This window comes from Dermacentor andersoni, chromosome 10, assembly GCF_023375885.2.
Source record: "Dermacentor andersoni chromosome 10, qqDerAnde1_hic_scaffold, whole genome shotgun sequence".
NCBI lineage: Eukaryota > Metazoa > Arthropoda > Arachnida > Ixodida > Ixodidae > Dermacentor > Dermacentor andersoni.
This window is the reverse complement of record NC_092823.1, coordinates 84,074,592-84,146,680: the sequence shown is the minus strand read 5'-3', so window position 1 is coordinate 84,146,680 and position 72,089 is coordinate 84,074,592. Positions and strand designations below refer to the sequence as shown.

The window sequence follows — 72,089 nt, the reverse complement described above, 5'->3', positions numbered from 1 at the left end:
TGTAGCAATTGCAACGTTTGGGTGTATGTCTCACTTTTCCTTTATTAATTACTTCCCTACACATTGCGGGGTCCCGCAGAACTATTACGTCAAATTCTTTGCTTCAGAGTTGTTGATGAGTGCGACTTCGCCCTACCGTCTGCTAGCCCCCTGGTTAGCTCAGATGGTAGGGCGGTGATCCCGGGTTCGAGTCTGGGACCAGGACGAATTTTTCTTCAACAGCGAAGCTTTTTCTTTCGAGGAACCCGTTTGGGTTTCCTTTGTAGCAACTGCTACGTTTGGGTGGATGTCTCATTTTCCTTTATTAATTACTTCCTTCCGTGTTGCGGGATTCCGCAGAACTATTACGTCATACTTATGTCTTCTTGATTTTATGCAACTTAAAGACCCCGTGGGGCGGATTACACAAAGGGTGAGTTAATATATTGACCAATTCAATACAAGTCACTGCCTTATAATATAAGTGATTAGAGCGTTTGTCTACGACCATGGGCACGTAATGGCGACGACATCGGTGGCGAGGTCGTTCCAGTCCACAACAGTGCGGGTAAAATAGGAACCTGAGAAAGTTGTAGTTCGAGAAAGAGGTCGGGCAGTCTGAAACGGTTGTGCAATGCGGTGAGATTTGCGGGTCGCATGAGTAATGTAAGTTGTTTGATTTAGATTGGTATGGTAAAACTTGCGGAGCACACAGAGGCTGGCGATGCAGCGGCGAGGTTCGAGGTTTTCCAGACTGGAGTTTGTCTTAAGAGATGAAGCGCTTCGAGATTCGAGTGTATTTCTTAGACATATTTTATGCGTGTTCCAGATCGGACTGGCATACTCAAGTTTAAGTCTGATGAGGGTTTTGTATGGGAGCAGTTTCACGTGTCGCGGCGCGTGACGAAGATGACGTTTCATGAATCCTAGACATCTGTTGGCAGATGATATGATTGCGGTAATGCGGGTTCGCCAAGAAAGGTCACTGCAGAGGGTGATACCAAGATACTTGAATGACTGGACGCTTTCTATAGGTGAGTTAGTAACTGCACAGGAAAAAGTAAAGTGGTTGTGTTGAGGATGAAACGTGTCCAGTTTGCATTTGTAAGCGTTTAGCGCCATTAACCAGAGGCCACACCATTCATGGACACGGTTAAGGTCGTTTTGAAGGGTAGCTTGATCCGAAGTGTTAGTAATAGCACGATAAATTACAGTCGTCAGCGAAGGTACGGATTTTACACGATACTTGGAGTGCCCGATCGTTAACATTTATGAGAAGCAAAAGCGGGCCGAGCACAGTTCAATGCGATACTTATTTCTTTGTTCTGGCACACTAAAACTCGTTTCGAAGTTAGCGCTTGTCATCCTCTCTCACATTGTGTTCTCGTTCTCCATTTATCGCTAAAGGTATTGCTAATTATGACATACCAACTAGCAGGAACCACAATCCTTTTGTGGTATATTGCTAAGCATGAGGTCGTGGGATCAAACCCCGGCCACGACGGCCACATTTCGACGGGGGCCAAATGCGAAAACACTCGTGTACCTACATTTAGGTGCACGTTAAAGAACCCCAGGTGGTCCAAATTTCTGGAGTCCCCCCTATGGCGTGCCTCATAATCAGATCGTGGTTTTTGCATATAAAAACCTATAATTTAATTTTTTTTTGTGGTAGCTAGTGTCGTCTTACAAAAATAGACTGGACGGCCAGCGCTCATTTTCACATGATTGCTGCTAAAGGCGCTAGCTAATAATGTCCATAATGTCTGTTCCTTTACGATGAATATTTTGATTTTGCTTAGAAGCACCGAAGTTCTTCTTTATATATATTTCTTTCATGAACGGAGGATGCTCGCACTGCATTACTGTCAATATTGAAACAATGCACTACTGTTACTTTGTTTTATGTATAATTATTTTAAATCGGTTTCATATTGTGCTAATATGTATATACATACATACATATATATATATATATATATATATATATATATATATATATCGTTTTTTGTATTCGTATTACTCTTTTGGATCTAAACTGTGTCTACTTAGAAAGTTGTACAATGATTGTTGTATTTAATGCACGTGTGTTCGTGATGTATACCATGTATGTGTAATCCACGCTATATATATGCGTGTATACTGTATTTCATGATATGCTACCTTACCGTTGAGCAATGTATGGGTGACAGGGCCTTAGTCAGGCAGACAATGTTCTGCCTTTAGCCTTGCCATCCAAAGCCTTCACTGTGTCTAAATCAATGCTGAATAAAAAAAATCCAGCGATATATGTTACATCTGTGCTAAACCTAAAGTCATGCCAAACAAAGGCGAAAGCAATAATTTACCATGGACTCTCCATAGATATAACATATGCTACATAAGAAGTTGCAGCCAACGTCAAATGCGTCAGGAATTATCGGAGAGGATGCCGATGCAAACTTCTGACAACAGTCATTCGGTGCAGAGCCGTGAAGCAATGGGAGGAACAATATGTGGCAGAGAATTTCAAGACAGCAGTGAAGAGAACCGCTCTCAAAGACATTGCATGCTAGTGAAAGTGATACGACCAAAGCGGAATACATAGACAGAAAACAAAAACTGCGCGGCCGTACATGGAACCTTTGATAATATATCACCGGCGGGTGAACAGAATGCTCATGAAACGAAACGCGATCTACAGTGTCAGTGCGGGGAATGCCAGTCTAAGAATTGTTGGGGAGCAAAGAATGCGGGGGAGCAACGTGTCGAGACGGCGTTTCGAAACCACTCGTTGCCATCTGTCTTCCCTTGGGGAGGAGCTGGAGTGACACATGGAGTGCACATAAAGGTTACCATCGCGAAGGACAGCCCTGTGAGCTCGGTGAGAACAGACAGGCCCGTATAAGCGATGAATTTGTTCGAGATGTTTCCAGGGACATAACGTGAAAAGAACTAAGTGTCTTTTGGGAGAAATACTGGAACGGGATATGGTTGGCCACCAAAAGTTGGCCAACATATATATCGGGCAGTGAGAAAATAGAAGAAAAAAAATACAAAAAACAGTTTGCGTCGCTGGGGAATAAGGTGTGACGATCAGAAATTAGAAAAAAAAATTATTTCTGTTTTTTAAAGCTAAGTTCATAAAATGCATGAAATAAATGCCTGAAACGATATAATACAGAATGTGGTCCGATCGCTAAGTATTTCACTTGAAAAATACTGCAGACCGACGCTTCTCCTACCCCCTCGCTCGAAAGGTGACGCGATCAAGTGCCGTGCGCAGTGGCTCTGATTCTCACCTCCCCCCCCCCCCCCCCACACACACACACGCTCAGGGACGCAACATCATTGGATCGACTTCAACTAGAGTTTCCAACTCTATCCTAGTTTCATTGTTATGCAGACGAAAGGTTTGCTTACTCGAAGTACTTTCTCGGTCAGAATACAAGGGCTATGTAAGCCTGTTCACTGGTAGTAGCATTCGGCGCACATGTAGCCTACGTGTATATATCCTCAAACATGCCCACCGGGATACATACCTACCCAGCAGACAGCAGCAACACCAGACCCCCAGCCGTAGCGGGTTAATGGCTGTGGCATTTCGCAGTCAAGCATAAAATGTGAACATAAACATCTTCAGGAATATAAACATGAACATGAAAATGTGAAAGTGAACGTGAAACATGAACAAAAGTTCATGAACTGTGGAACCACTTACAGTTAAACAGACTGAAGTGTGGATACACTTATATGGCGAAGGCCGAGATGCCCTAGGTCGCGGTGCGTGGTCACGCAGGTATTCGGAATAAACATGCAACATTTTTTCTTGCGTTTTGTGCAAAGCAGTGTACCTGCCACTGATGAAAAAAATTCACTCACGAATATGATACTCACTAATGCGAAATTTGAGCGCAGCCTTATACTTGATCTCATTTGGCGACATATTGGTTGTTGCGAACAATCTGTCTCACGCGGCACGTTGCAAATGGAGCGAAGTATGGTGCGACCGCCTCGTTAACCGCGAGATCGCAAGAGGTAGTGTGTGAATGGCACGTGGGCGCGATTCATTGCAGCCGCCGCTGACAGACCTCCGCTCATGCAGCGCTTTCGTTCAATATATCGTACCAGTGGATGCGGTCGCCGCATGCCATTTGTGAACACACGACGGCACGACCCTCTGACGCAATCGCATAACCGTCATCACCACTGAGCCCGTCTTGCGTAGCACTGCTCTTTTCTTTTCACGTTTTAACGATACCCTCCACCTCCGCTTTCCTCCTCGCGCTGTCTTCGCTATCGCCATCTTTCATACCCCGCTGTGCTCCGAGTTCGCTCTTTCATACTTCGCTGCGCTCGTTCGCTCAGTTACGCCAAGGGACGACGCCGAGGGAGGCTAATGCTACACGCAGGAATGGGCGCCTAAGAACGGTAGCTCTAAAATCCGCGCGCTATGGAATCCGTTGGCTGCTCCCGCACGCAACATGCACAGCCACCTAAATCGATCTTATTTGGAGCTGTTTTCCTGGCTAATGAGGATACATACGATAATGTATTCCTTATACAATCATTTATGCGCCGGAAGATTTAGACGTCGGTGGCCGGCTGTATACATGGAATATTAGCTATGTCAGTTGCTGCACGGTGTATATGTCGACTAGTGACAGCGACACCGGCCAGTACAATATCACCGAGGGGTTCCACAAGGGGGAGTTCTCTGTTCAACTGTCTTCGATGTTACATTGATTGGCCTTATATCTTAACTTCATAACACTGTGAAGTTTAGCACATATGCGGACGACATCCGCATACGGGCACCTGGAGCAACCCGTCCACAAATGCATGCTAGGCTTCAACGTACAGTGACAATCACGGCCAAGCATTTGCGGCGTCAAGGCATCCAGCTCTCAATAGAAAAATGTTCCGTCATTGCATCCACGCGGAAACGAATGACCAGGTATCCCATAATCGTTAACGGAACAGCGATACCTGCAGTACCACACCATATATTCCTTGGCGTAGTCAGGGACCGGTGACTGCCTTGGTCAAGACACGTCGCCGTCCTGAAGTCAAATCTGAGGTGTTTCGTTCATGTCCTTCGCGTCGTTTGCGGAAGAAGATGGGGCCCCTCCGAGTCATCATTACTCTAATTGTACCAAGTACTATTCGTAGGATATGTACGGTACAGCATGCCGGCGTTCTCAAGCATGGGACTTAGCTGTGTGCGCACGCTGGAAAGCATTATACTCAAGCATCGCGCATATGTTTGGGCCTCCCACGATCCACGCCAATCATTAGAACTACAGCGGAAGCTCGTGATTGTCCTATTTTTGTATACTTTCTCTGCGAGCCTCTTCGAATTACTTTCGCGTGTTTACCCGACACAGACTCCATCGTTTGTCATCGCTCCCTGCCACCCAACCATATTGTAGCTTTTCAAGGACTATATCGTGTCATAATAATATTCCACGGTCAAGATTTCCTCCCGCCTGTATTTCGAGTATAACCCAGTGGGTCAAGGCTAAGCCTTTCCTTACGCTACAGATCCCGGGAATTACAAGAGTCGTTGCATCCATTGGGCTCAAGCAACTAGCCCTGTTTTTTATTTATGCAGAGTGTGGAGATTCTGTACACGTGTATACCGATTGCTCTGTCTCACCAAATGCCCTCACTGCTGCCTTCGTCATGCCACGTATGATGCTCGCTCGTCGCTTTAAAATAGTCCATAGGACAATATCACCTGCCGCAGAACTTGTTGCTATCCGGGTGGCACTTCGATTTCTCTCCAAGGAGCCTCCTCGCGCGTGAACAATATTCTGCAACACCAAGCCAGCCCTGCAAACGATTGACTGTGTCCTTAGACGGAGCCTGTATTATTCAATAGCTATAGAAATTATAGAGCATCTCGACCATGCAAAGAGAAATGGCCGAAATATCACCTCTCAATGGGTACCTTCACGCTCGGGTGTGATAGGGAACGAACAGGCAGACGCTTAAGCGATAACTGCTTTAACTAACGCTTCTGAAGTACGCATTCCGTTCTCACGAACAGACACAAACGTCCCACTTAGCTGCGTAATGCGCAAACGTACGCTGGAGCACTGGACCCAACCACATCGACGACACAAGCGAGTGCATAAATGGGACCCAGAAATGAAATTTCGTATGCCTCCCAAGCTAAAAGGAAGACAAACAAGCATGGGGCACCAGATTCACCTTGGTCTCGCACTCACCAATCTGTATAGACATATGTTACGCTGCAGTGATACTAACCCAAACTGTGAATACTGTACGGTACCAAAAACACTTGCTCATATATTTTGCGCTTGTCCCGCGTAAGTGCAAGAACTGCAACTCGTATCTTCCACTGCAAACGTCGATGAAAGGCCGCTACCAGACGAGTTTCTTGTAGGTCCTTGGGCTAATGCAAAGAGCTCAGCCGTGATAACAAGTGCATCTATAGCCTTTCGGCATCATCATCATCATCATCATCATCATCATTCATCAGCCTTCTTTTTTCCGTGCCTTTTCCCCAGTGTAGAGCTGCAGGCCAGAGCAAGTTACAGCTGAGGTCGACCTCGCTGTCTTTTTGTAAATAAAATTCCCTCTCTCACTCATCGCCGTCAATCCCCCGCAGGGGCGTCTGCGCAAGCAGGCATTTGGTGCGTTGCGACACCACGTACCCGAGCACACGAGGGTTGGACCCTCCCGCGCGTAGCCGTGCGCGGCTTAGCCGTGTCCGGGGAAAAGGGGATCCTGGGGGTTGAGCCAATGCCGGGTGTTGGGACCTTTACGGCCCCCCGGTTGCGGCAACACACCTCTTTGGCCTCCGCTTCACGCAGACGGCACCCCCGGACTGACCCTCCCGGGGGAAATCGGTAGTCACCTTTTCCTGTCTTCTTCCTCCACACACTTTTTCTTTACCCTCTTCTTTCACACCTGTCCTGTCTTCTTGTATCTTCTATTCACTTCAATTTTTCGTAGGTGGCAAGGGTTAACCTTGTGGGGCTAACCTACCTTGGTTACGTCGTATTAGGTTATAGTCTCGATGTACAGCTGGCGTGTGCAGGACTTGTTCGCATGTTCCTGTCGCGTCCCCTCGTTGGGCTCCATGGCGGGCGGCTGGCACCGTAGCTGAACAATACAATTTTTCCTATGGCTCCTCCTTTCCCCCAAAATGATCGCCCCTCTTATAAAAGAGGGCGGACCGAAGCAAGTGAATTTTTCCAGAAAAGAAAAGTTACCTTCCCAAAATACCATGTTATACACAGCGAAGTAAAAGAAAAGCCAGCAAGAATCTTGTCCCCATTCACAGTATCAAAGTCCTTGACAGAAGCCCTCGGCTCTGGCTACAAGCTGTCAAAAATGTCTAGTGGCGATTTGCTGCTCGAACTTCGAGACAATGTGCAATACACCAAACTTTCAAACCTTGCGTGCATTGGGGACATCCCTGTCTCCGTTACATCCCACCGATCCCTCAACACTGTCCGCGGTGTAATATCAGAAATCGACTTCGTACACTTAACAGAACAAGAAATGCTTGAAGGGCTCACCGACCAAGATGTTATAGACGTTCACCGGATAAAAATCCGGAAGGACAACAAGGAAATCGACACGAAACATCTAATCCTCACCTTCAACAGCAACACACTCCCTGAACAAATAGCAGTCGGCTACTTGAAGATAAGTGTAAGGCCCTATATTCCCAACCCCCGCAGATGTTTCAATTGTCAGAGGTTCGGCCACGGCTCACAGAGTTGCCGGGGCCGCAAAACTTGCGCAAAATGTGCTTCGAAAGAACATGCTACAGAAAACTGTAACGCTGCAGCGCGCTGCGTAAACTGCGAAGGAGAACATGCCGCGTACTCCAGGGCGTGTCCATCCTGGAAAAAAGAAAAAGAAATCATCACGCTGAAAACAAAAGAAAACATTTCATTCAAAGAAGCCAGAAGGCGCATCGCACTAACAAACACATTCTCCTTCAATGCAAGAAATAACTTTGCCGATGTGGTGCGACGGGGCGTAGCGCCACACCAACCTTCGGCGACTGCTGAGGCAACGGTTACCGGGCCTTCAGCGGAGCCACCCGCGCCCCAGGCAGAGACAGCGCAAGCTGCCCTGCCACCTACTAATCAGGGCCCGCCGGCCCTCAAGTCGGCCGCCCAAGAGGTTTCTTCCGAACGGGAGAGGCCTAAAACACACACACCCGCGGTGTCGCGGAGCTCCAGCGCCTCAGGAGAGGCCATGGAGACTACTTCCAATCCGCCCCCGCAACCGCGGAGGCAGAACTCATTCGAAAGAAAGAAAAAAGAAAGAACCCCAATAACAGGTCCTCAAACACGAGGAACCTAATCATTTATAGCCACACCCCTACAAAATAATTAAACATGGCGTTCCTGGTACATTGGAATTGTCGTGGACTTATCAAAAACTATAGCGACATAAAAGATATCCTAAACACTTTTTCTCCTGTGGCTCTATGTTTACAAGAAACGAACTTAGGACCACAACATAAGAACATTTTCAAAAACTACAAAGTATTTCGTTGCGACAGAGAGCAAGCGAGTAGGCTCTCTGGAGGTGTCGCGATTATAGTACAAAATGGTGCTGCTACTCACGAAATCAGGCTTCAGACGAAATATGAAGCTGCAGCAGTGACCGTCCTTGATTTTAAAACAATTACCATATGTACTGTGTATCTGTAACCACATCTAAATGTTACACTTCATGATTTAGATGCACTTTTTAAACAACTACCAGAGCCATATTTAGTAGTAGGGGATTTTAATGCACACTCATCTTTTTGGGGGAGTGACCAAACAGACACTAGAGGCCGTATCCTAGAAGATTTTATTTTATCAAATAACGTCTGCCTGCTCAATACAGGAAAACACACATATTGCTCTCCGAGCTCTGGAAAAATGAGCTGCTTAGATTTATCTTTTAGTTCTCCATCACTTTTTACAGATTTTAAATGGGGTGTTGTTGACAACCCCTACGGAAGTGATCACCTTCCTGTAAAAATTAACCTATCATCCCCACCAGAAATCATCCCAAGTAAACCACGTCGTTGGAAGCTGCACTTAGCAAACTGGGCACTGTTCCGAGAACAGGCGAGCCTGGAAAAAGTTTTCTCGAGTAATCTAAATGTCGACGATCAAAACAAATTGTTCACAACCTGTATTATTAACGCCGCGCGGCTGGCTATTCCTCAGTCCTCAGGAATGGTTCGACATAATCATAAAATCTGGTATACGCAAGAATGTAGGGAAGCAAAAAAGAAACAAAACAAAGCCTGGGGCATCTTCCGTAGATACCCAACCCATGATAATCTTGTAAATTTTAAAAAGGCGAAAGCCAACGCACGCCGCATTCGTCGAGATGCTGAGAAAACTTCCTGGAAGAACTACATATCATCTATTAACAGCTCAACCACATCCAAAAAAATGTGGGAACAAGTCCATAAATTAAATGGCAGCTTCTCTCCTTTCACAATCCCGTTTCTAACAGCTCCTGGCACACAAACAAGTATAGAGGAACAGGCAGACGTACTAGGGGAACATTTTTCTAATGTGTCAAGTTCCTCACACTACACTCAATCGTTCCTGAAGCACAAGCATACAACCGAAAAACAAAAACTTCCTGCAAGTGGCTGTACAAATGAGCCCTATAATGCATTAATCACATTTCACGAAATCCAAAAAGTACTGTCCGCAGGTAAACAGACGGCACCCGGCCCTGATGAAATACATTATGAAATGCTGGCTCACCTCTCAGACGCTGCTGTGAATGCACTTTTACAATTCTTCAACAAAATATGGGTATCGGGGAAAATACCGGAGGCTTGGAAAAAAGCCGTGATTGTACCGTTTCTGAAGCCTGGAAAGCCACCAACCAGCCCTGGTAGTTACAGGCCTATAGCTCTCACAAGTTGTCTCGCAAAATCATTTGAAAGTATCCTGAACATGAGGCTGATGTTCACTCTTGAATCACGTGAACTCCTTGACATCCACCAGTGTGGATTTAAAAAGCGTGTTCAACAACTGATCATCTCGTCCGCCTAGAAAATACAGTCCGAGAAGCATTTGTACACAAGCAATACTGCTTAGCAGTCTTTTTTGATATCTATAAGGCTTACGATACCACCTGGAGGTTTGGTATTCTCCGCGACCTAGCAGAGCTTGGTATTCGTGGCAGGATGCTGAACTGCCTGAAAGATTTCATGAGCGACCATTCATTTCATGTGCGCCTGGGTGCAACCCTTTCGAAGAAATTCGTCCAGGAGAACGGAGTACCGCAGGGTTGTATGTTAAGTACGACACTTTTCATAGTAAAAATGAACTCCATAGCAAAAATCATTCCTAGATCCATTATGTATTCTGTATATGTCGATGACCTTCAAATAGCATGCACATCCTCCAGCTTACCAACATGCGAAAGACAGATACAACTTACATTGAATAAACTCGCTATTTGGGCAGACAAAAATGGGTTTCAATTTTCACCCCAAAAAACAGTTGCTGTCCTCTTCTCACTCAAAAGAGGCCTACAGGTTGACCCCACCCTACACCTAAATGAAACCGTACTCCCAGTAAAGAATGAACAAAAATTTCTAGGTGTAACTTTCGATAAAAAGCTCACATTCTTACCACACATAACCACTCTCAAAAAGAAAGCTTCCCAGTCACTAAATATACTCAAAGTACTGTCATATAAACATTGGGGATCTGATAGAACATGCCTTCTACACATTTACCGTCACTTAGTACGTTCCTCCTTAGATTATGGCTGCATAGTGTATAGTTCAGCAAGACCGACATACCTAAAGAAATTAGACCCAGTACATAACACAGGCTTGCGTATTTCATGCGGTGCATACCGAACGTCCCCTATAACTAGCCTTTACGTAGAAACAAACGAACCTCCACTAGAAACTAGAAGAGCCGCTCTAACCTGTGCATATATCCTTAAGGTAAAATCTCTACCAAAACACATTTGCTATCCCCTTGTAACAAAATGCCCTTCACGAGTACTTTTCAACAACAAACCACAAACTACAAGACCACTGCTCCTGCGATTTGAAGAGATATGTCGGAATCTTGGCATAGTGGACACATTACCTGGCATTACCCACAGACAAAATCCACTACCCCCATGGTTTATCTTTCCCACAGTTTGCGATCTCACTTTAACACAGTTCCGGAAAGCACAAACTCCGCCACAACACATAATTCAGGAATTCCTTGCAATAAAAGAAAAATACAGCAGCTTCACAGACTTTTATACTGATGGTTCGAAAACGAATGAGCATGTTGGAAGTGCAGTTATACAAGGGAACTGGGAAGAAACGGTAAGACTTCCGCAGTGCACATCCATTTTCACTGCTGAATGTTACGCCATTTCTATAGCCATAGACAAAATAATAAAGGACAACCTCGCAAATAGTATCATATACACAGACTCCCTAAGTGCACTCACAGCTCTTCATGCCAGAAATGCAGTCACACCATTATTAGGAGGCATTATACACAATTTAATAAAAGCCACCACACAAGGAGTGAACATTACATTATGCTGGGTTCCGAGCCACGTCGGAATTAGTGGCAATGAGAGAGCAGACGCATGCGCGGCACAAGCCCGGGACAAAGAAATCTCAAAAGTAAAGATACCTCCCAACGACTGCATGAAGTTAATACATCATAAACTAAGAAAGAAATGGCAGTCTGCTTGGAACAATGAAGTAAACAACAAATTACACCTGCTAAAACCTGTGTTAGGCGAATGGAAATCTTGCACACACCAGGAACGTTTCAAAGAAGTGATTCTGCGCCGTCTTCGCATAGGACACACACACCTAACACACAACTTCATTCTAACAAAGCAAGACAAACCCCACTGTGAACTATGTGAAGATGAACTAACAGTTAACCATATCCTATTTTCATGCAGAAAACTTGCACCACTGAGGAAGAAGTTTTTTACCATATTTTACAAAGAACATATCCCTTTTCACCCAGCTTTGATTTTAGGAGAGGATGGCCTTGTTGAAGTATCATGTGTTTTTAACTTTTTAAAAGAAGCTGGAGTTCTCTTAAAACTTTAAAACCTAACATATTACAGAACACCTCATCCACCTTCTCATCCCTGAGAAGAAGGCCGAGGTCCTTAGTTAACTTGTTGGGACTCTCCGGGCCCTTGCCCAGACAAGGACTCACTGAGGTGTCCCAACTTATTGAAAGAATCCATACCTAGTGTTTGGCGCATGATAGCCTAAGCTGCTTATGTGCCATTAACCTCAACTCAACTCAACTCAACTCAACTCATCGCCGTCAATCGGCAGTCGTGACCTTGGTGGCAGCTTTATGGCCCCTCAGGCAAACTTTGGTGGGGGTTTCAGAACCAGTGACATAGTATTGAATCAATCTGGTACAATTAATAATTGTTACTTTGCTGCTAATGGAAAAAGTTACAGCACCGGGCCACTGTTTGTAAAAGCAATGCGGCATGTCCTCGGTGTGGCGGTGACCATTAAAACCCTAATCGTGCTGCAAGCATTCTAAGGCGCCAGAGCTTCTAAGGGCCCCCGAAGCAGCATCGAAGGGTTGCCCTTAAATGAAAACTAAACGAACAATACCAAAGAAATTTCTTAGAAACTAATCTACTTATATGGAAGCACCAAGCGCTGTCCGGCGCCTCAGAAAGCACACAGGTAGGCGCCCGCAGAAGTACTCTAAAGCATGTATACGTTAACCAAGACATCTACGTCAACGGTTGACGTATACGTGAACCAAGACAACGCCCACAGAAAAGGTTGCGACAAGAAGCATCCGAAGCCCCTCACCAACTTTTTCACAGGAGTCGTTTATGAAATACCCTCGAAGTACGAGCGCTCCTGCGTAGGTCAAACGGGATGCTGCCTCAATGATCGCCTTCGGAGAGCACGCCAACAACATAAAACAAAGATACAGCAGCAATCTTGCTTTGCATTGCAGGTCGTGCAAATGCATCCCATATTTTAGAAAAGTTGCCGTATTCCAGAAGCGCGCTGTCCAGCGCACGCGTTAAATTATCGAATCATTGGCCATCATCCAACAAGGACATTCATGCATCAGTTCACCATCCATCCAGTTATCAGACAAGGAAATCGCGTATCGGCAAATTTAAACGATCTCCGCCCACATGCAATCTCAAGTCATTCTTTTCATGTTTTCACGCCATTTATGTTTTCACTATTACTTCTCTGCGTAATATTGTGCGCTCGCGCAATAAACATACTTGTTTGAAGTCAGCGCCTGTGTCGTGTGCCGTTTTTCTGTGTCCCGTCATTCGCGCTGGTTGCTAAAGAATGTGTTCGTACCAACAAGCCTGCATAGCCACTATACTGCAGTGCATATATAAATATATATATATAATGTATGGGCAAAGAGAAATTCTTCAGGCTATCTTTCAATCGTAAACGCCTTGAGAGATGCTGCAAGGTAAACATAGCCAGTGTTTAATTTCAACAGTTTCTTCCGGTGGGACAAATATTCATCAGGGTTTACACGATAACATATGTATATTGTGCTCATATGTTGAAGACATTCACGTACGAAGGTGTAGACGCCGTATAAGTATGTATTAGTCTGCAATAAGCTTAAGACAGCATGTGTCGTGCATCTGTAAGAGGAACTGTCCACGGTGCAGATAACGAACATTAGACTGATCACTAGCCCTCACCGCACTATTACGTCGTCACCTGATCTTCCTCTTTTCCTTTACCTGTCACCTCCTAAGCCATTATTCATGTTGTGGAGTAGCAGGCTAAATACAAGCTCCTCTGACTACGCTTTCCAATGTTGTTGTCAATACACTTTCATCTCTCCCTCTTAAATTACTGTTTGCCTAAGCGCCGAAAAGCCCCTTTTTCTTTCAAAATGAAGGAACCTAAACCTCGTTGATGAGTTTTTCACAGCGAAATCTACACTACAATCTGATTAGAATTATATGTTACAGGCAATACTTACGGAATCCTCTCCTATAGTGCAGTTATACAGGTATTTTGCAAAGTCATTATCAACATCAATCATTATAGACTCGATCCCAGAATTACTAATGATATCTCTATTTACTCTGCTTGCCCAACGATGTGGATGCTAAATTCAGCCGGGAAGTTTGCGTAGCAACAATAACTTTATACGAAGGTTTGGAATAACTTTGCAAACACGACACCTGAGCAGCACTGCCATGTTAGGTCACCTCCATTTCTTCTCATTTTCATATCCAACATAAATAATAGTAGCCTGCCTTGTTATTGAAACACACTGAGGTTATCTAAGCAATGCATATTAGGCCCACAAAACCACACCGCAGCATAAACACGCATAATTAGACACGCCACGCATCGCATAAGCCTCGGTGCACATTAGGTCGGATATCTAAACCAGATGAAAAATGGTATATTAGTCCATCCTCAAATAGCCCACTGAGATCATGAAATGACATGCTAAGAAAAAATGCGACATGTCTGCTAAAGCAAATTTTGTGTGTGGCATCCTAGTATATGAAGCCGTATTGATTTGCGTTTCCTCGTCCTGTTCAATTATGTGTTTCGCTGTTTCCATAATTCGATGTCGTGTACCGTGGCAACATGTTCAAACATTCAACGAAAAGATAAACCAAATTCAACTCCTTAATCAACGCCTCTGCAGAACAACAAATTATGGAGAGATATCCGAGTAATGAAAAATACAAGTGGGAACGCAGAGTGAATAATAAAGTACCATCGCAAAGCAGCGGCAAAAAAGTCCCGCTTTCTTATTCGATCTTTTCCGAAAACCAGCGCAGACGTCCGTGCTCAAAGCTAGACGCCAAAGCGTTGTTTCGACACCTAGCGCACCAATATAAGGTGGTTTCTCAATTTCATCAGTGGTAGAATTCTTTAATAATACGGGCGTAATTGAAGATCCCGTGAAAAAGAAAACAGTAACAAGAAAAAATTCTAACGGTACAGGCACGCGAAATACGTTGCTTCACACTGTGGCCTATTGTAGTCGCAGCACCACGCTGACTCGATTGCTTAAGGTAACAATATATGCAGGCGTATGGGTATTACGCCACGTCTCATTAGGGTTCCATTTGCAAGTATTTGCTTTTCAACCTTTCTTTTTGTTTTTAGTTCTTTGTACGTGGTAGGCAGAGCGCTAGTTTCTCTCTGTTGCCACGGTAATTCCATTACTGTGGGCTAGGCGTAGATTTCACCCTCCCGACGGACGATGAACTTATGCATGAAAACAAAGTGACAATGAAAAAGCAACGTTTACACAGAGTAAGGCAAAGGGCTTCAGAAACACTATCCAGAAAGGATTTCCTCCCTGTCATTAAAATGATCATCCAGATCGAACGCACGCAAAGTATATGTGAAGGGAACCTTTATTGAAGCTGGTAAATAAATAACGTACAACTGATGCTGGAGGTACGTATATGCTTAGTTTCATCCTATGTAGCGTATAATCGCTCGCAATAATTTTACTTATGCCCCACAAAAGTCAGTTTCTAAATCCCTTACGTCACATTCGCACATGCACCTAACGCCTTTAGGCGTTTTGTATCCCTTCCGTTGCAGCGACGCATACTTTCTGGAGTGACACATACCAAATCTCGAGGAATAGCCAAGAATAGGTGCACACCTAGTGGCATGTGCTGAATGGCTAAATCACAGAAAATGAACTATAACAAATAAGCCGCTGAATATACTCGGCTATTACGTCAAGAGGTAGGTGTGATTTAGAAGTGCCTTTGAGCCGACCTCATGTGTTCAGGTTTTGTGCAGGAATATTGTTTGTTATGCGGAACACAGGCGTGCTTATTAGCACTACCTTGGCACTCAGCATATGAGCAGCGGAGATGAGCGCTCCACTCCGTTCGCACTTAATTCCGGAGTGGAGAACACCGTAATTCCATTCCTTTTAACTCTTTAGAATGGTGAGTGTATTGGAAATTCCCACTCCTGAGGTGGCTGAGCTGGTCCTTTTCATTCCTCGAATGCCACTGAATAAAACGCTTTCTCCGTAATTGTTTTCTACTTGCGCTTGTCTGCCTAGCAGCTCGACAGACCATACTATTGAAGTCTTGCTATAACAAACCTAATATAACAAAGAATGTTCCGTACAATCTTTCTCGCACAAAAACAAACAAACTTCTTGTGCCTGTTTATCCCATTATGGCATTGTGACGTGTAATCGCTCTACTTATCAATCCTTCGATTAAAGCAAAGCCAGAAATATTCTTACATTGTGTCCGTCGTAGCGCGTGATCGAAAAATTTGAGGAAAAGGCAGCAAAGCGACATTGTGATGGTGGTCTTCGTGGAGAATGCTGTGGCCACCATTGGCCGGCTAACCTACTCAACTTACTCCGATTCACTCGGAATCAGCCCAACCCATGAGTATGAGTGGAATTTCTATCAGCCTTAGTCCAAGCGAACAGAGCAGAGCAGAATTTTGGTTTGCACGCGAGTGAGCTTCGTTTAGTAAAATTTTGGCGAGTCTGAAGCCATCGTGAACCCTTCTGGGTACACATTTAGTGAGTCGGACTCCGACTGAGCCCTGAGCATATATATATATATATATATATATATAATATTAGAAGTGAGCTTGAGCAACTTGCGCTTATTTTGCTGCCAGATAAAAATTATACCCTCGCCTAAGTTCACGGAAACGCGATGTGGCATGCAGCGTAGATCTCGCATTTCTATAAAAAATGATCGAGCACGGGCATACACGGCGGCGCGTTCTCATTGTTGTCCGGCTCCGCATCGCACCCGCGAACATCTCGCCCCTCCCCTCCCCGTCCCAATACAGAACGCGCACGCATCAGTTTTGCGGGCTTCCTTAACACACAACCGGCAACGCACATTGACGCCCCTAAGTCCAGGTGGCCGCCCACAGGATGTGGCCACTCTGCCTAACGTTTCTTCAACTATTTCCAGCAGTCACGTTGGTCCTGCAGAAATAACTTCTCCGGCGCTCCGCCCGTGCAGCCATTCATCCGCGCGGGTCAGACCTTATCGGCGGTTTGACACGCCGAGATGAAGTCGCGCTCAGGATTATACGAATGGGCGTCCCATTGACTCCTGCCCTTCGGGTCAAGTGGACAGCGGATACTCACTCATGCCCTGCATCCTGCCCTTTCTGTCCCGTACCTGCCACGGAGACAACGCTCGACCACCCGTCATCAACAAAACCTGGGCCTACACCCCGACTGTCATGCCTAGCTTCACCAATGGACATATGGTGCTTTGCGTAGGCAACTCCTATATTCCTATCCCACTCCTATCCAAGACACAGGCTTCTATATCTTCATTTAAGTTAGGCCACAGGGCGTACTTGAGCAAAGAAAGAAGAAAAAGTGTAAGATGTATTTTATCGCCACATTACGACTTGCCCCCCCCCCCCTCCCCTTCTTCCTCCCAGTATCTCGTCTGCTTCTCGTTTTCTGATTCGTGCCTCCTTGGAACGTTGGAGGCAGGTTTCAAAGGGAAGTGGGGCAAGGTTCGAGGCAAAGGAGCCGGAATTCGAGCACATGCGTGCAGTGTACAAAAAACAGCATTGGTTTATGACAACACGTGCCATAAGTGCAGATGCACAGTTTTAGCATCGACGTCACTGGCATCAATATTTGTTGTCGATCGCACTGAACGCGAGCATCAATTACAGAGAAAGGAAGTACTGGGAGCCAGCGTGACGCGACCACCTTGAAGACCAGTTATATCAGGAAAAGTCTGGTGGGAAATATGCCTTCACCGCATAAGGTGGAAGCGGTAAGTTCTAGCTGCTGAGGGCGCGGAGTGTAGGGGAAGGGTTCCTAAGAGAGCGCGGGATGAAGATCGATTACGAGTTTATGCGCGTTATGCATAAACAAGCATAATTAGGTACGCCATGCATCACATAAGACTCGGCGCACGTTAGGCCGGATATCCAAACCAGAAGAAAAATTATATATTAGTAAATCCCCGAGAGAGAGAGAGAGAGCGAGACAGAGAGAAGGGAAGGAGGAAAGGCAGGGAGGTTAACCGAATGAGGCCAGTTTGCCACCCTACACGTGGGGAGGGGAATGGGGAGTGAAATAGAGAGAGAGAAAACATGAGTCTACCGCACTTTCACATGCACTAATTTAGGTGTAGGACGTCTATAGTCGGGCAGTCAAGTCTGTTGCCTTCAGGTAGTGAAGAAGCGCTCGAACTGCTTTCTGGGGTGCTAATGTACTTTGAGGCCAGGCTCCCAAGATCTTTGCTTTTGTAAATGGCCACTCATCCAGTCTATTCAAGGCGTGACGTTGGTTATCAAAGCGAGAACAGTGGCACAGAAGATGACTGATGGGCTTTTCGCACTTGCACTTAGCGCACAATGGCAAGTCCACCATTCCAAATACGATAGCTGTAGGAGTTCGTGAATGCTACTCCTACCCACAGCCGACACAGCAGTGTTGCGTCACGTCGTGAAAGGTTTGCTGGTAATGGAAGTTTCAATGATGGGTCGAGGCTGTATAAACGATACTTAGAGTTCTGTGGTGTATGCCAGTAATTCAACGTGATGGTACGAGCGAGACTGCGAAGCTCTCTTGCAGCGTCTACTCTCGATAAAGGTATAAGGAGTGTCGGTGCGCCATCCTGGGCGCGTCGGGCATCGGCATCGGCGAAGTACTCCACTAAGCCCATGATATCACTTGATAATAAAAATCGAGATATGGCTGCTTAAGCAAATCTGGAGCACGGCATCCTAGTATATGAAATCGTATTGATTTGCGTTTTTTTCCTCTTGTTCAATTTTCTGTTTATTTGTTACAATAATTCGATGTCGTGTACCATGACGACATACTGAAAAGTTCAACGAAAAGAAAAAGGGAAATTCAACTCCTTAACCAACGTCCCTATACAACAACCAGTTACGAAGATATTCGAGAAATAAAAAATGCAAGTGAAAACGCAGAATGAAGAAAAAAGTACCATTGCAAAGCAGCAGTAAAAACGTCTCACCGTATTAATTCGACTTTCTCGGAAAAACCAGTGCAGACTTCCTTGCTCAAAGCTAGGCACCGAGGCGCTATTCCAACACGACGCACCCGCGTATGAGGTTGTTTCTCAATTTCATCAGTGGTAGATCTCTTTTAATGAGGGCGCAATCTAAAAGCCCTTGCAAAAAGAAACGAAAACAGCAAAAGCGCAAAATTATAATAGTACAGGCACGCGAAATACGTGCTTCTCACTATGGCCTATTTATTGTATTCGTAACACTACCCTCGCTCGATTGTTTAAGGAAACAATACACGCAGGCGCGCACATGCCTGCTACCAATGGCAGAGGAATATGCTAAGACACTGTGAACTGTGTTGTGATGTTCACTAATTATTAAGGAGTTTAATCAAACTAAATAATTAACGTATCACCATAACTAACAGATTAGGAGTTAAGTTTAACTAAATGTTGCGGTCTTTATGTGCAGTTCTGTGTTGTAACAAATAAACGTTTCTGGTTCATCAGAAGTGTAGCATATGCACAATGCCGCATTGCTTATATTTCCGGCGGCAAGGGCAGTAATCTGCTGGTGGATAATGAGAGAGCCGTATGAAGTAAAAAATGGTAAACGTAATAAATTGGTGAAGCATATTGTATTGTTTTAATGGCAAGTTCACCAATTTTGAAGTCTCGCCCAAGATCGACACTCAGCTATCCGAGGCTGTGGGACCATTTGGTTGCAAATCCATTCCGGAATCTCAGCCTCTCATTGCATTCCCATTCTATCTGCCGCACTATTACTGTCGTTCTATTCCCATCACATTCCAGGTGTCGGAAAATATGCAATTACCCTGTAATCATAACTACGCAGTTGCCACTCCATAACTCTGCTCAAAATGTAGGGCGTATATAAGCAAATTTGCTGGTAATTGCATTCGAAGCACTTGCAAGATTCATATGTGCCCTCTGAAATACATTCGGCGAGCAAAAGATGACGAACGTCACACCCAGATATAGACGCAGTGAAATATTCGATTTAAGGAAAACAAAAGAACAGTTTAACGAGGAACACCACGAAAACAGCTGTATGAATGTCCAGGCGGAGCTCTTGGCAATCCAAGACGAAATATCCATCCTCTGTACGCTCCTTTTGCCGTCTAGTAGGCACATTGACATCTTCACCGATTCCTCAGCTGCCATCCGTTGTCTGCGGCGTGTTCTGAATCCTGACATTCTGGCACAGGAGATTCAAGGCACAGTTGAGCAATTACCCGTTATAGTACGTGTACAATAAATACGTGGCAACGCACATCCCGCACAAGCCTTAGTGAATGCAGCAAGTCATAACAAAACTTCTCGTCCACTTCAATCGGCCCCCACCTCTCCGGAGACAAGGCTGCACGCAAAAAAGAACACCTTCGGCGCACTACGTGAGCACTTCTCCCACCGTGTGGCGCCGACCTCCCTGGCGGCCTAGCGCGCTGGTAAGAGGTCTTGTTGCGAAGGTTACGCCTCCGTGTCGCCCTCACTCCTGCGGTAACCTCGTCGTGGTCGGCACAGTGCCGTGCCTCCATCAGCGATTCCTGCCTCTTCTGTCCCGCTCCTATCTGCCAGGTGAACACTGGGCACCTCCACTGGACTTGCCCCTCTCTGCAGGCCCTCGGCCAGAAACACCTGCCTCGATGTGGACCACCCCCAGGTCGGCCACCAGATGTAGACAGCTGGATCTTGGCGCCCCACCACTGGGCATTGCTGGACTTCCTCCGAGGATGCGGCGTGCATCTACACGTGTAAATAATTATTTATCCCAGAAGGCACGCTGTCGCAATAAAAAAAAAGAGTCTCCAATCGCATAATCGCTTCTATGTATATCTAATCTCACACAATATTCAAGCAGCCCGAAACATCTTCCGAAATCAACCATTTGGCGGCGATTTTCTTATTATGCTTTGTTCGTAGGGTGGGAACTTCACTTCAAAGCAGCTCGGCCGTGCGATGCAGTTAGTTTCGCGTGTACTGAATGTTACTAAGACAAGTGTTGGCGCTTTTTCTCACGAACATTATTGTAACTAACTTCGTTACTTTCTGGGGTACTTTTCATGCAGAGCGGCCGCGCCCGGCGTTGTGACGCAGTTAGCGAAAAGCAGCTCGGCCGCGTGCCGCACTGAGTTCACGTGTACTGAATCTTAGTGAGAGAAGTTTGGGACGCCTTTCTATGGCCAATTGGCAGGCATTCTCAGATCATGAACAGCAGGTTGCCATTATCCCTCAAGAGAAAAGTTTATAACAGCTGTGTCTTACCAGTACTCACGTACGGGGCAGAAACCTGGAGGCTTACGAAAAGGGTTCTACTTAAATTGAGGACGAGGCAACGAGCTATGGAAAGAAGAATGATAGGTGTAACGTTAAGGGATAAGAAAAGAGCAGATTGGGTGAGGGAACAAACGCGAGTTAACGATATCTTAGTTGAAATCAAGAAAAAGAAATGGGCATGGGCAGGGCACGTAATGAGGAGTGAAGATAACCGATGGTCATTAAGAGTTACGGAATGGATTCCAAGGGAAGGAAAGCGTAGTAGAGGGCGGCAGAAAGTTAGGTGGGCGGACGAGATTAAGAAGTTTGCAGGGACCACATGGCCACAATTAGTACATGACCGGGGTAGTTGGAGAAGTATGGGAGAGGCCTTTGCCCTGCAGTGGGCATAACCAGGCTGATGATGATCTATGGCCCCGCAACGTACACCTTCTTTCGGTACTCACGCTTGTCTATGACGCGACGAGCGATTGCCAAAGCGATAACACGGGAGTGTGTTGTTGCGCGGGCAGAACGCGCGAAAGATAACGTCGAAGGGCTCAAAAACCAAGAAGTCGAAAATTGTGACTTTCGAAGGACTGAAAACAGGCTTTGCACCCACGAATTTCTCTTGAGTGCGAGTAGAAGGCATTCCGCGAGCGTTTAGCGTGTGCTGGCTAAGTGATTGTGTTGCGGCCTTTGTATGAAGCGTACTGTCGCGTCGGCAGAGGCCAAGTTGTTTTGGAAACGCGCAGTCGCTCGCTCATTTGTGCTCTTAAAGTGCTAGAAATAATACCCGGGGAATGGGGGAATGCTTGGAAATCAGATGTTTTCTTCATAATTTATGGCAAGACTTGGAATGAGTCGGGTATTTTCGAAGCCATGTAGTAAAGCGAATTACTTTTCTTTCTAATGTCGCCCATCCACCACTTGCGCACGTTTCCCCTGTACACGCAGTATTCCTATAAGGTCTAAATACCAAAATGACACATGCTTGTAATTTACTTTTTTCAACTGATGCCATCTGATGAAGCTTTATAATGCTGCTTGTCTGGTGCCACAACGTTAGATGAACGAACAGAAAGTCCGAAAGGAGCATATATACAGAATTAAATAAACATTTCCTCATCTACAAGGCGCTTTGCGTCTACTTTATGAAATTGTGCGTGGCACACATTCGATAGAGGCTTGTAAAGATCGCTCGCAATCATTTTAACTAAGTAAACGATTCCGCAATTAAACTGTGCAAAATTAAGCAGCAGAAACAAAAAAAAAGGAAAGAAAAGGCGCCGAGTAGCGCGGCCGTGTAGGGCGTGCCAACTAGCGTTCAAAACGCGTGCGCCCAAAACCGACACTGCACGTAGTTAATCCCATCCTGCTTGCTAATCCATAATTGTTAATCCCATCCTGGGCTACAGTCAATTCAGCCGCTGATCTCTATGGGAGTGTCAGTGTCTTTCTCTGTGCTTCAAGCACATTCATTATACCAGTCATTCGAGCAGTAGTCTGTCAGGGCAACTAAGTAGAGTACAGAATAAAAAAAGTGACAGAAGGAAAGCAAAGTTTCTTATTAGGTTTGCAATGCGTTGTAGTTGAGGTGGCACGCAAACGTTATCTAGAGACCGAAGCGACGACGAGGGATGCAAAGAAATGCAGGTGTCACAGCTTATATACAATCCAGATATTTTGGCTCTGAAAGCTTGCACTTGGTCTGACCTCCGGTTTATGCAAACTATTGCACTTCGCCCTAATGTAGCAACTGTCGCTCACTCAGATCAGCCATTACGTTATTTCTGACGTTCTAGAGAGAGGGTAATGGCGCTGCTGCTACAGAGAATACCATAAGCCATTGCTCAGCAGTTGCACAACCAGTGGTGAAGAAGTGGCTGTTTCACTGCTCTCCAGAAAAATAATGCACTGTACGAACGCGCGGCTATATGCGTCACAGAGATAGAAGCCCAACAGAAAGAAAGTCTCTGAGTGAATCATTGGCAATACTGAAACCAAATGGCTGCCACCAACTAACGTGATTCGGAGGACCACACGGCGATAAACACATTATTTTTTTTCACTGGCATCGCACTCGCTTTCATTTCACTTATGTTGGTAGCGAACGTTGCCCCTATAGAGTCATTGCACACGAATGTACACAAGCACGTGCGACAAAGCAAAGTACTTACAGCAAACATTTTTGTGCACTCGAATGGGAACACTGCCATCCGAAGCTTTTACGAAATGCAGTCCCCCTAACTAATCTCATAAACATAAACGAAAACGGACACTAAAAGTTATATAAACAAATATAAACACTGTACCATTCGCGCGTGTAATGATCCACAGCTTTTACGAGGACAAGGACCCCTGAGAAATAGAGAAGAAAAGTTGATCCGTGGAAGGAACACTGAAAATAAAGACAGCACAGAAAGAAAAAGCAGGAAAGTTTGCGGCTGTTGTAACCACATCATCGGAAAAGCGGTCTTGCAGCTAACGCAACTACACTTTCTGAGCAAGACGAACAAAGTGAAAAGACTGTAGGAGAGGAGTAGTAGGTAGCAGGACGTCTCGCCTAGCTGTGCGTTTCGAACAAAAATAGAACCCTTAATAGCCAGGCTGGAGGGATGAAACGTGAAATGAATTTGTGCGGTGGCTCGCCCGCACAATGGGTGAAGGTATCTATAAAAAAAGCCAGCGAACGTGGCAAGACGTTGCAGGTGGAATCCCAACGTTTGTTTGTCCGTATGTCGGAGCAATTCAGACAATTCCATTGGAGCGGACTCATTCACCAAAGACCTAACTGAAATAAGACAATATAGGAAAGGCAATGGTTGAAAACGCGTTAGCCTAAGAAAAATAAGCAAGGTTCTTCGATTTCAAATGCGGTTACCACATTGAAACGGTGGACTCATCAAAGAGGTTCTCCTGGCGCATAGGAGTTCAATCAGGTTAATCCAGTAGAAAAGATCACCTATAGTGCAGAGCTACAGTTTGTTAGCACAGAGGCGCTTACTTTTCCTTATTCGTGTTCTGTAGAATAGCTAGGCCTTCATTCGCATTATCAGTGGCCCATTCATGAAAATCCTTGGCGAACTCCTCACCGGAATTCTTTATGAAGATGGCTAAGGGCTCAAATGCGTGACCTGCAAAGAAATTTAAAAAAGTGCTGAAAACGGCAGAAGAGTGTTGGCCAGAGACAAAGAACATGAACACGTGAGACAGTGCAAGTGCATAGAAGAAAAAAGGGCGACATATAATGGGCGCTTTATGTTACTTCAAACAAACTTTAAAGATAGATTGGTACACCTGATACGGTTGAGAGCAGCGGTATATTGTTCGTAGGCGTGATTGGTTTTTTATTCTATTTCTTGAAGTGCGATTAGTTAGGTGGTAGGCTAGGTTTCAGAAAGCAAAATATTGCATAGTCGCTTTAGGGGATCAGTTTGATAGTAAATGTAGCATGCTTCACACACAGGCAATGAATGTACTTCTAGGATGTCCCCTTATTTATTTATTCATTTATTTTAGATACTGCTGCTCTCCTTCAAGAGCATCGCAGTTGGACAGTACAATAATTCAGCTGTGCAGTGCAAGGAAATCAAAGTATAGGTTATACAAAAAAATAAATGACATAAGCAGTCCAAGTTATACATAGTATACAAGTAAGCCATGTTAAGATCAACAGAATAGTAAATAATGAAAACAAAAGAAGGGAAGAAAAGCAAGAGGCTTTACAGCAATAGCACAGGTATCACTAGGGGCAAGTAATAAAACAGAAGTAACTAAACTTAAACTACGAGTGTTTGGGAATCATTATGGCAAACGCAAAAGCTGCTGTAGATGAGAGGGTTTATTAAAATTTCCTAACGAATAAAGCAATCTGTGCCGGTATCCCTGCATGCATAGGTACTGTTATTCATAAACAGTTTTCTTCTATTTGTGAGATAAATTCTCATAATTTTTCAATGTTGGTGATAGTAGCATCAAGTTGGTTCCATTATGCTATTGCGAGTGGGAAGAAGGAATACTTAAACGTGTTATTTTTACGCGCGTATTCTGTCAATGTGTGCGTTTGCTTGTTACGTGTAGGTCGAGCCTCGGAGAATGAAATGTATTTGGAGGTATCTCTCCTATAGTTATTTTTTAGTATTTGAAACAAGAATCTTTAGAAAACGTGTTTCGCTCTTGTGGATAGCGCTCGCAAACCGGACTGGGTTAAAAGATTTGTTGGTGAGTGTACGCTTATATTTGTTATGGATGAACCGCACATCTTTCCTTTGCATTTATTCTAGTTTACTTATGTTAGTCAGTGTATGCGGAAACCAGACTGTGTTAGCGTATTCGAGAACGGGCCTTAGAAATGATGTGTAGGCTATCAGCTTCGCTGTCTTGGTTGCGAGCGCCAGGCTTCTTTTTAAGAAAGATAGCTTGCGCAGCGCCTTTGATATTATATTACTGATGTGTTTGTCCCATTTGCGCTCCGAGGTTAATGTAACGCCTAGATATTTGTGTTCTTCAACTTTGTTAAGTGGAATGCCGTTAATTGTGTATATAAAGATTGATGATACCATTTTCCTGGTTACAGTCATGATCGCGGACTTTTGTATGTTTATTTGCATCTGCCACTTAGAGCACCAATCAGCTATGTCAGCTAGAGAATCATTTAATTTATTATGATCATTGTAATGATTAATTTCTTTGTATATGACGCAGTCATCCGTGAATAGTTTTATATTGCGATTCATGTTAGCTGTGATATCGTTAATATAGAGTAAGAAAAGCAATGGTCCCCGACCCTTGGGGAACTCCGGATGTTACTGCAACTGTGTTAGAAAGCATTTTTTCGTAAACCAATAATTGCGAGCGGTTACTTAAAAACCTTCTATCCAAGCAGAAAGTTCGCCTATAGCAAAAACATTTTCAACTTTAGCTATTAATTTGTCTTGGACAAATCAAGTAGAATCAAGTCACTTTGTCTGCGGTTATTAACTGTAACAGAAAGATCGTGGGCTAGTTCTGTTAGTTGAGTGACTGTCGATAGACCACTGCGAAAACCGTGTTGGTTCGGAGAGAAAAAATTGTTGTGCTCTAGGAATACTGTCATGTGTTTAAGATTATGTGTTCGAGAAGTTTACGTGATGTGCTAGTTAGTGGAATGGGTCTCAAATTTGAAGGTAATGTTGGGTCACCTGCCTTGTGGATCGGGATTACCTTTGCAATTTTCCAATCATGAGGTAGTTGTGAAGTCGTGATTTCCGGAAAACTAGGCCAAGATATTTAGTACACCACTCTGCATATTTTTGAGGAATGTATTAGGTACGTCGTCGGGGCCACTACCTTTCTTGTTGTCAAGTTTAAGCAGTAGATTAAAACTACCGGCATGCGTAATGTCTAGTTTAGCCATTTTCGCTTGATGTTGCGGTGCAAATGGTGGAACAATATTGTCATCTATAGTAATCACTGACAGAAAAAAATCGTCATATGCGTTAGCCTCAGCAGTTTTTTTCTTCGGGAAGAGAATGCGATGGGGTACCATTTTTATTAGCACGAAAGTAATTCCAGAACCTCTGGGGGTTATTAACAAGAAAATTAGGTAGTGTTACATCAAAGTAGTGCTCCTTAGCACGTTTAGCTTTAAGTTTGTATTCCGCGATGGCATCCGGTAATTTCTGAATTCTGGATTCTCCCCTACCTTTTGTTATTATTGCCCTACATAACCTTTTCAAACGTCGCTTTGCTTGAATAACTTCTCGCGTAATCCATGGATTATTTTTCGGACGGCGCTTTGTTTTTGTAGGCACGTAGTGGGTGATGCAGTAAAGTACAACCGATTCGAAGTGAAACCAAAGGGAATTCACATCTACTGAAGTATCGCAGGCATTTTCTGAAGAATGGTCGAATTCATGAGCGAGATGCGTTAGTATATGCTATTGTCATCAGCATTTTCCAAGTCTGTTACTACAGATACAGAAGAATGAGTGGTTATGCTGTCACCAGCAGGTACAATCCACACTGGTTCGTCGTGGTCTGATATACCATGGATCAGATCAGTTTTTATGAGGTTTATGTTGAAGTGATTACTGAAGAAGATTGTATCTAGCATGTTCTGAGTATTTCGCTGTGACTGGGTGGGGCATGAAACGATCTCTTGAAGACTGAAGGTTAGCATGAGGTCAAACAATGCATTCGAAGCTGATGACAAGCAGCACATACTATTCCAGTTAATCTCTGGCAGATTAAAGTCACCCGTGCGGACAACGCGGGAACCAAACACGTGATGTTCCATGTAATCATGAATGACACTGATAGAAGCATCACCAGAGTTTGGGCTCCGATAAACACAACCTATGAATATGCTCGTACCGTCACAAAGTCGTTTACAAAAAAAGAAAATGGCCTCCGCGCTTCGTACATCTGGAAGGGCCACGAAGGAAAGGCCCCTTTTTATCAACAACGCCACTCCACCACCACGAGTGGCGCGGTCTTTCCGGACCACAGGATAGTTGGGCGGTGCGAACTCGTGGTCAAAAGCGTCCGACGTGAGCCATGTTTCTGTTATGGCTGCTAGGTCAGGTTCATGATCAATGATCAGATTTTCAAGTGATTCAGGCTTGCTGATGACGCTTCTTGCATTCGCCATGAGGAGTGTTCACTTATTTTGCAGTGCGACGAGTAGTAGGTCCCTTTTTTGTTTGGTCGCTGGATACGCTCACTGCCTTTGCTGCACTTGCAGCAGCTACTTCGACGCGTTGTTCATTGAGTGGTACCTTGTCCTCTTTCTCATTGCAACAAACATATGCTGGATTGTTTATATATAACTTATCAAGAACAAGGGAAACTTTCTAATTTCTTTGTCGGTTTGCTTTCGCACTGTTCCAAAGTTTCCTTCGGATATCGCGTACGCGTCTCGAAAAGTCTTCTCCAATGGACAGGCCTGTATGTTTAAGTTTGTATCCCCATTTCAGTATTGAAGATTTGTCTCTTGAGTCAAGCAGCTTGAGAATTACAGCCCTAATCTTGTTCGGCGCTCCTCTACCAATCCAGTGTATGCGTTTCATTGCTACTGATTTCATTTCTAGGGTATCTACAATTACGTTTTTGTTCACCGCACTTTGAAGTATCTAGGGCGCCTCTCCCTCTACCTCCGGTAAGCCATATATTATCAGATTAGTTCGCCTGCTACGATTCTCTAGATCGTCGATTTTTGCTTGCATGTCTTTGATAAGAATATTTATATTTGCTATTTATTCTTGACAACAGTCGACCTTTTTTTCTAGTCTTGTTAGTAGGTCCAATTTTTTGCCTATTTTAGCCAGGCGACTTTTCTTAATCTCTTTTATATCGGCAGCTATTACTTTACATTGCTGGCTGATTTCAGGGCCTGGATTCGTCTCAATGTCTCCGCCAAGCAATAAGAGTTTATTTCTGTGCATCGCGTGCTCAATCACAGCAGCACATAGCTGTGGGCACGGCAGCACAAGTAAAAAGATAGTTCTGTTTTTCGGGCTCTGGAGAAACCCTAAAAAATGGAAAGAAATCTCTCGAAACCTTGATTGCAGTGCCCGCAGTCGTGTTTAACAGAGCTAAGCCTATGTGCGTGTGGCCAATGGAAAACTTCTCTTATGTGTCCTTTATGTGCATAATAAACGTGACTCCGCAGTGGCTGACATTGAAGAAAGAGAAGGTCTTCTTGGGTACTTTAGTGTACAAGGTGGTTTGCTGTTCGGGTGGCGCTACCTTTGGGATCGTCCCACATTAGTAGATTGCACCATCCCCGGGATTGGCGGGCATTTTAGTTTGACTGAAGCCACAACTACGGTTCTCATTACACGTGCGCGTAAGTTGAATGGGCGCATGCGGGTTGAATTTCGGCCTATTTTGCTTTAATTGGGCATTATTTCGTCTCCGCACACAGCTCTACGTTAAACTTGTGCGTGCTGTTGGTTCCAACCTTCACTTCGAGGCTTTTTACGCTCAGGTGCACATGTCCCCTGTGTGAAATCGGCGAGGTTAAGTCGAAGGCCGCCGAGCCGAAGAGGGACGTGAACGCCGGAAGAAATCGCCTGGCGGAGAGGACTGCACGCTGGGGAAGGTACGGAGGAGAGCCCGATGAAGTGGGTGAGGAGGGTGCTGGGTTCGCCTCCTCTGGCATTTGCTACAGGTTCTGTGTGCGCTATGGATGTGCTGGTTCTTCTGGTGATCGACAAGCCGAGCGCCAAGTGAGAAGAATGGAGCAGCAACGCAAGTATAGTGGTAGGCCGAGCGCGAGTCGACCGACTATGAAGGCGGCAGCAAGCGCTGGCCACCAGCTGAACAAGACCGGTGAATAGCACAAGCTGGACGTGCCCAGGAAACTCCCGAAGAGCATGCTGTACTCGCGGACAACTTTCTGTGGCTATGAATGGAAAGCTACGGGTGCGGAGCTTCTAGAAGCACATGTGTAACCACGCCAAGTAGTCCGCCAGCGTTCGACAGGGCTTTTGGTTGCTCGCAACAGACGGTGAATCGACGCAGCTTCCAGGTGCGACGGTTTCGCGTTTGCCCAGACGCAGATGGGAAAAGCCGTAAAATAAGCAAACATTTACATTCAGTTGCGTGCTGTCTTATTTAACTGTGTGCTAATAAGTTGTGTATGTCTTCTCCAGCTTAAAGTAACGTGGATAAAAACGTGGGACTCTTTTCAGAAGCGCTCTCACTCGCACGCGTTTTGCTTCCGTAGCCTTCCCATCATAGCAAGAGAAAGTTGTCCGCAAGTATAGGCTGCTTATGGACAATGCAGGTGTGTCAGGCAAAATGGCATAGCTAGAAACTCCGGAACAGCACCCATACGCTTGCGCGTAACCATCGCTCACGAAGTGAAACATCACTACAAATTTTTGTTGTACGATGTGTGCTAGAAGGCCTCAAATCACCTCATCTTGACGAAAGTGGGTAGAAAGTGGCATCCAGATATCCAGATCCTGCAAAACCGAAATCGATCGGAAGTCTCCAAAGGAGACCTTGCATGTTTTCAAAAAAGGAAATGGCTGACAAGAGTGTTTCAATCCGTTTACAACATCCGTCGGCTGGCTAATTTCTTATCATTTAGTGCCATGAGGGACTTTAGTCTTCATAACGAAGGTGCTGACGAACGCTGAAAGCCGTGGTTGATTGCTTTTATTTAATGCCAAACATTACAAAGGAAGCTCGCAGCAAGGTCACGCAAGGCGCTTTCAATGTTATTTATTTTTTCAGATCCGCCTAAAAATCAGTCTTTTGCTCACAAACCTGGCAAAATACTGCTAAATCTAAAACTAGATCTAACAATCAAAGACTGTGAGGATATAAGCAGTACTTAATTGGTAATTTAATATAAAACTGAATTTCTTGGCTTTGTTAGGAAGGCAAATCATACGCTAATTTCGGATTCTTAAAAGCCATTCTCTATTATCTGTGCATACAGACTCATATAAGATCAGTACAATGCACATACAATTATTTAGGTATCCTGTTTCCTCTGAGCCGAAAGGCAACATCATGCGCAATAAAGTACGAAGCTCTGCTCTCTTCGCGCAACAGAGGCGCATCTACAGCGCAACTGGCACGAACCTGTCGCAGCAGCAGGGGGAGGAGGCGAGAAAGGGAGGGGGAGGCGAAACGGTCATCGATTAAGTACCAGGCGCCACTCGTCACTCTCCACAGCTACACCTGCTATTTGACTACAAACACGCCTCGACCAGTAGAGGTGGGCGTTGCTTCTATGTCATGCGCCAGAACAGCCGTGGATAAGCACCGCTACCCTAATTTCTCGGAAGAGCATCAAGAACGCTTAATTCGCAAATGTTAAAATGAGCAGCCGCTACAAAATGCTTCGCACCGCGGCGTTAAGGCAGTTTTGACCATATATTTCTTTCTCTTTTTTTTTTATTGGAACGGGTCTTCATTCTTGCGAAAGACAACTGAGAGTGCTGTCCATGAGACGTGCAAAAGCGCTGTCAAGCACTATTTTTCTATTTCGCAATCTTTTTCCATAGCTGAAATAAAGAACCACGTAAGGTATTACAACCCGAAAATAAATGCATCATGTTTTTTTCCAGTGTGCTCTGCAACATTTCAAATAAGACTCGTGTGTTAAAAAGTATATAAAGTTGCCTAAGTAAGCGTTACCAGGAAGCCAACTAATTGTAATACTGAAAAGTGTTTAACTGAAGGTAACAGCTAACAATTGGCGTTGGTCTCCTTCTCCTAAGCTGTACTACAATGTTTTTAAGTATATTTCTTTACCCAAAACATTGGTCCAGCTACAAAGCAAGACATTTACAAAGGTCGCTTACACTTCATTAAACTAGCTTTGTAGCAGCCACATAGTATTTAACGTAGACACGTTTCAAATAATGTCTACACAAAGTTCAAAGTGTAAGGACAAAAAACAGACCTTAGCACTAAATTTACGCAGGCAGGCTATCCGGAGCGTTATAACTGTGTTTTAATGCGACACAGAAAATGACATGCTGCCCTGGGGGAACTGTACATTGGAACAAGATCACATGCAGTGAAAGTGACGGGAATATTATGGCTAATATTCTCGCAGAGCAAACTGCCTATCGATGAATTACTTCACTTGTAAAATTTATTCATAAAAAGCCAGAATGCTCACATGCTTGAGCGTTTAAAAAATCATAGTTTAACTTAAGGGAAAAACAATGAATGCGACAGGAACGTGTTCGACTATTACACGTTCTTTACTGATGGAATGGTGTGGCAATATTTATTTATTTATTTATTTATAATATGCATGCACCGGATGTCATATAGCATGGCATGGCATATGGCATACATCTACCTAAATATATGCGGAACCTCACGGCGACGACAACGACGATAAAAATTCTCTTTGAGTGTCTATATGATTGCAATAAAAGACCAGTCATGTAAGGAGAACGTTTTATAGTCTGCAATTTAATTACAGGCTACTGAAATCTTTATTATTATTATTATTATTATTATTATTATTATTATTATTATTATTATTATTATTATTATTATTATTATTATTATAGCTGCTCGAAAGAAGCTGTTTCGCTGGAAATCAGATTGTTGTTACGCTGGGTCACACCAGCCTGCATTTTTGTTTTAATTTTTTTTCTTGAGTGGTTATGTAGTCAGATAGTTATGGGTCACACGTGAGCCACGTGTCGCGAAAGGAAACGACAATTGGCTGCTTCAGGGCAATTATGTGCTAAAAGACCGATCAAGATAGCGAGGAGCGCGCACTCAACAAGTTGTCTGTGTGCTCCTTCAATGTCATCCCGTCTTCTAGCGCTGAACTCCGGTGATTGTTAACCAACTTGCCCGCCAGTCGATTCTTGCTAGCTCATGCAACGTTTGGACTGCGCCTAGCGTCCGAGGCTCACATTGCACTGTAAGCCTGTTGGCCCCAACGCCAATTAACTTTCTTCTACGAACGATGTACAGCGTCACCCACCACCTACCGCAACGCGCTGCACGCGTTTTCGTGTGTCATCCACCATTGTCTTCGTCATTCTTGTTGTTTTTGCTGTTGTTCTTATTCTTGCTTCATTCCATGGATCTGAATCATTGAGGGGTTTAAACCAGTAACGGGTGATTGGAGGAAAGTAATAAATGATGATGTATAGTTGCAAAATTTTAGGTCTGATAAAAATGGTTACGTGTAAAGGTATATGTGAAAGTGCATGTAACAGAAATAGCAGCGACAATTGAAAGGTGCGATAAACAAAAAAAAAAAAACAATTGAACGGATGGTGAGAACTTAATTATGACGCGTTGGTCCACCTTGACATGAATCAGAAAACAAGCACAAAGCGACGGCGCTCGTCCTTTCATGGCTGTTGTCTTTTTCTTGTCCTCTTCCCTTTGTGCAGCTTCAAGTTATGTTCGAAATACGTGGGGCGATCGGTTGAAATCGATAACGAGATTCCGGACGGTGGTGAAGGCATCACTGTGGTTGAACATTTCGTGCCAGCCACCTTTGTGGCTCAGTGGATGCATGGCATTCTGCTGCGGAGCACGACGTTCACGTTTCGATTCACGGTGGCCACAACTCGGTCGTGACGAAATTGGAAAATACTCATGTACTTGTAATCAGTCCTGCACTGCAACTCCCCTCATAGTTCACCGTGAAGTTTAGGGACGTTAAAGCGCGTGATTTATAGATTAAATACTAAGGTTGAGGTTCCCGAAACGGACAACAGGAACTGCCACATCTAGGCCAATCCTACAAACGAGAACGTGCTGAATTCTTTCTCTCAATGCTTTTATCCGCTGGCATGAAAGAAAGAAAAGGAGTTCTCTGCCATTCGAATTTCCTTTTGAGGCAGCAGAATTATTTGCCTCTTCAGTGTTGGCTTGCTGCATTCTCGGCTGATTTATTATTTCCTGTTTTTCATTTCTTCGGTGCTGACCATTCTAGTCATGTATGACTGAAATGCCCAAAGCTATAACTAAAATGGCCCAGCATTAAGAAATAAAACGTACGACGCCACCAATCACTGATTATATGCAAGCCGGTGAAGTGTCTCTGCAATTTTACGAAAAGCCTTCGGTAATTTATCTTCTCTTCATTATTACCCGCTGAAGAAATGCTCATTGTTAGTTGTTGCTAGGTAAGATATCAGGGGATATGAAAAGCCAATAAGAAAAGTATTTACCAAATTATCGTCTCGCCAAAAACGTCACAATTTGACGCGGAAAGTGATGCATCAACTGCGATAGCAAATCATTAGATACCTGTACGAAGTACGGTTAACTGTATTTCTTGGCTTTGTAGACTGCAGTAAACATTCTCTTACTAATTATGCAGTCACGGACGAACAGGAAAACATGTGGAAATTTGACACGATGACCTCGGATATTCGCTGTCACTAAGCTGGTGTGACGAAGAGTGGCTATGTGCGGTGAGCGAGCCCTTCGTGCTGCCTTTAGCTTCAACGGGTCTTTGAAACTTCAAATTACGCGATCTACAGCACCAGGCGTTCGCGAACACAGCTTACACGCAGCTACACGCCATCTTGCCTCTGGTATCTTTTATACCGACCGCAGATTACTTGCAATATAGATCGCACGGGGCCTCACTCGGCCGTGCTACGCGCAGCAGCAGCCGGGCTACAGCGCTAAACTGCCTCCCTTCCTCTCCTTAATCAAGCGCTCGCCGCCCTCACCCCCTCTCCCGCTTTTGTGAGCAACACTGGGCGAGCAGGAAGGCGGTGCCAATCAAACCTTCATCCTTCTCTGCTCACCCCCTCAGGTTTTCCCGCGCGCATCCAGCAAGTGGCGCCGTGAGGCGCGATATACTCGTTATAGCGCTTTGATTATATGCAGGACATCACGGCGACGGCAACGACAATGGCGGAAGTTTGCCTCGAAGTTCCCTATATTTGCTATCGCAGCAAGAATAGGAGGAAACTGTCACATGTACCCCACAAGGAAGCCTATCTCAATGAGAAAAGCAAAATGTCACTGGACGTCAGGGTCCCACATTTAGGTGGTAACCAATATAATGAAAGGAGTGCCATTTTGGCGTCATGGTATGAAGAGGCAGTAAACTATGGAAAGCGGTTATCCTACCCTTCCAACGATCGTTGCAATAGTTGGCTATTTTGTGGAATGAGCTTTTCAAAAAGAGATATCGAGGTTGGCCCATTGCATAGCACACATCAGAACATCAATCATAAGCACGCATGTAAGCAGGCTTTAAACAAGAACTTGAAAATTTGATATTTATTTTGATGCACACTTCTTTGATTTCTATCATGGGATCATGAGCACAAGTAATAATTTCTAGTCATCATTGCAATTGTTGATTGACTACGTATGAAAAGGGAGAAATAAATTCAGTATCCAATGTTCTTTTTGTGTGTAAAATAAATGTCTTCCTCGCTAATTTACGACCTTTACTAGATACACTCAGTAAAATTGTCTGTTATGTGAGGCTAAATAAAGAAATAAACACGAATGCTGTCCTCCACGATACCCAAAACCGGCGCTGAGGGTCATCATGAGCACGGGTGAAGTTAAGCCATATCACTCAGAATTGTGCCATAAACGTAGAAGTATTCACATCCCAGCAGAATATTATACATCGCTGTGATTCGAGCCCCGGAACACACAAGCAAAGCAGATGGAAAGTAATTTCATTCATCTTGTCCCCATCATTGCTTTCTAAAATTGTTTTCTTTTTATAAAGACTGGCAAATATCTAATCCCTTATCTTCAAAAGCATTTTCTCTCTGTGTGCTGTTTCTTAAAACTTCAAGTGAAGCAATGAGGCCTGGAAATTGTTCCCGAAACATCCTCTTTTCATATCAGGGAGCAGTATGGCTGCAGACAAAAGAAAATAATGAACCAGCTTGTTGGCTATTATGTAAAAACTGCCGTTCCTATTTCACAAAAAAAGTGGTCCCTTAGTCGCGTTTCTAACGGAAAACTGCTCATGTTTCAATAAACAAAACGTAAAATGAAGGCGAAGTATTTTATCTAAATTTAAGGATATTACTTAAATTTCGGTCTAATTGCGAGACGGTAAGTGCTAGAATAAACTGGCAGCTTAGTTGCATGAAGTGTATTCGCGTATTTTACGACCTTCGCCTAAGCTCTTTCAGCCTTTGAAAAGCCGTGAAAAAGTGTGCGCGCGAAGTAATCACTGCTTTTCAGAACCTTTCGGGCAGCGTGGAGCCAGTTTTTACGTAATGCCCTTCGTAAGGTGCAAGACGTGCTCAGGTTACCAAAGCATCCAATGATTGCGCGCCCTCTGAAAAGTGCTCGTCGGTGCATGGGCGTTAAGTAAGCTCATCGGCTGTGGAGCACGTGTTAGGCTCAATTTGTCTCGGATTCGCGACGCAACTTCTACGCTGCCAATTGACGCAGTGGCTGACAAGGCGTCTTGAGAACGTTTGCCAACTGATTAGCGCCAGCTGAACGCACGTTTCGCCATGTACTTTGGAGACGCCGACTGCGCAACCTGTGCATACGGGAGACTGCTCAGGCGAACACGTCAAGCCCTTCTTCCAGCAACTTACTATATATCTTACAAAGTAAAAGCTCACTGCCTGCTTTTGACTGCGAAGCATTTCTCGGCGAACATTTGGCACTTTGACATTGTCCGTCCGTCCGTCCGTCCGTCCGTCCGTCCGTCCGTCCGTCCGTCCGTCCGTCCGTCCGTCCGTCCGTCCGTCCGTCCGTCCGTCCGTCCGTCCGTCCGTCCGTCCGTCCGTCCGTCCGTCCGTCCGTCCGTCCGTCCGTCCGTCTGTCTGTCTGTCTGTCTGTCTGTCTGTCTGTCTGTCTGTCTGTCTGTCTGTCTGTCTGTCTGTCTGTCTGTCTGTCTGTCTGTCTGTCTGTCTGTCTGTCTGTCTGTCTGTCTGTCTGTCTGTCTGTCTGTCTGTCTGTCTGTCTGTCTGTCTGTCTGTCTGTCTGTCTGTCTGTCTGTCTGTCTGTCTGTCTGTCTGTCTGTCTGTCTGTCTGTCTGTCTGTCTGTCTGTCTGTCTGTCTGTCTGTCTGTCTGTCTGTCTGTCTGTCTGTCTGTCTGTCTGTCTGTCTGTCTGTCTGTCTGTCTGTCTGTCTGTCTGTCTGTCTGTCTGTCTGTCTGTCTGTCTGTCTGTCTGTCTGTCTGTCTGTCTGTCTGTCTGTCTGTCTGTCTGTCTGTCTGTCTGTCTGTCTGTCTGTCTGTCTGTCTGTCTGTCTGTCTGTCTGTCTGTCTGTCTGTCTGTCTGTCTGTCTGTCTGTCTGTCTGTCTGTCTGTCTGTCTGTCTGTCTGTCTGTCTGTCTGTCTGTCTGTCTGTCTGTCTGTCTGTCTGTCTGTCCGTCTGTCTGTCTGTCTGTCTGTCTGTCTGTCTGTCTGTCTGTCTGTCTGTCTGTCCGTCTGTCCGTCTGTCCGTCTGTCCGTCCGTCCGTCCGTCCGTCCGTCCGTCCGTCCGTCCGTCCGTCCGTCCGTCCGTCCGTCCGTCTGTCTGTCTGTCTGTCTGTCTGTCTGTCTGTCTGTCTGTCTGTCTGTCTGTCTGTCTGTCTGTCTGTCTGTCCGTCCGTCCGTCCGTCCGTGCGTCCGTCCGTCCGTCCGTCCGTCCGTCCGTCCGTCCGTCCGTCTGTCTGTCTGTCTGTCTGTCTGTCTGTCTGTCTGTCCGTCCGTCCGTCTGTCTGTGTCTGTCCGTCCGCCCGTCTGTCTGTCTGTCTAGCCGCCTCAGTCACGCTGCTGGCATGGTCGTTTCGTTAACTTGGTATGTACCAAATTGGCAGAGTATAACAAAAGTGTGTGACGAACACGAATCATCGGTCATGACAGCAATTATCATGACTTGTCATGATAATTCCTGTAGGCGACTGATAATTAATCAGTCGCCTACCTCTTGATGCTCTCATGTTTGCTTGGTTAACTTTGTAGGTACCAAAATTTACACAGTTTAACGAGAATGTATGACGAACATAAATGATAGGTCATGACATGAATGTCAGAACGTGCGTGTCATGTAGGTCATAAAACAGCCACCTACGTGTCGGTGTTTTTATGGTCGTGTCGTTAACTTGGTATGTACCACAATTGGCACAGTGTGATAACTATGTATAACGAACACAAATGATAGGTCATGACACATGAACTATATATTATGCGTGTCATGACCTATCATGACACGCATGATATGGTACCATATGGTATGTACCATATTGGCATAGTATTGTCACGTGGTAGTGACGGTCAAGAACGATGCAGCAAAACTGTGAATGGCGAAGCTAACCCTTTATTCGGCGAACCTGCGCCTAGGAAAACAGGCTACACTCAAAGTACAACAACAGCGGCGACCACAGTCGGCCCTCGTCGAAAATCTTAGTGCGTCAAGCGCGTCGGCTTTGACACATCAGTCATCGAATGTTCCACAATAATCGCTCGTGCCCGCGTGTCTTCCAGAAAGTACTACACAATTCGTGTCGCGCCTACAATCAGACTACACAAGGTCCGACGACAACAGACAGCGGATAGAATCGTCGATAACATTCGAGAAACTTCCGATACATGCGCTTAGCGATGACATTTGTTGGATGGTGAAGAGCGGTCAGCCGAAAAAGATAAACAGGTGCACGTGTTAATGCATCCCTCTTAAAAAGCATCGTCACGATTCTGCAAACAGGACAGTGAAAAGAAACCCATGCATAATAAAGAAAACACCGCAACACAGCAAAGAATAAAGCCGCTATGTTCGTCGGCGCGAGTAGAAAGGCTTAAGACGCGCCACGTGGACGACTCCAGGTCGTGCGCGGCGCCACGGTGATTGCGAAATGCCGTCTGGAACGACCTCACAGTCCAGTGCTCCAATATGTCGGTTGATCTTGTAGCACCCGAAATAGCGTCGTAACAATTTCTCGCTAAGTCCTCGCCGGCGTATCCGAGTCCATAGCAAACATGGTCGCCGGGCTGGTATGCCACGTAGCGTCATCGAAGATTGTAATGTACCTGCTGTCGCTCCTCTGCTCGTTCTTGATACGCAGGCGGGCGAGCTGTCGGGGTGCTTCGGCGCGCTGGAGATAGGTGGCGACGTCGAGATTCTCTTCCTCGATGACGTGCGGCAACCCAGCATCGAAAGTTTTCGCCGGGTTTCTTCCGTAAACCAGCTTGAATATTAAGGGCGCGATCTGCGTTATTTCCTGCACCTCCGTGTTGTAAGCGTAAGATACGTACGGCAGTACGGTATCCCACGTCTTGCGCTCGACGTCGAGGTACATTGAAAACATGTCGGCGAGGGTTTTGTTCAGCCGCTCCGTATGACCATTCGTCTGCAGGTGGTAGGCAGTTGTCCTCCTGTGGATTGTCGCTGTATTGCAACATGGCTTGAGTGAGCTCTGCAGTGAAGGCCGTTCCTCTGTCGGTGATGAGGACTTCTGGGGCACCATGTCGCCGCAGGATGTTCTCGACGAAGAATTTCGCCACTTCGGCTGCGCTCCCTTTAGGCAGAGCTTTCGTTTGGGCGTAGCGTGCAAGGTAGTCCATCGCCACGACGATCCACTTATTTCCGGTTGTACGCTTAGGAAAGCGTCCCACAAAATCCATCGCTATCTGCTGAAATGGTCGGCAAGGAGGCTCAAGCGGCTGTAGTTACCCGCTGGCCTTGTCGGTGGTGTCTTGCATCGCTGACAGTCTCTGCATGTCTTGACGTAACGGTCAACGTCAGCGGTCAGGCGCGGCCAGAGAGAGAGTAAAACATCTTTATTAATAATATTTGAATGGCGAGGGCAGTGTGGGAGGAACCCTCAGTCCAGGGTCCCTAAGATGATTCCGGCGATGTTTCGAGCCCGTTGTATCACAGCTCGGAGGACCTCGGGAGGCCCGTCGTGGAGGGCATCGTCCCACAGGGCGGCCAGTATTACCTTTCCTTTATCCTCGATCACGTCCGTGATAATCCGGGGTGCCCAGCGGTCGGTTCGTCATGTAGGGTGTGCAGCACTTCTGGACCCTGTGTTCAAGTGTGGCATAATCGTTGCTGTGTTATCGTGTTTAGTTCTTGCCATGCCACGGCCCTTGATGCGATGCCCTGCGCATGCGTGACATGCACACATATGTATATATACTACGGAGCAATAAAGGCGGGGGGTTCATTCCCGTTCATGTTCAAGACGGTGTCGTTCGACGCGGAAACACGACATTGTGTCAGAAGTGGCCTTCGCAATGTGGGTGGAACCACGGGCGACGTGAGAAGATACAGGTACGGCCGACCTTCATCGTTGGCGTCCTCGGCTCGGACACGATAACGGAACGAGAGCTTCGAGCCATGGCGCGTGAGGAAAGTGGTATTTCGCGCCAGCTCTTTCCGGTACAGCCACCAACGAGCTTCAACTTTGACAATGCGTCAGAGTGGCCGGCGTGGGTGCAAGAATTCGATGATTATCGATTTGCTTCCGGCCTTAATGAGCGAACTCAAGAGGCTCAGGTACGCACGCTGCTGTATACCATGGGGCGGCAGGCACGCAACGTATTCAAGACCTTTGAGCTGTCGGAAGAACAGTCAAAGGACTATGAAGTGGTGAAAAAACGTTTCGACGCCTACTTCATTGCCACGCGCAATTTGGTGTATGAAAGTGCGTGTTTTCATCGTCGCCACCAAGTTTCAGGCGAATTGATGGACCAGTATGTAACGGCCCTACATACTTTGGCAGATAAATGTGACTATGGCGTGATGAAAGAACGGATGATCCTCGACCGTTTCGTGGTTGGACTACGTGACACAAAGTTGTCTGAGGCCCTACAAATGGACGCTGCACTAACTCTGAAAACGGCACTGACAAAGGCAATAATGAAGGAAGCGGTACAGCAACAACAGGAACTTCACAGCAGTCCATACCACCAACCAGCCAGCCTAGAGGTCGACGGAATTCATCAACGAGCAAGCCGGGGACGTCCAGGGGACCAATGGGCCAAAGAAGACGTCCGAAAGTGCGCGGCTTGCGGCAGGGCCCGTCATTTAACGTCATCGTGCCCTGCAAGGGGGGCAATCTGCTACAGGTGCCAACGACGGGGACATTTCGCCGCGGTCTGCCCACAAAAGCAGAACTTCACGATCGCCGAAGCAAGCGCATCCGAGGTAGATTTGTGCAGTGTTCCCCGGACAGCTACATTGAGTGAGCAAACAGAGTGTGCCATCTATTTTGTTGGGACTTTAGCTGGCACAATTGCAAGAGCTCGTTTTGTTCAGGTCGCTATTAATGGGGTCACAGTGTCTGCGAAGACTGACACAGGAGCAGAGGTAAACGTTGTTCCAGCATCATTTCCTGGCGTACCCAAGACTCTAGAGCGTTCCAACGTAATGTTTCGCCGCAGGTACCAGGCGAATACGTTACACGATTCGGCAGAGCTGTAAGAAAACCAGACCGTAACGGGATTTCTGAATGTAAAGCAGTACGTTTCTTTTGACTGTGTTTATCATTATTTAGTTGGTTATTTTGTTGGAAAAGGGGAGATGTGGCATAATCGTTGCTGTGTTATCGTGTTTAGTTCTTGCCATGCCACGGCCCTTGATGCGATGCCCTGCGCATGTGTGACATGCACACATATGTATATATACTACGGAGCAATAAAGGCGGGGGGTTCATTCCCGTTCATGTTCAAGACGGTGTCGTTCGACGTGGAAACACGACAACAAAAAGACAGTTGGTGCGGACTGGTGAGAAGTTTCTCTTTACGATAACGTCGTTTTGCAGAGAAAACGAAGACAATCCTCGCCTAAATGCCCTAAGCACAAGGTTGTGGTTGCCTGCCTTCCAAATACTCGACAACCTGTTTTAGCTCTAGGTCTGCTCGTTGCTTTTCAGCGAAGTCTTCCGCGCTTATTGCTCCAAGGAAGGCGTTGTCATCCCCGTCGCCTTGCGGCGGCGGGTCAATGGGCGCGCGTGATAGGCAGTCGGAATCAGAGTGCTTCGGCCTGGATTTATTGATGACGGTTATGTCCGAATTCCTAGAGTCTCAGGCTCCATCGTGCGAGGCGTCCTGATGAGTCGTCTAAGTATGCCAGCCAACACAATGCGTGGTGATAGTTTACCACCTTAAAGCGCCTGCCAAAAATTTATGGGCGGAATTTCGTGGCAGCTCAAATGATGGCAAAGCGTTCCATTTCCGTCATAGAATAATTGACTTCCGCTTTCGAGAGCGACCGACTAGCGGAAGCAATGGCCCTTTCACACCCGTCTTTCGTTTAGATTAGGACGGCGCCGAGGCCTTTGCTACTTGGCGTCGGTGTGCATTTTGCTGTCCACGCCTTCGTTGAAGTGGGCAAGCACTGGTGGTGACTGTAGGTGCTGTTTAGGCTCTTGGAAGGCTTCGGCTTGTGGCGCCTCCCACTTGAAATCGACGTCTGATTTCGTGAGCGAATCTAAATGCTCGGCGATGCGAGAAACATTGCTGATGAAGCGTCTGTGATAGGCACACAAGCCAGGGAATCTCAGCATTTTCTGCTCATCGGCGGGCTGTGGGAAGTTAGCGATGGCATGTCTTCTGCGGATCAGGGCGAACTCCAGATTTGCTGATGCGAGCCGATTTTGCAAGCCGGCCCATCTTGGTCTGTCTGTTACACGACGTCTCAAAAACTGCGAAAACTGCCACTCTCGAAAGGGCGTGTACAAAATATTTATGCGTGGTAAAGGCGAACAACAAAATCAGACTTCGTGCCTTTGTCGCGCTTGGTGAAAAAAAGTTCGTCGCGGCTACTTCGCATGGCTGTTACTATGCGTCACAAAACCGCAACAGCTCATCGCGCCAAAGTAACGTGTACGCGATAAATATGCATGTTTCTGCAAAAGAAAATTTAAAATTATGTGGACACTGCCATATTCCGAAAGGTAGAAAACATGGCTGCAATGAGCCGTGAGCGAGAATGACTTTCTTTGGGTATGAACCTTTTCTCGGTTTTTCGCTTGACTGCAGCAACTGCAATGCTCCTCGATCAAACATGCAACTCACTGGCCGACACTTGAAATAATCTCGCAGCACCAAACACAGCAGCTGCGATCTTGCGGGCGCTGAATGACATAGACTGCATGTGGAATTTAGCATTACGTAGCTCTTTGTGGCTCAGGTTGCAGCAAGAATTTCCAACGTGAGCATTAAAGTGGCAATCTTAACACTCCGGTCAGAAGTACTTCCCGCGCTCTATGACCATCCGACGGGGCGTGCGTAACGTGTCAATGCGAATGTAATGCTGACATTGACATGATGGGCACCACATATGCTCGTTTTCATACATTAACGATTTTATTTATTTATTTATTTATTTATTTATTTATTTCGTGTACCCTCAGGGCCAGAGGCATTAAAGAGGGGAGTGGTTACATAAAATGCAGAAAAAAAAAGTACAGTGCAGCAAAATGGTTAATAGTACAGAAATAGATGGTTCTCGGTTATACAATGTTATCTGAGAGTTCCTGGAGTGCTGGTCAATAAAATGAAATACGGTGCATGCAGTGCAGTAATATAGTGTTCCGGTAATAGAAAAACAGTGATACAATTGGTAGTACAAAAACACGAATGCAATGCTCCTGTTTATACAATGTTATCTAATACTGCCATGAAGTGCTGATGGTCAACAATAGTAGCGGTTGAGGCTGGTAGGTGGTTCCACTCGGCAGATGTACGCGGAAGGAATGAATGAGACATGACATTGGTTTGGCATAACAAAATTCCAACTTTGTTATTTTGATCTAACCTTCATGAAATGTATTGAGGAGGGGAGATAAGTTCATCGCGAAGTGAAGAATGATGAAACATGTTATGAAAAAGTGAAAGTCTAAGGCCTTTACAACGAGAGGCTAAAGATGGTAAATCAAGGTTTAATTTCATTACAAGTTTCATTTCACTTCATTACCGTTTTGCATGTAATTTCTACTAAACTATTCATTTGTGATGACTTGAGTGTGTAACTTGATTGATTTGTTCATTGTTTTCGTAACCAAGTCGAATTCCATATGAATGCTTAGCAGAGGTCGTACGTGAGTCCAAAGATATTTTGTCTTTCTAGAACCACACATCTCGATCGCTAAGCCACAAATGCAGTGGCTCGTGTTTCTTTTCTCTAGAACGTACGATATTGCTATAATATTTTTTATCCTACAGAAATGCAAGAACCCTTGCTCGGTATAGTTTTAATTTATTTGTCTTGTACATTTTTAGTTTATAGTCTGTCGATTCTAGAGAATCTTTACTGTTTTCCCGGATATACGCATAACAAAAAAAGACTGTAACATCAACGAAGGCCTTTCTTTAGCCTGACGCAGTTCTAACATAAATAGGCAGTACATTAGATAACTTAGGGTAAACTAGATTTACGAATGGCGTTTTCTATTAAAAAACAAAAGTCATTCGGTGCAAAAGCACAAAGCCACATTTTTCTTTGGGGGGGGGGGGGGGGGGGTGAGGTATTGACGTCAGTGTTCGGATAACGAAGAGCCCTACATATGAAGGAAAGTGTGGAAGTAAAACCACAATAGAAATGCGCGAAGAGCCGAAGAGCATATGACAGTAATGGCAAGACGATACGATTTTTGTTCAGAGAGCGTGCTTACAAAAGAGTACGAGGAACTTCGTGGCTAACTAATAGAAAGAAAAAGGCGAAGAGGAGCTAGCAGCAATAGGTGCGCTCATAAAAGAACACACGAAGTGCAACAGGCACAGCAGAACTTTCAGAGAAAAGGCATTAGCTTGAAAAGAAGGATATAGAAGGTGCAGCAGTATTGACATTTGTGTTGCACCCCAATTGTTCATATCGAGAAAAAGAATACAGCACTGTGCTGCCCTGTTTTGAATGTATCTTTCTGCATCGATTTTTTGCGCGATCACACGCACTACTGCAGCACAATAGCAAAAAGAGCAGAACCGAGCATTGAGTGCATTAGGGAGGCCGAGGGAGATAATACCGACTAAGAAGACTCAACGCAGGGCAAAAGGACCACTCCAACCAATCATGGCATTCGGGAACAGCGAAGGCCCAAGAGCATTATCCCGAACCAACGGCACTATGCAACGCTTGAGTGGTTGCCGGGAAAAGAATATTGCAGAAAGTGACACAGGGGATAAATGAACGCCTGAACACGTCGCGGCGAGCTAGAAAGACGCAGTTTCGTCCGAAAGGCTAAGCATCAATTGCGATAGCAAATTAGCAGACTACCATACAAAATAAGAATAGTACTTTTATCGGCCGTATCAACTTGTAAACATTCGCTTGCTAACTAAATTAGCATGGTGTCAGCGCGCACAGCAAACAGTGACACATCACAATCCGTGACCGCGGACAGTCACTGTCGAAGTGCTGGTGTGAGGAAACGCGGCAGCAGTAGCGAGCGAAGTGACATTCGTGCTGTCTATCGCTTCGACGCAAGGCGAGCGCCGAGGACACACAGAACGCACAGAGCTATGAGCCGCCGACGTACCTAGACCCTGCCCGCAACGCAGATTGCTCTTAAGATACGACCGTGCACAGCCTCCACATGCTCACTTGCAGCCGGAGAGAGCGCCGCTCCCCATCCCCCGGCGCCTCGCAACTTTGGGTGCCGCACGCGCGAAGGAAGACGGCGCGCTTCCCCTTCACATTCGTCCCTTTCGCGCGGGCGAGATTGAGCCGCGGTCGTCGGCTTCCCTGGTAGCCTTGCACTCGCACATACACTTTGGGGCGCGCGGCGACGGTGTTATCGCCTGTCGACTTTATACGGAACCGCATGGCGCCGCCTTGCCGACGCTAGCGCAGACGCCGACGCCTACGGCAACGCCGACAACCGAAATCCGCTCGCAGTGTCCATATAATTGCTATCTCAATAATAAATATAGCAAGCTAGACCAGATCGAAGAGGGAGAAACGACAGAACAAAATACCACTCATTGTATGTCGGATCCATAAGGAAAATGAATGAAGCGAGAGATGCGCTTTCCGAGTGGTGGAACTGACAAGGGGCATTCAGTTGAAGATAAAAGCAGTGTTCAGCGCTGAATCAGTGAAGGTGCTGCTATACATGATTGCTCGAGAGAACGCGATATGATTACAAATTTTGAAGTTTGAAAATTAGTGCGACGACCACCGTTGGAGGGCAGACAAAAGGCGGAAATGACGCGGTTCGAGATGGCTTCCGTAAACTACAGTACAACGGGCAAACGTGCAGGATAATGAGGGTGTTTGAATTATTGTCATCATTGCATTCCCTATAATTTGATGGCTTCGAAGACAGCTGCGAGCAAGATTATTGTAAAAGGTGCTAGAACGCATCGGTTTGGGTTCAAGCCGAGCGAGCTGGCATAAGAAACAATAATAAAAGAAAAGCAAGGATATTAGAGTACCAAATTTGAACACGTTGCCTGCTCCAACCTAAACAGGCGGAATGGCCATCATTGAAGTCACACCAAAACATGGCTACTTTTTATAGGCAGAAAGCTTACGACGCGAACTCCTCGCTGAGCTTCAAGCCAGACTGCTCGACCGCCATCTTGTTTCGATCGCCATATAACGCCTGTTGTTTTTTGCTATGATGCTGTCTTCACGGAGCTCTTTATCGCTTACGTCAGGAATGGAACCAGGCTTTTTATTTCCGCTGTGTGCTTTGCTGTCTATTCTAATGCTTACAGTGCGTATTGGAGAGTGCATGACACGACACAACCCTCCACACATGGTCGATCTATAAGAGTTCCTTGTACCCAGCCCCACTCGGCGCAATGGGAAAGCGAGTCGAGTTGAGTTGTGTTCTGACGGCGAAGGAAAATGCTGGTAGGTGTCGCCCAGCAGTGAGGACGCGCTCACATCAGGGTCCACTTTGCTGATGTCTTTCGGGGCGACCTTCTCCAGCTACATAACAAAGCAGGTAACCATCTTATACGGGATGTCTTCGGAATACGGCGCCACCAGTTTCGCATCAACCTGACCGTTTCTCAGCATTTTACGGCCATTTTTCCACTTTCACCACGTGGTGGCCCAGCTTACCCTAACCACGAGTAGGGGAGCGGTGGCGACGCCGGTGGGTGTGCGCCTGACGTCGGCGATCTTGGCACCGGCGACGGGCCTGAAGATAGGCTATAGCGCCGAGAGGCCTTCCACGTCGCCTCAATGCATCCCGAGACTACCTAGAAAAGACGAAGGTATGAACCTAAAAGATTTTCCAATATCCCGCACGTGACCCCGTCACGAGGATAGCACGGTGGACAGAGATGGCGATAATGCGCGAGAGGGTGTTCCTATAGACGATGCCACAATAGAAGCAGGTTGGAAGAGGGTCCTGTCTTTACGCGAACAGCGGAATTAAGCAAAAGAGTGCAAGCACGCGAATGCAGGAGGCACGGCGCCAGAAGCGGAAGCTAATGTTAACGCACAACGCAGTCGTCCGAGCAGACGACGACTCCGGCCTTGACCACTAGAGAATCGGAATTATCCTTCGGCGCCAGGGTCTACCCCTTAAAAATGTGAACAGTCAAGGAAGTGGTGCGAGCCGTTGTGGAGGCTTGCCAAAACAAAGTACGAAGTTATGATTTCATCCTACGCACCGAGCAGGAGTCCATCATTACCGTCGTGTCTACGCCTGGCCAGGAGACGGCGCGCAGGGAACAGGCGATCAGTTCGGTGAATGTTAATGGTGAGCCTCACCCCATCAAAGCGTACGTGGTGGCTGGTGAGAGGACGGCGCGTGAAGTCATTCACGGCGTCGAGCCGCATACGCCCTGCGCGACACTCGAAGCTCACCTGAGAGTATGCACCCAGGGGGTGGAAATCGTGGACGCCCTAATGTCAGGAGGCAAGCAGAGTGCACTGATCACCTCTTCGGAGATATCGCCCCAAGCTGTGTTTATTACTACCACGGGGAAAAGAGGTGCCGTCCCTGCAGAAACGAGGTGCAGTTATGTAGGATCTATAGACTGCGCGATAGGACATCGCACAGGCGTATGTCCACAGCCCGAACTGCCAGTTTGCAGCATGTGCGGGATGCAGGGACCAGACGGCGGACATGATTGTGATTTACGGCGAAGGCCATGTAAGGGGGGATCGGGCGCGCCCCAGACGCTTCAAATCTCTTAGACCATTTTGAAGATGTCCATCGAAAGGTGGCCACCAGAGGGCGCCACCGCGTTGGTTCGCTACAGACGGCAAGGACTCTGAACTCGAGAGTCTCCCGAATATCCCGAAAGGCGGGCATCGCAGCCTTTCTCGAACCCGGTTGCCCTCGAGTGGTCGCGACTCGTCCAACCAGCCGGGGCAGGTGGATCGACGGAGGTCACTGCCCAGACCTCGAACACCGAAACCAGCAAGGTCGTGAACAGAAGGGGCGGAATCGGGCCTCATCCCTTGGGGCTCCGCTGTTAAAGAACCAACCATAACGGAATCAGGTAAGCTTGGTGCAAGTCGTGCCTTAAACTGCTACACCCAAAACAGCAAGTGTGCTTATTACACAACCACCCAAATACTGTAAGACAGTAAAGCGAATCCCCTTTTAAAGACCATTTTGGCCGAGTTTAGGGCTTAACTTGAAGCTCTAAAGAGGAAGCTCTAAACAAATGTTTATCTTTCACACAAACGATGGGCAAAGAAAAGGAAAAGAAAACAAAACACCGTCACAGATCAAGCTTCACGCGCAGACAGTTATACGCGACACTCAATCCAGAGAAGGACATGGAGTTAGGACAACGGACACCACCCACACGACCTCAAGAGCAACCACCTCGATGGTCCGAATAAATGTTCTTTTCTCTCTCTCTCTCTCTTTCTATCTAGCCTTCTACTCCGGTGGGGCTGGCGCTGCCTAAACACTTCAGCTGCTGAGTACAGGCTCATTTTTCGCGTTGACGGCGTGGTCACAGCATTGTCGTGATTCCAGCTCCGTCATCCAACTCTCGCCGGCTTCTCGCGTAATACCTTCGCCGTTTCAGATACCCCGCGTAAGAATATGAGGGCTTGTTGGCTGCGGAACACTGGACAGCGGTTGCCTCCTCACGAGGAGCGATTCAGAAGCAAGTTTCGCACCCCATTGCGTGACCACCGGCTCTTGACGCTCACAAAGAAGTTCTTAGGACACAGCAGCTTCTTTCAGAAATTCGTAAATTCGGGCATTGCGTTCCTCAGAGGTTTACTTGAGCAGCTCGGGGAAGGAATACTCAGTACTGGGGTACTAGCGGACGCATAGGAAGGGGAAACGTATTCCAAACGATCTAGCAGATAGGCGCACCGACGTTCTCTTCGACTCTCAGCATTCCAGAGCTCCACAATGTCATCGAGAGAGTCAAAGAGCCGGTCGAGGCACGCCTCCATTGGGTCGGTGTCATAGCCTGCAAGACGCTTTCGCATAATTTCGATTTACACAGTACGTGGGCTACGGATAATTGTGTATATATATATGTACTTCATCGCTAAGTGCCACTTCCCAATATATTGCCTTCTGCGCGTTCACTTGTGTACCCTGTACCTTCTTTTAAAATCATTGTGGTTTAAGACCACGTTTTGTATACCAGTTTGTTTATGTTTTCTAAGAGAGGATCCCGTTGGCAGTCGCTGACTTTGAAACCCTCGTCTGCTTGCTATCTCTATGTAATCATTTGTTGTTGAACTAATAATAGGCTAAAACAGTGGCTGTGACATAGTTACTAGCGCGAACAAGACAAACGGAAAAATGCTTGCGATAGGGTAGAGCGCTATAGTTACTAGCGCTCTGCCTTCTTCCAACCTTTTTTTCCGTTTGTCTTTTTCGCTTTAGTAACTGTCACAGAAATGGGATTAACACAAACAAGCCTTACTTTATGCGTTAGTTAATCTACAACTGATAGCTGGCGAAATGTAAATGCCATCAGCCTCAGAATGTTTCCTGGTATTTTGTTGGAGTTAACATTCGCAGGGTCGATTAAGGAATGTGGTTTCGAGAAGTAAAAGAAGTGTCTCTTATTCGTTTGTAGAAGCAGCGCATCGCTCTTCCTGTTCCTTAGGGAAATGGCGCAACACCATCTGGGCGATCGCTCAGTAATCAGGCGGTGAAATGCCTGGCATTAGGACTTTTTTTCGAGAAAATAACTTTAAATGAGAAAGGTAACTTGTAATTGTGAAATAGATTGTCAGCTGTTACAGATAGAAAGGATAAAATATGTAGATACTGCTGTGAAGATTATCCCGGTAGGGAAGCGTAACAAGTCAGCTTTTCTTCCTACCCTTACTTCACGGGACTTATTCACTTGTTTCTACTGATTCAACTTTTCTCAAATTTTTATTCCCTGGACGCCATTGTTAGGCATCGCGAAAGATCGTTAAAAGGAGATGACACTAGAAAACGAGACGACAACAGCGTCATCCACTTAACATGACGAAAAGGCAGGCGCTCGAAGCAGAGTACTGAAGATGAAGTAGACGCGCTCAATCGTTGTCATCAGATGTAGAAGCCAAAAAAACGAAAGCCTTATATGGAGCCGCCTCCACAACTGGGAATGTGACGCGCCAGAGCAAGAACAAGTGACGGGCACCTGCCATATCCAGTATGCAGATGTTGAACGGGAGCTCGCCAATCATGGCATGTGCTAGCGTGACTGCGCTCTCGAGGATCAGTATTTTGCACGGCTGTAGCGCAGGCAGATTGGCGGGGCAGATGAGTCCTGGAATGCCGATATGTTGACCGTAAGTTTGTAAGCTCGTGCCACAATGGGAACTTTTCTTGCGTTGCAATTTTCTCGAAAGTAATTTTGGAGTACCAGCGACGGCGAAACAACCAATGGAGTGAGCCTCTAACTGCTATAGCTGTGAAACATAAATATGTATGTGAACTAGTTTTCAGTAGTCCTCCTGTCAGCCAAACGGCTCTGTTCGAAGACTGACTAGGCAAGGGCGACGGGACGGCGGCTGACGTATATAGCCTACCGTTTTCTTAACATTTTTATTCGGTGTGACCGGATGTAGGGACGCTTCACGGAAACCTCTCTTTTTCATCAATAGGGCTCCCAACAGAACAATGGACAGAACGGCGGCTGGGGCGTCTAACCCGGCCGAGATGCGAGAGCGTGTTCTACTTGGCCGTGGCTCACGAACCCCGCTACCGTGGTACGCGGCGGTAGTTAGGACGCATGATGAAGATGGACGACAATGGTAATGTCGCTACAACTACACAGTAACCGTGTTGCTATAACGAAGGTTTCTCCTTTTTTTTTTCTAGCCACTGCACATTTTGGTGTGTTCGTCTTCATATAATTCGCCGTGTGGAAGCTGTCGCTTTTCTAGTCACGAGAACGTCCACGAATAAATATGAAGAGTTCAGTCATGTGTGGGAGAGTTCACTTCTCTACAGCATCGCCAGGTAGTGTTGGCCTGTGCGCCTCCCGGATGGCAGAATCTGCAGTGTCGTCGTATTCTGTACGTTTTGCCGCGGCGAGGATACGCCGTGCCAATGTTACACGCGGTTCCCTTCGTGCGGCTGCCGTCGCGTAGGTAGTGGCGGAGCCCCTACCTGAGCGCACACTACCGTAGTGCCAGGACCACACACTGCCATTAACTGGGATGCGTCTGGTGCCGCACCACACAGAATCTCGCGAATGTAATAGCATCACGCAGAGTGATGCTATTACATTCGATATCACCCCTAAATAAAACTTGTCTTGGTTATGCAAGCTACTACATCACGGTTCCATACCGCTACGGGCAGGTTACGCGACGCGTTCGTCCCCAAAATCCACTGCGGGAATCTTGTAGTGATGCCCCGTTACGTTTTGCAGGCGGATCACAGCTTCGCTTGCACCAATTTTCGCCATGCTTGGCATCTCCATGAAGTTTTATTTATTTGTTCCGGAATTCCTATCGCCAGAGAAAGGCAGTAATATTCTTTGATGAGAAGATTGTGATCATTGTTCTTATCCCATGTCCCCGTTCACTAAGCACTCGACAAGTCTTATTATATGTTTGCTTTTAGGTATTTTGTAAAATCACCGATTTATTGCGCCTCATCAAAAGAAAGGCAAATGGTGATTGTCATTAAAGAGGGTTCGTACTCAAGTGTGAAGGGCACTTTTTGTTTCTTTCTCAAGCAAAAGTAATACAGAGGTAAAAGCCTCTCCCAAAACCAAACGCAAGCAATGTTTGCTTTCCCGCAGACTGTCATTCTCTCTCTAAGGTAACGAACCGCGAAGAAATTCTGCAGCTCTGAAAGACTGGTTTCGCCCCCCCCCCCCCCCTAAAGAAAGAAAGATAAAAGAGAAGCACTTTGGTATTTTGTTTAAAGCTATCTCTTTTCTTCGTCACCAATCTTCATTCACATGCACGAACAACTCGAAAGAACCAGTACCTCTTAGCAGTTTCCCGAGGATCGCTGAGCGAAAGGTCTAAGGCTTTCAACTACTCCGTATGCGAGGAACGCAAGCCTTTTTTCGGACGTCAATAGATACACTTTTGACGAAATCCTCATCAATAGCTGGAAAATGTGTACACAATGAATAAACACAACCAGGAGAGAGCTTCTTTTTTTGTTTTCACAGCTCAGCTTGCTTGAACCAGGTACAACCGTCGGAAAAACCAAAGTGAACATTTTATTCTTGAATGCAGGAAGGGTGCGCGATGATTGGATAACAAAGACCCAAAGAAGTCACGTCTACTAGCAACGCTTTCTTCGTACGTCTCTCGCGTAAAAAAGGCTGCGGCGACGAAATTCATCGTCGAATAAAGCAAGTTTGTTGTCCGTCGCGACAGATAGATACTTCTTTTTTTGTAGGATGGCTACCGAGAATATATAAGAGTGTGTTCCAATAAGTATGGCCGGGCATTTCTGGTGAAAATATTTAATTTTGACAGAAAAATTTCGACTGCTGAGGACAATGAAATCAATGTCATTGTCGCGAGGAAAAATGTTCTCCTAGCGGAAAAAATACGAAAGCAGCCGGTTGGTCATAATTCATTTTTGCGGATTTCGCCCAATAGGCATTTTGGTTAGCTCCGCCACAAAAGTGTTCTGGCTACGGCTTTAAAAACATTTGGGTGACAAATTGCAGGTCAATAGCGTTGCATTTAATTGATTACCACTGATTATCACCGCTATCAAAGTGAAGAAATAAAGAGCGGAAACGAACATTTTCACGGTATTGGCCTAAGTTAAGACTGTTTCGTCTGCACCTATACAAATACACAATTTTGAAATTTGGCCAGGCTGTTGGCAGAAAACGCCTGAAAATTTGAGGCTAAATGTTTTTCCCTCACTGACGGGAAAAACCTCGAGAAGCGCTCAACGTGTGGCACGTAACCAGCATTCGCAAATTCACACTTTTCTAGAGACCTCATTTAAACAAAGACCAACTTCGGATCTCCTAAAAATTTACCAAATAAAAACATTGACGTAGGCTGCTGCGATCTGCAAAAACATGTGGCATTGTTTGTTTTGTTGTCGGTCTGAGATTCGGTCTGAGTGTTTTCGAGGGGAAATCACTGTCCGGAATTTCTTCGGGTTATTTTTTTATCAGGGATTGAAGGTCATGGGCAAAGAAGCTGGGGCTACGAACGTTAGCGCAACATTTATTTTCGGGCATAAAGGGTCCGAAAGAGTTCTGCACATAAAGAGTTCTGTGCAGTTTTCTCTCTGCATTACGCCATGCACCCCTCGAACGACTTGCTGCAGATTCAGGGTAAATTTACCATGGGGAAATTTAAAAAGGACATGAGATCGTATGTCAATGGTTGCCTCGTCATTCTGGGATTCTTTGGAACGAGCAAGCAGATGAAGCCGCTTGATCTTCAGATGCCAGTGCCGACTGCGAGGGAAATCACTGTCTAAAATTTCTTTGGGTTATTTTTTATCACGGACTGAAGATCATGTGAAAAGAAGTTTGGGCTACGAATGTTACCGCAATATTTATTTTCGGACATAAAGAGTGCGAAAGAGTTCTACGCATAAAGAGTTCTGTGCAGTTTGCTATCTGCATTACGCCGCGCACCCCACGAACGACTTGTTGCAGATACAGAGAGAATTTAACGTCGGAAAATTCGGAAACGACATGAGATCGTATTTCAGTGGTTGCCAAGTCATTGTGGTATTCTTGGGAACGAGCAAGCAAATGCGGCTGCTCGATCTTCAGATGCCAGTGCTGATTGCGTTGCTATCCCGCTCTCAAGAACAGCCACAACGGGAAAGCTCCGTGTGCTTGCTCGTCCGCTTATGTGGTCGCAGTGGAATTTGGCACACTCGAAGAACCAGCGCCTTTGTTTCTTGGATCCTGATCTGAAGCTCCGTCTTCCACATGGCTTACCACGACGGGAGGTGTCCCTCATTTGTCACCCGTGGCTTGGAGTAGCTTTTACCAGTGCGTACTCCTACCGCATTGTCCACAAGTCCAGATTGGGAAGTTTGCGGGTGCAGAGAGACGATAGTGCATCTTTTGTGCGAATTTAGTTGTCTCAATGCACAAAGAAAAGCTGTCACCACCACGCTCGACATGATTGGCAACCGTCCTATTACGGAAGCCAGAATTCTTGGACCCTGATCTCAGCCGACGTCGGCACGAACTGCTTTACAAGCGCTAGTGTATTTTTTAGTCGAAACGGGACTAATCAAGAACTACAAAGAAGAAAATAAAAGGAACACATCAGTTCGCACATTGTATTTTTACCTTGTTTTATTATCTTTTTCTGTCCTTACCGCATTCCCATGTGCACAGTAGCCAACCGGACGCTCAATCTGTTGGGTCCCAAAAGTTAGTAGTTTGCAATTGTATATTATTAATATTAAATAAACTTTCAAACTTTCAAAAGAAGTTATCTGCCTTTCACCTCTTGTTTTCCTTCCTTCCTGACAACCACTCATCGTCCTTGGCCGGCATGAGATCTGGTGTAGCTCAAGGCAGCGTGCTGGGTCCGCTATTGTTTCTAACCTACATGATTGATTTGCCGTCCAACATTACATCAACAATCAGATTATTTGCCGACAATTGCGTAATCTATCGCAAAATTAAGACACCCGACAAGCGCCTCGTTCTTAAAGAAGATCTAGATGAAAGTAAAGGTGATGCACGCTATGGCAAGTGTCACTAAATACAGAAAAATGCGAATTAATGACCATCAGCCCAGAGCAAACAAACTGTTTGCACTTACTAGCTTAATAACGGTGCTCTCGCTGTCACCCCCTTGTACAAATACCTCGGTATCGATACCACAACAAACATATCATTGAAGGCGCATGTAAAACATGCTACAGCAAAAGCGTCTAGCAGATCTGGTTACCTAAATAGAAACCTACGTGAAACATTCAGCCACTCGTGAAATAGCATACATCCGCATCAGCCGCATCAGGAATATTTAATAAATTCTTTCGAATCTGTTAAAAACCGTGCCGCAGGTTTCATCACCAAAGATTAAAGTTGGCATTCTAGTGTCACAGCTATAAAGAAATCACTATCACTTCCATCTTTTGAATCACGAAGTACTGTAGCTTTGCTTCGCTTGTGGCACAAAATCACCCACAGTCAACACCCAGCTGCATTACCACTTCCTCGACCATTACGCAGATCTCGCCGCTTATATAGCACGCAGTTTCGCACGTGTGTTCGGCCGCAGGAACGCATTTATTAAATCTACATTACTTCGAGCAATCGTAGCTTCGAACGAACTTCCAAGCAACCTTGCTGATGTTAATAATAAAATGATGATGTTAATAATAAAAAATGATTCCGTAGCATATTCATGCGCAAAAGTTGTTTCATTTGGCCCATGTGACTTAGCCGTCGTCATCCTTGTTTCTTGCCGGCTATTTATATGTATACCATGGTATATATATTGTATGTATATATATTGCTAAGGGTTTTATTGAGCCATGCGCGTTTCTGATCTCCCACACTGTTGTTGTTATTCTTCGTTTGTTCGATGTTCAACGGCGTTTTTTTAACAGCAGAGCTGTTCGAAGTTGAACCTTCGCCATCCGTTGTCCGTTGTCAGGCAGGAGAGATCGCGCCAGGGAAGAGGGTAGGAAAGGGGGATAGGAGCAGGTGTTCCGCTGGTCGCGAGCACCAGCGCGAGATCACATGGGATTTATTGATTGATTTAATGATTGATTGATTGATTGATTGATTGACTGATTGATTGATTGATTGATTGATTGATTGATTGATTGATTGATTGATTGATTGATTGATTGATTGATTGATTGATTGATTGATTGATTGATTGATTGATTGATTGATTGATTGATTGATTGAAAACTGTACTGTTCCACCGAGCTGTGGTGCCCGCCTGTTAACCTACACGCACGGAGGGAGAGGGGGAGGGAAGGACGAAGCAGTTCCCGCGCGTTGAGGATGGTGAGTCTTCACGGCCTCAACGGCCGGGCGGATTGTTCGACGCTGGTGGTCTTCAGCCTCGCTCTGGAGCAAGGCCTCCCAGGCTTCCCTACTGTCAGAGCGGCAGCGCCGACGCCACGCGAATCTCGGGCTTCGAGAGCGAGAAGCGCCAGCAAAGCGGAGGGAAGCCAACCCCCGTTTTCAAGAGACGACACCCCGGCCAAGCGCCAGCAGAGGCAAGCTGATCCGCAACTTCGAGAGTAGGAGGGCGAGCAGCGACGTCGGTGCAGAGATTCCTCCAAGGAGGGTGCCGATGGACGGTTCACGAGAGAATTGCTCGACCGCGAGTGCGGCCACAGCTGCAAGGTGGGTGATATACTGTGGTTTGATCACAACCTCATGCAACTGAAGAGTTTGCGCAATCTGGAACCGAAGCTCGAATCTAGCAAAACGACGACATCGAGACGAACGACTTTCATGAAAATCGCGCTAAACACGAGTTGAAAGATGAGAAAACAAACACCAGCTTCGCTGTTTTGACAGCTTTAACTGCGTGCTCTCTCTCTCTCCCCCTTCCCCATCTTTCATCCCCCCCCATCCCGCTCCCACATGTAGGGCAGCAAACCGCTTAAGCGAAACTTGTGAACCTCCCTCCCTTTCCTTCTCCACTTTTTCTTTCCTTCCTTCCTTCACTCCGAGGAATTGACTTCTTTAGTTGTTTGGATTGTTGTTAGTTTTGTTCTCCTGTTTTCACTATATGTTGTTTTTCTTACCCCCTCGCGCAATACTCCAGTTCCAGTTCGTGAGGTGAGTGTATAAATAAATAAAAACTGAAAGAAATAGAACTAGTACAAAGAATTGAGAAAACGAGAACATTAGGGTTTAACGCAACTTTCATTCAACTAGGACACTTGCCAAATGGGAAATGAACACATAAGGATGCCGAAACCGGTGGCGCTGAAAGAATAAGAATGGCAGCGAGGGAGGAATAGTGTATACACTGTTGGTTAACAGAAGCAAAACTTCATCCTCCCGGTGCTTGTTTTGTAAGCTTAGCCCTTAACTAAGATTTATTACATTGTGCTGGGCACTCGCGCAGGAACAAAAAATGTGATCAAGGTTAATCAAATAAAAATGTGATAATACTTTTCTCGATGCACCGTTAAGGTCTAATTCGGGACATCAAGGTGGAGAGCACGCTCATACGGAGGTACGCTTCTATGGATGGCTCAGAATTTCTAATGGAGCACTCTCACGAGAACCTGAACGATGGAAGAAACATGCTTGATATCACAATTTAAGAGCTACGTGACCGCCATGTCGGATGTCCACTGTAGTACTCATTCTTTCTAAGCCAAGCTGCCGGTGAGGTAACAAAAGTGGCCATTTGGTTGCAGAGCCTTTATCGATGCCGAAACAGAAAATAGAAAGAGAAATACTAGCGCAATTGATTGAGAAGTCATATTACGCAATACAGTTAAACTGCTAGTTCGGATCGAGATTCTGCTTGACGAGCTATGCGAAGTTGAATGACTCCTTTCTCGTTTGGGTATCGTCATTACTGAGTTTGCTGGAGGAAATGCTGTGCGGAATTACAGCGTGTGACAGCTACACAGCTCCCGCAAAAAAAAAAAAAAATGGAAGCCTTCTGCAATGCACAAACGCGCGTTTAGAAGTGCGACGTCACTTTGTGTTCTTTCCAAGCATCTTCCACGAACAGCCTAAGGAACACCGTTTATGGCCTGCGCAGAGGCTTAACGCATGTGGCGGGACTTGCACACATCAATGCTGTAGAAAAAAATGAAGCGCTAATATAGAGCGATGTGAAGAATATGCTTTTGCACCTTATGGAGTGCGAGGCTTGAACTCACCCAAAATTTACAAGCCAGATCAAGGTACACGCTCTTGAATTTGGTACGAGTGATCAATTTTCCATGGAAATAATTTCTTTCGTCGCAAGTCATCAAGGGCAGTGGTCGGGCTCAACTGGATGACCACGTTAGGTTGTCTTTGAAATGAAGGGAAAAGGACAAGGCTCAAACAAGGGCACCGCAAGCAAATGAAACTACTGCTATCAAATGTGCGCAATATACCTGGTACAGAAGTTATTGTAAACTCATAAGTCAAATTTGGGCTTTGCGTTCCTAGTCCCCTAGGCAAAACAGAATATACAGGAGTAAATAGAAGAACTTGGGGTAGCAGATAACAAACCAGCCTTAGTCTGCATGACAGGCTACAATGTTTGGACAATTTGGAAAATTACGTTACAGTACATGATAGCCGTGACACTTTGACATATGCCAGTTACTGCACTCCATAATGCACAACAGAATCAAATCCGTAAAGATGTACAGGAAATTATCAGACAGGCTCGCAGATGTGCAGTTCTGTATGGATCATTCAACAGACTCTTCAGAAAAGTAGACGTCCATAAGTAAGTACATGATTAATATATATATATATATATATATTGAGACGTGTACTTATCTTTATCGGGCGACCACGTTTCGCCGCCTGACAAATGTATTCGCACAGCGTACATGCATGTATCCGAAGTTTCTGGAAAGTTATCGATGCTTCTACTCGGCTGTCTGTTGTCGCCGAACCTTGTGTTATCTGATTTCATCGCGTGACGCGAATGGTGTAGAACTTTGTGGAAGGCACGCGGGTCCGAACGATTAGTCCGGAACATTCGACGACTGCAGTATAAAAGCCGACGCGCTTGACTCGCTGATCAGATTTCCGACGATCGCCGACCGTGTTCGCCGCTATCGTTGAGCTATAAGTGTAGCCTGTTTTTGTGGGCACAGGTTCGCCCAATAAAAGCTAGTTTTGTATTCCACCGTATTGCTTCTTTCTTCACGGTCACTACCACGTGACATCTGGTGGAGGTGCTGAGTATCGATATATATATATATATATATATATATATATATATATATATATATATATATATATATATATATATATATATATATATGTGTGTGTGTGTGTGTGTGTGTGCGTGTGCGTGTGTGTGAGTGTCTGTGTTTAACAGAAAAATAATGCACTGTTTTGTGGAATATATTTCTGTCGATTTAGCTAGTGGAGCAGCCTGTCTGAATCTGAAAAATACAAGTGCTTACGAGGAGCACTACTTCCTGTACTAATGTGTATACCTGCCTTGCTTAGATTCATGTTGATTGACTGCTAGTAATTATTTATTCCTTGACATTTAGGTAGCAGGAAGGGTGCCTCCTTCTGACGTAAAAAAAAGACAGTTAGCGTACGTCACTGATTATACCAACCGTTTCCGGTTCCATTACATTCTCCGCTGCGCTTAGATTGCCCTATAGAGCATTCATTCTGTTCCGTGCATGCTATAGTATATTTCCGCTCGCAAAGTGCCATAATTACTTATACATCTGGACAATAGGGATTACCAGTCTTTAAAAACTTCAGACTTCAAACGACCCGCAACTTCTATTCTAAGACATTTTTATTTGTCGTGAGAGTTTTTTTTTTCTTTTGATCCTGGTCCCGTGCCAATACTTCATATTTATCACACCATTTATGTAGGTCAGTCAATCAAATCACGATGTAAACATGAGCTTTATGTACATTGATGTTGAGACCTACATTAAGACTGCTGCATCAGGTCCTTAAGCATATGGGGTTAATAATTTTGAGCGTTGTTGAGAAGGGCATGATCCTCAAGTTGAAAGCTACAAATATATTCGCAATAAAATTTTACACCCAGTGCCTTTCAATATACCAAAATTATTACTTCAGATAACTGCGCACTAATGGACGGTGTCCATGCATTATAGACCGCCTTTATTGTAATCATATTCTTACTTTTGATGTAAAAGATTAGGCTTGCTGCTCAGTCTATCTTCAAAATTAATGGGATATTGATATATATACCTAGAGTACGCGGTCACTAAACAATGCATTTATGACTTCTTGCAGCTCCACCTCCCTTGTGAATATAGCATTTAGCTTTGAAAGCGCTTAATGAGACCACAGGAGTAACTTTTCAAAAGAATGTACGGTCGCAGTTATCTTGCATAAAAAATTTTCTTTGAGAGCAGATAGCAAACACAGCGCTGACAGAGCTTGCAACAAGTAGAAACCGCATGATAAACTGTGGCATGTAGCTTGAGAGAATGAATATGAACCTACATTACACCTTCAACTCAGATTGCATTAGCACAAAGTAAATCTGTGAAATACCCAATCGCTGACTGTACCGAAGCAATACCGCATAGAGACAATTGCAGACAGTAGGAACGGGTAAACCGGCAAGTTTTGTTTAACCTGCCGCCTTGCGCTTTAATGAATATGGTGATGACATCCATACGCCGCGATCACCGCGGGCTCGCACTCGCCAACAGGATGTCGTCATCGTATCGGCAACATTTAATATCTGTCGGCCATCGCGCGCAGACAGAGAGAACAGGCGGCTTCCCTTTCGCAGACCTGTCTGCGCAGATTGTGTGCGTACGTGAATTATTGCGCTGCCAGGGCGCGATCCAGCGAGACTACGCAATATTCCTTGGGTTCGCACGCAAACAGGCCGGCAAACGAGTTGGCCGAGCATGCGAGCGAGAGGAGACATCAGCGACGCGTCGATGGCTTCGCTCAGGCAGCACAGCGCAACACGCTTCAAAGGACTCAGAAACGGTAGGCGAGGCGTTCTGCGCAAACTGCTCGCGCTGGAGTGGCTGTACACCGTTGGCTGTGAATTGGCCTTCGCAGGCTGGTGGATTGAAGGTATTAGCTTGAAGTGCGAGTTTTCCATATCACGAAAATGTCGGCACTACGGTGCTTCCTCATCTTTCTTTCTTTTTTAATTCCATCGAGGCACACAATGTCGAGCGCGGTGTTCAAAGGGAATGTTCAATATTTTTGCTCACGACGGCCCAGTTCGCATCCAGTCACGGAGCTGATAGTTCTTCAGCTCGAGCTGTTTTTTGCTGCTCTTAGCTATCGCAAAGTGAATTACCCTTCAGTGTCATAAAGCCTGCTTGAAGTACCTTAGAACTTAGGTAACGTCGCCACTAAAGCGTCCCGAAAGCTAACAGCCTAATTTCAAAAACAGAGGGAATGCTGGCATACCACCGATTATTCGTGATTTTACATGCTGCCACAAAGCAGGTGCAAATGAGGAACCGGCAGCGTTGAAGAATTAAAATTTCGTCATTACCGCACCGCATCGCTGAGACACCTGCGACGCACGCACGACAAGCAGAGCTTGTGGCGATATCAATCGACGTTTGCTCAACCAGAATGCGCAATAGGTAGCGTGGTCTTCTTTTCCAACAAAAAAAGATCCAATAAAATATTGTCGCCGCCGAGAACCTCAGTGTACCAGAGACGTAAAACAGTGGGTCATTTGCATGACCATTCTAGATACCTTTAATGAACACAGCTTTAGCAGATGCCAGAACCTTGGCTGCCGTTCACTTGTATACGTTCCCGCTACCGTGAATATTCGTTCGCGTGGCGCCGTGAGCGTCAGCTGCAACACAAATTGCGTGGAAATCTTCGATTGTTCAAGCCCGCAGTACAGTGCCAGCTGTCGCTATTAGCACCCTGTAGATTGGGGAGCATTGTGACCTGTCTGATATCCAGACTATCAATAACGAATTTGGAGCTGTGGACCTTTTAAACTTTGTAAGCCTCTATAAACCTCCCGTTTTGACAAAGATACTGAAGCTTCTCAAAAGTGCACTAATTAGGTTTTCATATGAATTCGGCACTCGACACCACCATGTCGTTTAATTACACTAAAAGCATGAACAACGTGTAAACAAACGGCGCGGGCACAATGCCGTGCCATAATAAATCACATTTCATATCTTGTGCACAGAGTTCAGCTTTGAGTTGGTGGGGCTTCTTGCGGAAAAACCGAAGGAACCTCTTCCAACGAAAAGAGTCGAAACCGCTCCGTAGACGGCTCTCTACATATACACCGCTGAAGTTAGAAATGCATGCGGCAGTCATTAAGTAGCAGGCGTGTTGCATGTATATACAGGATAAAGCATGTCATCGGCGTCGCGCATCCAGGCTTCTGCGACGATGCGAGGCATTTCACGAGTGGCTGCACAATCGAGAAGAAATACCACCGTAAGCCAGTCCGATCCAAGTCACAAATGTAGTCGCCGTTGCGTTCGATGGTTACCGAAGCGTGGGAAGTGAAAAGAAACTCCCGAACAGAAACAGGCGCACGCAGGCACGCAAACCCAGTTTCACACACCAATGGTTGGCCGCGCAGTAATTCGTCCTCAGACATGCAGAACACGACTGCCAGTGCAATTCCTTTCGTCACGTCTGTCATAACATCATTCCATTCCCCTCTGACTTTATGGCGTCATCGGTTGCGTCAGCTGCGACAGGCACAGAGCACTTTACCGCAAGCAAAATGTGACAGCGCCTCTCTCCGCGAATTCCCTGCGCCACATCAAACATCGCTAATGGACCAGGCGCGGAAGTCTGTAAGCAGACTTCACCGCATGCATTGCCCACAGAGCGTCGTAAGAACGTGGACTCCGAAGCCGAGTAAATATGCACATTTCTAAGTAGGGCCCAAAGAGTGGTAGGAAAAGAACAGGGTGGCCTAACGGTGTCTTGCACCTGATTTGAACATGTGAAGTTTAGTAGCAATCTCCGAGCCTTGTGGCATAAGTCGGCGAGGCCTTTCGTGGGTGGGCTTCTCCCAGCGGCGGCTTGATGTCAATGCTGGCGCACTTCAGTAACTTGCAAGTAACTGTATGTTTAGCGCCTTTTGGACTATTCTCCAAAAACTATTTTGATGCGAAAGCATCAAATGGCCCACTCAGCGTGTAGCAGCGAAGCGGCACCTAAATTACCATTGGCTTCGACGCTACGTCACCATCGCGCCTCGACGGAGCAGAGCGGGCGAAACGGCGTTGAGTGAGGGGAAAGGACATCGCCGCGACGCCACGTCACCAGCGCGCTGGGCCGCGACGGAGCAGATACGGCGACGCGACGCCGTGAGATGAGAAGTGTTGTCGCCGTCAAGGCTGTCGCGTTACGCGCGCGTGCGAGTGCCGCCTTATCGCTCTTGCAAACCGGTGTGTGGACCGTATCTCTCTCTCTCTCTCTCTCTCTCACCCCCCACTGGGCTTCGCTGCGGCGCGCGCATGCCAGCATTGACGGCCGCGGCGGCGTCCTCGGTCTTTCGTCGCGCAGGACGTCGGTGACATGCAGCGCTGGCACCGCAGGTTGCTGCTGCTTGAGGGCTTGGGCCGCACATACCACTTCTATACATTACACGCAGCGCAAAATTTGAACCATTTAGTGGCTTTCTATAGGACATTATTGCTTCCGCATTCACTACATATAGGTGCTTAGGTGATCTCGGATATTTTTTTTTTTTTTTTTTGAGGATAGCCGCCTCCGTGTTCTTATGGAATATTTCTCTAGCACAAACTCAATGTATGACCCTATGTAAAGTAGCCTGTCAGTAGTGATACACACGCCGGCAGAAATATGTGCCCTCAAAGAAAATGTTTCTCTCTCTGTCTCTGCGGCTCTCTATTTCAAAATTCCGCCTACACTGTGACAACCGGTAAAGGCTTACACAGACGTTATTGTGATCAGTGAAATCAGTAATATAGTTATTGCGCTGTATCGATAACGTCTGGGTGAGTTCATTCCTGAGGTTGCCATCATAAACTGTGATGGTTCTGGTCAAAATGCTCGATATTTAGGGATGTGAACGCGCTAGTGTCTCTCCTGTCGCGTCGCGTCTCTGTACTTCTGCGAAATACCACAAGAAAACTTCTGTGAATAAAGGAGCCAAATGAACCAGGTTTGTCGAGCTACAACGTTTTCTTCGCGGTGATAGTTTGCACCGATTTTGCTTTTCGCGATGTGTTTCGCTCCATACCATGTTTCGATAAAGCGGATGCTTATTTGTCGACAAAAGATCAGTCTGCATCTGTCGTCTAACGTTAATGCTGAGATTTCGAAGAAAACTCCAAAAGGAACCTCTTTTCATTGTAAGAGTAGCAGAAAGCTCCACCATGTTCTTCACACGAAAAACTTCTTTTTCGGTATCAAATCGAAAAGGGAGGAGAGGGGGGGGGGGGGCAGCGGTGAGTCGAAGTCCAGACACAAATTTCTTGTTGTTGAGCACGAGGTCAAAGAGTGGATCCCGACCGTCGCCGCCGCATCACGATGTGAACGAAATACATAAACTACATTATACAGTGTCTTCGCTGCCGGTAAAAATATACTGGTTGTGAAGATTAATACGGATTACACCCGTACATCCCATACCCCCCCCCCCCCCCCTTGGTGTGCCTCATTATGAGGTCGTGGTTTTAGAACTTAAATCTGGATAACCCCACAATATATAGAATGTTATAGACGCACTCTTTGTAGGCAACGCGTTAAGTGTTAGTAATAAAGGAAACTGCAACTGCGGGAATACAGTTTACTGTGAAACTTCACCTCTAAGAGCCCATGCATACGTGCCCACCTTGCTTACGCAGCATTCGGTACACGAGATGCCAGGCACATGGAGAAGGCGACGACGAAGTTTTCGAGGTGGCACAAACACGGCTGGCACGCAGGCTGGAAGTGTAATCTGTCTGATGCAGAGAAGAGGCTGCGGCGCCCTCTGCTGTACCGATCGATTAAGGAAAACACCGCCAGTGAAGACCGCCGTGAGCGGCCAAACTTGGCGCTCGTCGAGGAGGTAAGCTTGCGCGACGACGAGTGCGATCGTTAATCACATCTTCTTCGTTAAGCGCACGCGGGCTCTGCCGACACATCGCTATCAGATATGACGAAATATAGTGACGAAAGGTAGCTTGAGTGCGCCCAGTGCTTGGGGGTCAGATATCAGGACAGAAGGTCGTTCTATATAAGTGACAAAGAAAGACGTACACCGACCTAGTCAAACTCATATAAAAGACGTAAAGACAAGGCGAAAAAGGTGGAAGTGCCTGTTTATATAGGTTTTAGCATGTGGCGCAAGCACCGCGCATAAGACGGGGTAAGGGTTGCTTCGTTTCGATTGAGCGTGTGTTCTGTAGATTGTATCTCGAGAGACTCCAGGTACAGACATGACTTCCAATTTCTTTCCTGGCCGATTAGACTGGATTTCATCCAGTCAATATTGTGCATAGTCGCGGCTGCGTGCGAATCTTACAATGGAATGGCTGGAAAGTCGTACGCTCGCCTATTTCGGCCCGTTCCCTAGAATTTTTCTACGCTACGTTGACGGTTGTTTTTGCGTAATCAAGCGCTGTGCTTTGGAAGCTTGCACCAGGCACCTAAACAATCAAGCAGATTCCATTCCGATCGCGGTTGAGATGGAGACAGACCAGAAACTTACTTTCTTGGACGTATTGGTGAAAAGAAGCAATGGTGTGCTTTCTTTCAACGTTTTCAGAAAGCGTACACACACTGGTCGGTACCTGAATTTCTTGTCTGTGCACCCTGACGCTAGTAGTTGCCTCCCTGTTGGGCCGTGCGAGGCGCATTTGCATGAAACCTGAAGACTTAAATTCCGACGTGCAGACGATCCGGAAAGATCTTTCGACGAACATATCGTTTGCAAAAGGTCGCGTGTACGTCAATGTGGAGCACATCTTGTATCTGTGACGAACTTGCTTCTTCGCAATGCTGAAGAGCTTGAAGACGTCCCCGGTATTTTAAGAAAACTAATAGCTCTAAACCGCCTTTCGTAAATGTGTATTTTTTGTCTGAGCAAATAAGTTTTTGTTTCGATTACCAATTTGCACACATGTTGTGGTATTGGGGAACTGGACGCTCTAATTTGAATGCATTTATGGTGTTAGGTGTGCGCGAAAATTCCAAATTTCGAAAGCGAATATGCGATTCACGATGTCACTTATTTGGATTCGCTAATTACGCCGATAATGTGAGGCATAAGAACGCTCATTAGCGTCTCGAGGGAGGCAGAATTTTGTATGTGAGAACGGCCCCGAACGATTCTGTTGAAGGATAGCGACACTCGTCGCTTTCCGACTATCCTCATACCGTTGCTACGTCAGTGTTGCGCGCAGGCGCCAGTTCATGGGTGAGCGCACTGGGCAAATAACGTTTGCTCTGTAATTTCCAGTCGTTCAATAAAATACAGTTAGCTTTGAGGAATTCTATATGAGCATTTCTTCATATTTATTACTTGTCCACTCTCGTTCACACACATGTCTCTTGCCATTCCTTATTGTCCTTGCCGTGGCGCCTTGGATGGCTAAAGCCATTTTAACACGATTAGTATTTTTTGCTTCCTTTATGTAATTTGAATCTATCTATCTATCTATCTATCTATCTATCTATCTATCTATCTATCTATCTATCTATCTATCTATCTATCTATCTATCTATCTATCTGTATCTATCTATCTGTATCTATCTATCTATCTATCTATCTATCTATCTATCTATCTATCTATCTATCTATCTATCTATCTATCTATCTATCTATCTATCTATCTATCTGTATCTATCTATCTATCTATCTATCTATCTATCTATCTATCTGTGCATCTATGTATCTGTCTGTCTGTGCCAGCCCCGTGTCTCAAGTTGGCTACAAGCTTGGGCCACTTAATGTGTGTTCCTGGTCGTGCTGGCATTCTGGTAGTTCCATCGCCATAATAAGAGCTTCGTCATCTGACTCTCGCCAGGGCGTAATCATCACGCCTTCCTCGCCGACCTAATGGCCCGAGTTGCCTAATATCTTGCGCCACTGCATCGTCATCATCGTCATACTAGCCTTACCAACCGACTGTCGTCGTGCGGTCATCGTCACGTCAGCGTCGTCGTACGGTCGTCATGCATTGATTGTCATAACGTCGTTGCGGTGCCGTGGTCGTCGTCGCCATTCGAGCTTCTTCATCCGACTGTTGTCATGCCATTGTTCTCACGCCACCGTAGTGATGCAGTATTCCTTATACAGTCGTCGTAAAGCCATCTTCCTCACACACTCGTCGCTATCCGATTATCCTCATACTTTTGCTATGTCACCGTAGTTATACAGTCATCATCATGCATTTGTTGCCATGCCATCGTCGTGTATTGGAAACGTTCTTGTTGTGGCGTTCCCTAGCGTCTTCCTTTCAATGAACCGCATAAATGTATCGTAGATAAACGTTATATTCAAGACACTATAAGGCTAGACGCAAGCTACACGACGGTAGATGAGTCATGTGCCGGCACTTGTGCGCAGGGCTCTCCCATTCAGTCCATGTATTCATCTTGGTTGTAGTGCTCTCACAGAGCCTGCTTTCGCATTCCTTCGCTGGAGAAACCACAGCGCACGTCATACGTCATACGGGCAAAATTGGTATTATTTGGAGACGCAGACGCAAATGCAGTTTGTTTGCAGAATGGAAAAAAGATCATTCAAAGCACACAAGAACGTTTACATGGTCCGCGGACATTGTTCCCATCGCTTTGCATCCTCCGTGAGTCAGTATTCAATTTATGCGTAGTTATTAAGCCTGCCTGAAGCCCTTCTAACCAGTGCATTACCAAAACGAACCCTACACTTGAAGTGTGTCGCACTAACCTTGGTAGTTGATGTGCCAGAGAGTTTTCAATTTCAGTGCGCAAACGTACAGTTGTACGTGAACCACTGTCGAGGTTATGGTAGGAGACACACCTACTGACATTCGGTGTCGCATCACGTGTTGTGTGTTCCTGCGTATGTGCCTACCGTTGTCGTTTTTGTGCGTGTGCGTAAGCTGTAAATAAATCACCATTTGTCATAATGAGGAACCTTTCTGTGTATGTTTGGGTTCTTTCCCAAAAGGGAGCGTTACTTCTACAGCGAAGCTGTTAGCCTCTTGTTTGTTGGGATTTTTCATAGGCTCGTTCTGTTCTCACCCAAAAACAGTAACACCACCTGGTGGTTACGGCCACTCAGACAGACCTCAAACGGCCGCTACGAAAGGGTTTTGTCCTTGAGCGTAAACGTAACAGAATGGTGTTTTCTAGTGTATTCGGGTTACAATACGAAACTACCATGTCTGCAGCATGTATTTAAGTCGTGCTTTACGAATTTTCGAACGCAATCGACTTTGAGACATTACACTAGTTCAATAACGCACTTTTGATTTGTGGAGCACTTAGAAGAATGAGGATATAACCTGCACTTACACATGTACGTGCGCCTCGATGCACGTGTTCTCACTATGTATCTGTCCTTGATGCGTGGGTGCTCTGCCCGTTGGATGTGTTGCACTCTGTGTGCTGCGGCCGTAATCGAGATTATGGCAAACAGTGTCTAAAAACAATACCACCACTTAGCGGCCACGGTTACTAACACAAACCTCAAACGGCATCTAGAAAAGGGCTTTTTTCTTTGACGTTTCGCGTAACAGAAATATGTTTTCTCGTACATTCGAATAATAATCCGAAGTAATCACGTCTGCAGCTTCTGTGTAAGTCGTACTTTACGAATTGTCTGACGCGATTGACATTGAAAAGTTCAATTAGTTCAACAAGGCGCTTGGGCTTGACGCAGGGCCTAGAAGAATGAGGATGCAGGCTGCCCTTCCGCACTTGTGCGTGCGCGCCTGACGTACATGGCTTGTGGTTGTGGAACAAGAGCTTCTACTAACGCACCTGCGTGTTCCACGTCGGGGACGTCCACCTCTCACGCCATGACGCCTACAGCGTCATGGACTCCCTCGAAGGCTCACGTCTTCGATGTTGTTGTCCCTACGGGGAATGGTCCCGAGACCGTCGTCGACGCGACGGCCTCAGTAGTTGGCCTCTCTGAGGTCTACTGCGTTCAGCACATGGGAGGCCTCCACTTGCAAGTCACCGTCAAGAGCATGGCTTCCATGACTCTAATCGTCGATGCTGGCTACCTCGTCATCGGTGGCGAGCGTTGTCCCGTCGTTCCCGTCGGCCCGCAGGTAACCAACGTAACCTGCCCTCTTTTTGCTGTCCTTCATTCCGAACGAAGTCCTCGTCCAGGCACTATCACCATACGGCAAGGTTCTGTCTGTCAACGCTGGTCTTATGAGCGGACGACGTGGCGTGCTCACGGGCACACGTTCGTGCGTATGGAAATGAGTACCACAACCCCGGTCCCAAATTATCTGCGAGTCTCTGGTCATGGTGTGACGTTTGACTACCGCGGCTTGCAACGCGTGTGTCGTCGGTGCGGTTCCAGCGACCACTACCGTGCAGAGTGCACCGCAGCGTTCTGTGGCCGTTGTGGTGTCCATGGCCACGAAAGCGACGGGTGTGACCGTCCTTGTCGGCGTTGCGGGGATAGTCACCCTACGGTCGCGTGCCCTGTGCGGCGTTCATACTCAGACGCTGCTACTGGAGCCTTTCCCCCCTTACCGCCGGCGTCAACTGCGGTTGCGACTGCGCGTGACGCCGTAACCAAAGAAATTGCACTGACACCGCAAGAACCAGCGTCAAGAAATGAAAAAGAAGAGGCATGCAGCTCGGGAAGTCACAACGCGCCATCTTCCCCGGCTTCCTCTACTGAAAAAGAAGACCATGACGTGGCGGATCGCAACACGCCATGTTCGCTGGCCTTCCAAGCAGCGAAGGACACGCGTGCTGTGGCCGAAAGCGCCTCCACTTCGGCTGCTACCATCACTCCTCCTGATCGCAGCAAAGTTTTAAACGCAGATAAAACACCTGACCCTGTGATCACTACAGTCGATATACCCACGAAATCTGCTGTGGCTTCATCCGCCTCAAGTGCATCTCCTACAACGGCGCAACCATTATATCTGAATGAGCCCCCAGCTGCCGAAATTGTCGGCGACGATGAAATCAATCCCGCCGCCCTACCGCTACCGACATCATCCTCATCAGAAAACAGCTTCAGCCTCGGAGTTGATAGCAGCGTTGGACTCTCGCCAAGCCTGGATGAACTCGACATAGAAATGGCGGCCCCACGAGACGTAAAGCGCGCTCATGCGTCAGCCTCTGGCTCGGACGGCGGCCCCGGTCGCCGTGCCGAGTTACAGCGGACCAAAAAACCTCGGCCTTCTTCGAGAGGGTCGAAGAAGTGACGCGTGCACTGCTTAACCCCTGGACTTGTTCCCGGGGCGCCGACTTGAACAACACCACCAGGTCAGTTTGGTGATACATTTAATTAATTATGGCTGACACCCTGAAGATTATTTCATTAAATGCACAAGGGTTCCGAAGTCCTGTAAAACAAGCCGAAATTATCAGCGTAGCCCGCGCAAAAAATTGTGGCTTACTGTGTTTACAAGAAACAAATTTTTTCACCATTGGACATGTCCTTACTTTCAAACGCACTTTTAACCTAGACTGTTTCTTCTCCTTCGCGACATCACGATCTAGCGGAGTTGGCATTATTATTTTCAACAGAGCTCTCTTGCGAGATGATCATGTCTTTTATGATGGGACTGGGCGAATATTGGCATTTTATTGTGTACTATCTTCATTTAGGTTACGGATTTTGTGCATATATGGACCCGCGCAGGCCATTGAGTCCAATGATTTTTTTCCGTGACCTGGACGTGTATTTCCTTGACGGTCTTCACGTGGTGCTCGTTGGGGATTTTAACTGCGTCTTAGACACGCGAGCAGATGCGCAAGGCCTGGGCTGGGGTCGCGCTGATTGGAACGCACGGGAGTTGCGTCGCCTCGTCCAGCATTTTTCGTTGCTGGATACATATCGACTTTTTCATAGTTTTTTATTTGCCTGGACTTGGCGACGCGGTGCGTCGTCAAGCAGGTTAGACCGTGCCTATGTGCCAAACAGTTTAGCTCAGTATGTCACCCGGTCTGATGTGATAACGTTACCTTCATCCCCTGTTTATATTTCCGATCACAAACCAGTTATGCTTGCAATTCGCTTCCCTGCTTCCTCATCAGTAAAACCCTGGCGTCTGGACATCCGCGTTCAACATGACGCGCGCTCGCGCTCTTCTTTGTCAAGAGTCTTGGGCGCCTCTGTTTCTAGATCTGACCGAGAGCCATGGGATGCGCTCAAGGTGCAGTGGCGTCTGCACTGTTCAGTTGAAGGACGTGCACTCGGACGACGTATGTCAGAAGAACTGGCGGATACTGCCACGAAGCTCCACATCGCCCTTCGGGTCAATCAACTGACTCCGTTGATGCGGTCCTGGCAGCGTGAGCTACGGAGGCGTTTCCAACGCCTCATCGCGGCGTCGTCTTTGTCAGCTGCTGCTTGGCGATGCAGACGTAATCCGTGTGCACACCCCGAAGTTCTGCGCTTTTCAAGAAACTCGCTTTTTAGACAGCCGAATGCATTCGGTTCTGCGGCCCCAAGAGCACTTCCTGTTACACCACCTCCCACGCGTGATTATTCGCTCTTTGTAACGCATTTTGAAAGCATGGCGCGTACGACCATGCAAATAGATTCTGGCTCTCGAGGATTTAATACATTGCTTAGTGGGCTGCCTCAGGTTCCCTCAGGTTCCATCAGCCGTGGAAGTGAAGGCAGCATTATCTTCCATGAAGCGTGGCTCGGCCCCAGGCCCGGACAGGTTACCCGTTGAGTTTTATCTAACGTTCTGGGAAGATATTGGTGCCACTTTCGTATCTGTTATCAGCCAATGCTTTGAGAACTTTGATTTCCCGTTTAGTTTTCGGGACGGTCGTATTGTGCTAATACCTAAGCGCGATCCGTCATTAGTTTGTCCAGAGGAATGGAGGCTAATCACGCTTCTCAACGCTGACTACAAAACCTTCACAGCTGTTCTCACCCGGCGCTTGAGAAACCTGATGCCTTCCCTAATAGGACACCATCAGGCATGCTCAGTCCCTGTCAGAGAGATACACAGTCTTTCGTTCGTTACGCGTGACCAGGTCGGCACGTGGTCTCTTAGTTTCACTAGATCAAGAAAAGGCATTCGATCGTCTTGAACATAACTACATTTTTAATGTACTGACCCCGTTCGGCTTCTCGTCAAATTTTGTTGAACTTATTAGGAATACCTATTCAAATATCCGAAGTACATTGTTCCTTGATGGTCGAGAAAGTGCACCGTTTCCCGTTACCCGTGGCGTTCGTCAAGGGTGCCCTCTATCCCCAGTACTCTTTGTGCTGAGCCTTGAACCATTTCTGCGCTCAATAGTGAGAGACCCTTAAGTACGCGGTCTCCCACTG

General features: G+C 46.2%; 1 protein-coding gene across 1 annotated transcript; it reads left to right on the top strand.

Annotated features, from left to right (window-relative positions):
* The first annotated feature begins 40,004 nt into the window (after positions 1 to 40,004).
* Positions 40,005 to 41,720, top strand: LOC140213470 (uncharacterized). The gene is made up of 2 exons (XM_072284714.1): positions 40,005 to 40,851; positions 41,542 to 41,720. Exons 1-2 carry the CDS (start codon positions 40,005 to 40,007, stop codon positions 41,718 to 41,720), a joined length of 1,026 nt encoding a protein of 341 aa, XP_072140815.1.
* The last annotated feature ends 30,369 nt before the right edge of the window (positions 41,721 to 72,089 follow it).

Excerpts from the sequence above, each read along its gene's own strand:
- LOC140213470 (XM_072284714.1), top strand. The coding sequence starts at position 40,005 with ATGGCGCGTGAGGAAAGTGGTATTTCGCGCCAGCTCTTTCCGGTACAG. Across the intron at positions 40,852-41,541 it reads TCCCCGGACAGCTACATTGA|CGAAGTCTTCCGCGCTTATT; the intron begins GTGAGCAAACAG and ends GTTGCTTTTCAG.